Consider the following 72,089-nt stretch of genomic DNA (forward strand, 5'->3'; position numbering starts at 1 on the left):
GAAGGCCACAATACAATGGGTGAAAGAATCCTATTTTCCATAATCATTGCTGGATTAATGAGATATATGAGAAAAATGTATCTAGACCCCTTTCTATACCATCGCTCAAAATTCCATATGGATTGCAGATCTAAATATGAAAAATAAAACAATAAAGCTTTTAGAGGAGAACATAGGAAGACAACTTCATGACCTTGGCGTAGGTAAAGGTTTCTTAAACCTTTACCTAAAAGACATAAAAGGCACTAACCCTAAAGGGAGGATTCGCATATGTATATCTGACAAAGGACTCATATATAGAGTACATAGAAAATGTTAATCAATAGAAATAATATAGGCGACAAGAGAAAAAATAAAGGATCTGAACAGACACTACAAGAGGATATGCAAACATCAAAAACACATGTGAAAAGTGACTTCCACTTCATTAGCCATCAAGAGCACGTAAATTAAACCACAGTGAGATACTACTGCTCACCTATAAAAATGCTAAATTAAAGTCAGAAAGTTTCAAGAGTTGGAGAGATTATGCAGCATTTGGAATTCTTATACATTGCTGGTAGGTTTGAAAATAGATATAACATTTTTGAATACTATTAGGCATTATCTGCAAAAATTAAACATATGCATATTTTATGAACTAGCAATTTCACTCCTGGGTATATACACCACAGAGATATGTACATATGCTCACCAAAAGACATATATTTGTGTGGAAATAAATGAAGATCATGCAAATAAGAAGAAGCAAAGGCTATTTACCCAGAGCTTGCCCTAGCAAGGGAGTCAGCCACCCTCATTTGTGTTTGGCTGAGACTCAAAGGCAGGCAGAGGACCAGGAAAGCTTCATAATGGAAAAAAGAGGATTCGACTATGCCCTGACTAGAGGTTGCTCAAATGGAGAAGCTGGAGGTGGGCTAAGTAGAAGTGGGGCATACTATTTGATCATTTAGATGAGCATACTTGGCTTTCTCTGGTTGGTCCTAAGTTATAAATAGGGCAAAAAATTAGGGAAACTGATAGTTAAGGTCAACTTGTGGCCACTTTGGGGCCAATTACTACACAGGCTGTGATTTAGCATCCTGGAATGAGGGCTACCAATGTAGGTCAGGGTTCTGTTTTTATATAAGGTCTGGCAGTTACCTGTTTATATATTCAAAGACTCAATAGAATTTTCCTACAAATTTTTCACAATAATCCTAAACTGGAAACTACCCAAATTCTCATCATTAGCATCATGTATAAATAAATGGGACACATTCACACAATGAAATACTATACAGAAATGAGAATGAACAAACTACAACTACATACAACAATATGGATGAATCTCATAAACATAATGTTGAACAAAAGTCAGACACAAAGAGTACATACAATAGGATTCCACTTATTCAAAACACACAAAGGCAAGCCTAATCTACCCTAATCTACGCTATTAGAAGTCAGGATGATGGTACTTTTGAGGGGAGGGGTAAATACTTGATAGCAATACACAGGAGTGTTCTGGGAAACAGAAACTCGCTCTGTTTTTTGATCTGGATGCTGGTTACATGAGTGTGTCCAGTTGTAAAAGTTCACTGGGACTTATGAAAACTTTGTGTATGTATGTTAGTTTCCAATACAAATTTTTAAAAGAATCTAACAACTCATTGGTAAAAATTACTCCAATTAACATTCAGGTATCTGCATTTGGGTATAATGTTAAAAATGATTCATATTATACTGTTGAGTTAGGAGTTTCACTAGGTTTTAATGTACACCATATGTTTTCTTTATATACAGGAGAAAAGTCTATGTATATTTTATTTTCAAGTTCAGTTTCTCTTTCCTATAGTTACAAGGGCTCTCTTTTCACTCTCTGCTACTAAAAAAAATGTAATTCTCACCTAAAATAGTAGAATAAAAATGCCTATGTATTTTGGTCCCAGAAAATGGACCCTATTTTGACAGAGCATCAGTTCCATAATTTATTCTTCATGTAATTATATAATTCAAACTAATTATTTAGCAATCTTCATATTTTAACTGTATCTTTTTTTCTGTATCTTTTATTCCATAGCAACATGCTTTCTAGCTCTGCCACAACCACTTTGCTTAGGGGAGGTGTGCCAAATATTTCTCTTCACATTATAAACTATCAAGAAAGGAAAGGGCTTTAAAATTTGTAAATGATAAGCACCGAAAACCTTCTGAACATCAGTCATTTATTGCATGTTCAACAATTAGTTTTTGAGGGTCCCCAAGATGCCAGGCAAGGATCTAGGCACTAAAGATACAACAGAGTAATGGCCAAGCACATAGGTTCTTAATTTAGGTAGGCAGCGTTCAAATCCTAGCTATATAACTCACTATCTTTTTAAAAATTACCTAATTGCTTTACTTCTCTATGACTCAGTTTACTCATTTATGAAAGAGGGATACAAGTAACACCTTTCTCCTAGCTTTATTAGGAAAGTTAAATGGCATATCATGTGAAAACCATTTAGAATCATCCTTTGCACATAATAAGGACTTAATACCTGTCAGTTGTTATTACAAGAGGAGATGACATTTGTTATGGTTTGGATATAGTTTGGCCCCAGCAAATGTTAAAATCTGATCCCTAGTGTCGGCGGTGGGGCCTACTGGGAGGTGTCTGGGTCATGGTGCAGATCTCTCATACCGACTTGGTGCCCTCCTTCAGAAAATGAGTGAGTTCTCACTCTATGAGTCTGGCACCTTCTCTGCCCCTCCAACCCCGCCCATCATGTGATCTCTGCACACGTTGGTTCCTGTTCACTTCTGCCATGAGTGGAAGTAGCCCAAGTCCCTCCACAGAAGCAGATGTGCTCCTTGTACAGCCTGCAGAACCGTGAGCTAAATAAAACTCTTTTCTTTGTAAATTACCCAGCCTCAGGTATTCCTTTATAGCAACACAAATCGACTAAGACAACACCTAACAATTTTGACCAATCACCTATTGACAAACTTCTCCACCATCACCATGACTGCCTTCCATGCCCTCTTCTCCAGCCATGCAATCCATCTAGCAAGGAAATGACAAATGAGAATTTTTTTTTGAAACAGTCTCACTCTGTCACCCAGGCTGGAGTGCAGTGGCACGATCTTGGCTCACCGCAACCTCCACCTCCCAGGCTCAAGTGATTCTCATGCCTCAGCCTCCTGAGTAGCTGGGACTACAGCTGTGTACCACCACGCCCCAGCTAATTTTTGTATGTTTAGTATAGATGGAGATTCACCATGTTGGCCAGGCTGGTCTCGAATTCCTGGCCCCAAGTGATCCACCTGTCTCGGACTCCCAAAGTGCTGGGATTACAGGTGTGAGCCACGGTGTCCAGCCAGAAATGACAAATGCATTAACTGGACTAACGACTAGGATTGTGGTACTGGAAAGTCCTTAGTTCATTCCAGCTCCTGCTTTTTACAAATGAAGACATGAAGCCCAGAGATGTTGGCCAGCTTGAATAAAAACTCACACAACTAATTAGGGTATTAGATCTTGGGTCTGCACATTCTTAGTTCAGGCACTGGGCTGGAGAAACCTGCAAAGTAGAAAATTAGCCCATCCTCTCATTTGGTTCATGTTTGACCCCACCAAGGGAACAAGTAACACTGCTCTTCCTAGGTGGGGGGTTTACCTTGCTGTAAGTTTTCTATTTTTAGCCCCTATAGAAGGCCTACTCCCTGCAGATTCACACTGGCTAACAGACTGCTGTGGGATTTAAGGCACTCTCCATGGTGTTGCTTCGTGGTTGCCATGACAACGAAATTTAATAGAAATAGAGTTTTCTAGTTGAGTATTCTGGTGAAGACTTTAAAGCCAGATTACAGCTCTGACTCTGAAGCTTAAATGATGCATGTGATTTGTACTGGCACATAGTAGGCATACCATAATACCTGCTGAAAGTCAGAATGAATATATATATGCAATTAGTTGCATGAGGGAGCTGGAAAACCTAACAGCTGAGAACTGAGCTGTTACTTAAAGTCAATACTTAAGTCAGTGTGGAGCAAGTTTATCATATCCTCCTTGGGAAGTGGTGTAGCTCTGGATTTTCATAATTACCTGACACTCTGTGTGAGAAATCATTTGCCTGATTCCAAAGGACTGTGTCTGATCTTTAGGCCACTTATTAGCTTTGCAACCCAGGGGGTTCCTTCTGCACACAGATGTTTGCTGCAGACATGGAAAAAGTAGCAGGAATCTGCTCTGGGTTCCCCTTGCAGGCCCTTTATCTGGGGCAATTATTCAAATCTTAGAGGGTCTGTGTTCAGTCCCCATAAGGCTGCTTTTTAGCAAATGTAATCAACATATTTAATAAATGGATCAAAAAAATTTAAACAGCCTCTCTGGTTCAAACCTTTCAAACCTGTATTTGAAAGGCAGCCGTTCTGGCCACAAGGGGTGAATGTTATTTGATAAATGGAGAGGAAAGGGAGCTAAAAAATCTCCATTCAATTCCTAGGTCTTTCAGCAAAGATTCTCTAACCATCCCAGCCTGAAGGGCTCTTTCCTGTCTCAAGGAAATCTATATTCTATATTAATCATTTGACCTCCCTCCCCTTCATCTTCACTTGCTTTCTGCCTCTTTCTCTGTCTCTTTTCCTACCTATTCTTCCATTCTGCCCACCTCTTTTCCTCTCCACCGCCCTTCCTTTCACAGTCATGATGGAAAAAGCCCAGGCTTTTGGAGTCAGAATTAGCTTCAAATTCTTACTACCTCTCATGCTTTTTAGTGGCATGACCTTCAGCTGTATTCATCGCATCTCCAGCAGCATCCTGTCTTGTGCATAAACGGCTGCCAATGTCTGCCTCGTTGGTTACTGTAACAAAGGACTGTTTCTCAAACTTTAGTGGTCATGAGAGTCACCTGGGGAGATAGGTGAAAATGCAGATCTTCAAGATCCACACCTACAGATTTCAATTTATTAGGTCAAGGTTCCAGACATCTGCATTTTGACCAGCTCCACAGGCTCCACAGGTCCCACTTTGAGAAACACTGGATATGTGCCTAAACATTTAATATAGTAAGATCCATTGTAATTACTCTAAAGGTGAGAGCTATGATCATTAACAATTCAGCAAACATTTATTGAACATCTACTATGTGCCAGGCATGATGTCAGGCCCTATAGACACTTCCCATTTAATTCATTTTAGCATATATTTAACTTCTCCTATATATATATATGTCCCGTATATATATATATCATATATATGTCCTATATATATCATATATATGTCCCATATATATGATATATATCCCATATGTATATCCCATATATCATATATATCACATATATATGATATATATATCATATATATCACATATATATGATATATATATCATATATATCACATATATATGATATATATATCATATATATCATATATCTCATATATCTATCTCATATATGTCATATATCTCATATATCTCATATATGTCATATATCTCATATATGTCATATATATCATATATATCATATATCTCATATATCTCATATATATCATATATCATATATATCATATATCATATATATCTATATATCATATATATCATTTATATATCATATATGATATATAGATCTATAGATATATATGATATATCATATATATCATATATATCATATATATGATACATAGATCTATATATCATATATATCATATATCTATATATCATATATATCACATATATATCATATATATCTCATATATATCATATATCATATATATCTCATATATATCATATATATCATATATCTCATATATATCATATATATCATACATATCATATATATCATATCATACATATCATACATATGATATATATCATACATATCATACATATGATATATATCATACATATGATATATATCATATATATCATATATAATCATATGTATCATATATATCATATATATGATAGATATCATATATATGATATATGTATCATATATGATATATATGATACATATATCATATATATATATCTATCATATATATATGCCTTGTTCTCATTCCACTAGTTGTAAGTGCCTGGAGGGCAGAGTAAAACAGCATAATGTGGCATAGAAAAACATCAATGTTTGAAGACGTGAACTCTAACCTTCATTTTATTATTTATTACCTATATGACTTTAGGCAAGTCACTTTACTTCCTAGAACTTTATTTTCTTCATCAAAAACTGGAAAGCCAATGAGTACAGTGGTTAAAAGCCCAGGGTTTGCCATCCTGGCTGTAATGTGTTCTAGGTTTGTGATCTTGAGAAAGTTACTTAACTTCTTTGGGCCTGTTTCCTCCTATGTAGAAAGGGGATTTATTTGTTCAGCATTCATTCTTTTAACAAATATTTTTTGAGCACTTTGATCAGCACTGTGCTAAGTCCTGGGAATATACTGGAGAGTAAGACAGACAAGGACCCTGACTCACATAGCTTACAACTTAACAGTGGACATAAATATTAAACAGACAACTACATCCATAACCCAGCACATAGAATTATTGTGACAAATCCTGTCATGATAAATTTTCCTAGTACGCACTAACCTTGTCCAGGAGTGTCAGGGAAGACCTCCTCAGAGAGGGCATACTTGGGATGAGCTCTGAGGGATGAGTAGGCATTACCAGATAAAGAGGCCCTAGAGACGGGAAAAAGCAGGGCTGTTAAGTAAAGGGATGCCAAGGTGGCTAGAACTGAGTGTACAAGGTCCTCCCTACCTCACAGGTGTTCAAAGATTAAATGAGGTAATTGGTGGTATACACAAGTGACACTTTGAGAACCACTTAAGGTCCTAAATGCCTGTTGACCAAGTTGAATTTCCCACAATACTCAGCTTTAGGCCCTGCACAGAATAACCTCTCCATAATTATTTGATAATATTTTATATTTTTAGGGTGAGAAAAGGACTTTGAAAATCTCCATCCTCTCATTTAACAGGGGAGGAACTTAGGACCAAAAAAGAAGTAGCAGCTGTCTAAGAAATGGGAGGAGCTGGCTGGGCGCGGTAGCTCACGCCTGTGATCCCAGCACTTTGGGAGGCCGAGGCCGGTAGATCACCTGAGGTCAGGAGTTCAAGACCAGCCTGGTCAACACGGCAAAACCCCGTCTCTACTGAAAATACAAAAATTGGCCGGGTGGTGGCAGGGACCTGTAATCCCAGCTACTAGGGAGGCTGAGGCAGGAGAATCGCTTGAACCCAAGAGGCAGAGGTTGCAGTGAGCTGATATCGCGCCACTGCACTACAGCCTGGGAGACAGAGCGAGACTCCGTCTCAAAAAAAAAAAAAAAAAAAAAAAAGGGGGCGGGGGGGGAAGGGAGGACCAGAGCATGCTTTTGTTATGTTTTGCCATGAAGGCAGTGGGTGTAAGAGATTAACCTGCAGGCACCTCACAAGATGACGAAGATATCTTGGCACTCCAATGAGTGTATCTTTCAGACTTTAAGATTTTGTACTAAATAAATTGATTCTTGGAATAGTCTTGAGAGCGAGTCAAAAAGTAACTTCAATGAAATATAATATTTTCAAAGCAAACACACCCCAGCACAATAGCCTATCTCCATTTACGTAGAAGTTAGTACATATTAATTCCTCTTCTCCTTCCTGCTTTTTAAATGTGTGTAGGCCCCTTTTTTATGGAATTAATAATAATTATAAATGAAGTAGCAACAACGATAACAGCTGACTTTATCAGTGTGTGTCCCGGTCAGGCAGGGTTTTTACCTCCATCATCATAGCACATTCGATCCACCGCTATATTAAGAGGTAGGTCTTGATTATCTTCATTTCATAGATGAGGAATTGAAGGAACAGAAAAGTCTAGTTACTTGACCCAGGCCCTAGAACCAGGATTTGAATCAAGTCTGATGTCAGAGCTTGGGATCTTCATTGCATTTGATGTGATAATTCATTTGTGAAAAAACAAAGCAATTCATTTGTTTTCATTTGTCAAAAACAAAACAAAATTTCAACTAAGATAACTGTTGAGCTCTTTACAGTTAAAATAAAATCGGGTGTTGAAATGAGTAACAGCAAGCCTTGAGAAAAGACACCCTGAGGAGTCAAGAGGATGCATTAACTGTCTACAGATGAACAGAATCTCTTCTCTTCTTTGAACAAGAAAACCCAGCAGTAACTTTTATCTAGGTTTCACATTTCAGGAGTTACAGTAGGGGTAAACCAAAACAGGTTAAAAAAAAAAAAAAAAAAAAAGCAAAAGCCCAGCAAGCTGAGACATCAGAGTCCTTCAGAAGGAATGATTTGCCGTCTTCTCTTCAGGACATCCCCTCTTTAGAAGGACAAATTTTTTTCTCCAGGGAAAGGGGCGTCCGCCTCAGAAATGCGGGTGTAGGTGAGGGCTCTTGTTGCTTTAACTGTTTGTTCATTAATCCCTGCACTTTACTAGATTTAGTTCTGCCTGTTAACGTAGCCTCAGGACACTTGGCTAGGAAGGCTGGAGTGTACTCTCTGGGTTAGTTATTTTGGGACATTCTCGCCCTGCTGCTTGGGATGAAGAGGTCCTAATTAAATACCCGGACCTTCCAACGGGCAGATTTTCAAAGAAGATGCCCAGCTATGCTGCATCCTCATCCACACTCTCCCGCTCCCCCCAAACTAGTGCAAAAAAGCTTGCCAGGGCCTGCAGAAAGCGCCGCGCCTGCGAGGCTGACACGCGTCTTTCCTTCCCTCCCCCGGGGAATGATCCCAGCATCTCTCGCAGTGATGTCAGTGTAATCCTGAGTCGGATCGGGCTCCCGGCTGGGTGGCGGGGGGGCAGATGATGCTCCCGCCAGCTGGGCAGAGCAAGGGTGTTCCCCGCGGAGGTGGCAGCCCTGGGCCGCGGCGTTCCGGAACCCCCGCACCCACGGCGCGGTGCCCCCGGTGCCCGCGAGCGCCGCCCCCGCTGGCTAGCCGCGCCTCGCTCCGCCCTGGACGCCGCCGGTCCCGGCGCGGAGGTGCGGCGGGGAGTGGGAGCCGGCCCGGCTCAGTCTGATTTACGGCTCTGCTGAAAACCGCTTCGCTCCCGCAGCATCAGCACCGGAGGCGGCGGCTGCAGCAGCAGCAACAAGTCGGGTAAGAGGCGGCCGCCGGCCATCTGCGCCCGCGGCTCGGCGGAGGGGACCTGCCGGGGTGGCCGGGGCTGGGGAGGGGGTCCCCGAGCCCGCAGCATGGCGGGCAGTTGGGAGAGTCGGCTTCCCGGCCCCCACCAGCAGGAACTCATGTGCACACGAATCCACTCTGGCACCCGTGGGCTGGCACGCAGCGGAGAGGGGGCGGGGAGAGCTGGGACCCCGGGGCAGGGTCATTGCCAGCCTGCCCTTCTCTGGCAGAGTCACTTAGGGCTCTTTATCAGCCCAGTGGACTGGGTTTCCTCTGGGCCCATAAAAGCCTGCGTGCTCTGGAGTGTGTGATTACCCATTTCCCCATCCAAAATGCCACCCTTTTCCCATTGCCCCCTTAGAATCCTGACTTCCCCTTTCCTTACCTCTTGTCAGCGTCTTTGGCCCTATGCTGAGCCAGGGTTTGCATCTCGTTCCCAGAAAACCAGTGGTTAAACATCCCGGTGTACCCATCACAGGAAGAGGTTCCCCTCTCTGGGGGCCGGGGGCTTCACCTAGAAGCCTTGCCTGCCTCGCTGCCTGGGGACCATTTGCACCTCTGCTTTTGAAGAGGTTGAGGACACTTTTCACCCAAAGACCCCAGCTGGGCTCCCTCATTTCGGTCCAATGCTTGTTACAGTTAAGTAGAAACCTTTCATGGAGGAATAGAAGATATGCACTGCTTGCAGAATTGGGTTGTCAACAGTCATCTGTTGCTAGGGTGAAGATAATGCATTCCTACAAGGAAACTAGAACTTCCTGTTATTAAGAGAGTATGCTGATACCTACCTGGTTCACACATTGACCATCCCTAGAGGTTGTCATATAAAATAGCATCTGAGACAAGACAAATCCGTCCAGAACAGTCTATTATAATAAAAATCTTGGCCATGGCCCCACTTATGCCAAATGGTATTTAACACATTGGGTCCCCAGGTTTCAGTGAAACTCACGTATGGGGTCTGTTATTGTTACGATTAGCACTTTGGTTTATGTCATCACAGCAATACCTGAAGGAAAAAAAGGCAAAAATTTCAGGGTGAAAAATTTTCAGCTGATTGCAGGCTTAATGCCACTGTGCATAGCTTGAGTAATCTTTCCTGTACCTATCCTGAGGATAGGTCCCGAGCTTGCTGTCTTAGGACCCATTTTGACAATTCACGTGAGTTTTCATATGTTCTTGTGTTCACGCATCTCGGATTGTATCCTTAAAATGGGGCACGGTTTTGCATTTAGTGTGCCAAATTCAGGAGGGGAGGAAACTTGAATTCCACTTCTGGATCTACCACTTTCCATCTGACCTTGGATTAATGGCTTTACTTCCTTGCTTCAGTGTTCTCATCTGTGGAGAGGGAATGTTACCCACCTTTTTGATTCTAGGTAGGAGTTGGCAAACTTTTTCTGTAAAGGTAGTAAATATTTTAGCTTTTAGGAGCATAGAGTCTCTGTCTCAGTTACTCACCACTGCCATTGTGGTTTACAATAAATAATACAGAAATTGATACGGCAGCAGTAAATAATGCAGAAATTGATGTGGATGGATTTGGCCCATGGGCTGTAGGTTTTAAGTGCAACATAAAATATTATGTGCAAAAGTCACTTGAAACCAAAAAGCCTCTGCTGTCATGGAGATGAGCAGCAATCATTTTAGTAGTGTGTTTTTCAGCCGACTTGTAAACTACCTATTTCCCCCCTCCCAGGACTTTTAGAGTAATGCAACAGAAGGCTTTTGAGGAAAGCAGATATCCCTGGCAGGAGTCCTTTGAGAATGTTGCTGTGTGCCTGCCATTCCGCTGCCCGAGGTGTGGAGACCATACCAGATTTAGAAGCTTGTCATCCTTGAGGGCCCATCTGGAGTTCAGTCACAGCTACGAAGAAAGAACCCTCTTGACAAAATGCAGTCTCTTTCCATCCCTCAAAGACACAGACCTAGTCACTTCCTCAGAACTCCTGAAACCGGGAAAATTGCAGAGCAGTGGCAACGTGGTAAAGCAGAAACCGAGCTATGTTAACTTGTACAGCATTTCACATGAACATTCCAAGGACAGGAAGCCATTTGAGGTGGTGGCAGAGAGGCCTGTGTCCTATGTGCAGACCTACACTGCCATGGACCTCCGTGCAGACTCGCTGGATGGGACACGGTCGGGTCCTGGACTGCCCACCTCAGACACCAAAGCTTCTTTCGAGGCACATGTCAGAGAAAAATTCAATCGAATGGTTGAGGCTGTGGATAGGACCATTGAGAAGAGAATTGATAAACTCACCAAAGAGTTGGCCCAGAAAACTGCGGAACTGTTGGAAGTTCGGGCAGCTTTTGTGCAGCTGACTCAGAAAAAGCAGGAAGTTCAGAGACGAGAGCGGGCCCTAAACAGACAGGTGGACGTGGCCGTGGAAATGATAGCTGTACTGAGGCAACGCCTGACGGAATCTGAGGAGGAGCTTCTTAGGAAAGAAGAGTAAGTGTTGCTGACAGGGGATGCTAACCCCATTGCTTTAAGCAGCACCCCAATCCCCTTACAAGCAAATGCTAAGCAAGGTTGATTTTTGCTTTTTGCAGGTGCCTTGACTGCATTTCTTATTGATATAGTTGAACCAGGAGGAACAAGGCTTTGATATAATTTACCCTCTGTGTGCATGGTCTGCAACCTAGCAACATTAAAGTCAAATATCTAATTCCTTCTCAACTGGGAATTTGTAAACCACAGACTATGCTTTTAGAGAGAAGACTAGCACAGCTTAGCCATGGTGGGATCCATTCCTAGCACCAAATGGCGTGCAAGGGTGAGTTGAATGGGAAGGCAGAAAGGGTGAGCTAAGTGAGCTGTTCCTTCTTGACAGTCTCCGTATTATAAAGTCAATGCAAGATGCTGTCTTAAGTTCAAAAGCATTCCTCCAGTATAAATAAGTTTGGTTTATTTGCCATTTTGTATTATCTGCCCAGGTTAATTAAATGTTAGTAGCTGAGAATCCATTTAATTTAATTTAATTTATATTTGGGAGAAGCAGACATTAGGGCACCCAGAGGAAAGACTTTCTGATATTGCTATACTTCTATGATTTAAGTTTGAGACTTGACTTTTTGGCAAATGATGTATATTTTTTTGTTATATTTAAGTTTTGCCCACTTGCAAAGAGTTGAGATTGGTTTTCACAAGTTATAGATCATAGAAGCTATTGCTTGAGAAATCATCATACTTAGAAAAGCGTTTATCAGTAAGTATAGATTTAACCCAAACTAGAAAAGTGTACATTACAAGTCAGTGTATTTCCCAAATGCAGAATGTTAGATTTCATTTTAAATAGAGGTTTAGAAATTCATGGAATCAAAGGACATTAAAATTGATGGAGTAAAACATCCTAGAAGGTAGGTTTCCAAATAATTTGAGTTCTGTTATAGAGATTGATTTAATTTCATCTTTTCTTTGCCCTCTGGCACTCTTCTATTTTGTGTTGTCTCTTAAAATGTAATAATTAAAACTTCCTGAGACACTCCATAGATTAAAGAGATCATTACTTGCTATCACTTAAATGCTTACATTCTACCTTGAGGGGAAGCCTAGACATTTTTTGTTCAGGCGAGACATTTTTTAAATTACGTAGTTAGGATGGATTTGAATCAGCCTCTGACTTACTTTGCTCCTAGGGAAATAATCTCTAATGAAAAATGTTTCCCTTTTGGTTTCTGGTGTTTCCTGGTGGGAAGTTAGTGTCTAGACCCGTTAATGGCCACCAGAGTGACCCGCACTGTGCTGTTGAAAAAAGGACAGATGTGGTTACTCTATGTGTAAAGAAAGGCCTAGAATTAAATTCGAAAATTTTTGCTTCATTCAAGAGCAGTGAGTTTAAAAGGCAACCAAATTAATTTTTTGAACTTATTTATTTGTTGTATTTTACTAATTAATTACACGAGTAATAATGAACATGAGATCTGGGGTAGTAGTTGCCTGGAGTGATGGGTTCAAGAATGCTTAATTGTTAAAAATATCTTTCTAAATAAAAGTGGGCTATGCATGGGTCAGTTACATGTTATGGTTAATCCAAGGCTGCCACCTGAGCACCAACTGAAAAACTAAGACATGTTAAAACCGGAAAAACTTGAATAGGAGAGAATTATATGTGTAAAAGTAGCCTCTCCAATCCAAGCACATCCTATACTATCCTTCAGAGACAGCCACTGTTAAGTTCCGTAAATGTCCTTCCAGACCTTTCCTGTGTGCCTGCAATCGTACACACACAGATTCCATTTTTCTAAATGAAATTGTGACACATACTGTTCTGCCAATTGCACGCTGAATTGTTTTTGTTTTTAATATAATAGGTTTCAGGCATCTTTTGTTTACTAAGTACAGAACTATACTACTCTTTTTGACTGTTGTGTAGTATTCCATGGTATGGATGCATCATGATGCATTTAACCAGTTTGTTATTGATGAATATATAGTTTTATTCCATTTTCCTAGTATTAGAAATAGTGCCTTGGTTATTATCCTTGTACATGTTTGTTCACATTTTTGTGAGTATGCCTGAGGATAAATTACGAGTTGATTTTTTTTTTTTTTTTTGAGACAGAGTCTCACTTTGTCACCCAGGCTGGAGTGCAATGGCATGACCTCAGCTCACTGCAACGTCTGCCTCCTGGGTTCAAGCAATTCTCCTGCCTCAGCCTCCCAAGTAGCTGGGGTTACAGGTGCCCACCACTGCACCCAGCTATTTTTTTGTATTTTTAGTAGAGACGGGGTTTCGCCATGTTGGCCAGGCTGGTCTCGAACTTCTGACCTCAGGTGATCTACTGGTCTTGGCCTCCCAAAGTGCTGCGATTATAGTTGTAAGCCACGGTACCCAGCCACAAGGTGATTTTTGTATGTCATTTCTGGAATAATAGAAAAAAGCAATGATATTTTTAAAAAAAGAAAACAAAGTGTTTTAAATGAAAGCACAGTGAAATTGCCTTAAACTTTTAAACATAAACAAAGTCTTTTTTTTTTTTAAAACGTTCATTTGGGCCAGTCCCATCAGTTTCTGTATTCAGGCCTCAAATAATCACTCTTTCTGTACATAAAGTGGGACTGAAAGAGTCTTGTTTCCAGGGAGGACACTGGAGCTCTTGGTCTAAGAATGGGACTGTGGACAGCACCCTTAGTGTCTGCAGCGTCTGGCCTCCCCACCCCCGCACCCCTGCCCTCTGAATGGGGATGCAGAGGGAGCTGCCCACCTGTCACACTGTTAATACTGGGTTGATTTGACTGCATCTGCCTGGCTGGGTGGTGGGTGCATCTTCCATCCTAACCACCACCTCAGAGAGCTGTTCCTTCCACCAAAAAGTTGGCCTTTCAGATAAGGGAAGACCGTATTTTGCCAAGGACCATACCAGGAGTTGTGCTCCCCTGCCAAACACTTCCACATGAGCTCCCTAGGCCCATTTGTGAGAGAAAGTAGGTTGTTAACCATCTCATTCACAATTGACTTAAACTCCGGGGACCCTTTGAAACACAGATAGTAGATTTGGTTTTTAAAAAAGCAAACATCTATTATTTAAAATTCACATAAGCTTCTTTTGCTTATGGATCTTTTCCTTCAACTTTTAAAATCCTTTCTTTCAAGTTAAAATAAAAGACCCAAAGGCTGCTTCTGCCCTGAGGCCATCTATAGGCTGAATCAGCCAGACTGTAGAAGTTGTACATATACTCATAGCAGAGGAGGTTGTTTGAATTGAGAATACACTTGACTCTTGAATGACTCAGGTTTGAACTATGCAGTTCCACTTAAACGAAGAGGTTTTATTGTCTGTGCCATCAATGAGACAGCAAGACCAACCCTTCTGTTTCTCCTCCTCCTTTACAATGATCCATTTCCATTTAATGAGAAGTAAATATATTTTCCTTATGATTATCTTAATAACATTTTCTTTAGCTTACTTTAAGAATACAGATATGTAATACATGTAATATACAAAATCTGTGTTAATCATTTGTTTATGTTATCAGTAAGGCTTCTGGTTAGCAGTAGGCTATTAGGAGTTAAGTGTTTGGAGAGTCAAAAGTTATACTTGGATTTTCAACTGCATAGGAGATTGGTCCACCTAATCCCTGCATTGTTCAGGGGTCAACTATTTTGCACTTTTGTACTGGTCAGTCTCATTGTAAACCTGTAGAAGGTATCTGTAGGTTTTGGAGTGCAAACCCAAGAAAGAAGTTGCTCATTGTCTTGACAAAGTCAGTGTGATTTTAAAAGTTCTAGTGAAACAGGTATTTACTTATTGAAGAGTATTCAGAGCTGGTGGGTAGTGCTGCCTGTAATCAGGTAAATCAATCCTGGAAACCTTGCTTTAAGGTATCCCTTAACAAGAAAGGATGGACTTAGTAGCTAGTTTGCTGGCTGAGTTGGTCCTGTGGGGTCTGGAAAATTTGAGTATAATAAAAGTAATACAAAATTTACATATACACTTTTCTGCAAGATGTTTTGAAAAGTCCTGATTGAACATCTGTAATGTGCCCAGTGCTGTGTGAGGTGTGTGGGGGGGAACATAAAATGCTTGCTGTCTTTCCCTAAGGTGTTTGTGTTCTGTATAGGAAGGATAAGGGATACTCAGGAACATGCAAGGGGAGTTTTGAGAAGTGCCTCAATATAAGCCACAGTTTCAAGTTGGTAATACATTAGAGAACAGATTTTTATGTGTGGAGAGGCCACACTGAGGAAATGAGGAGGAAAGGCAGAATTTGCATTGATGGCCAGAAGAGAGTGACCTTGAAGGGGCGGCAGGGAGGGCTGCTAGAGATGGCCCCTGAGTAGACCAGGTGATTTCTGATTTGAGAACCCGAAGGTTGCCCCTGTTTCCTGCAGGATAACACACTCATTTTATACATGCAGAAAATAAGGCCTAGAGCAGGGGAATGACTTGCCCAAGGATAGAGATTTAGTAGCAAAGCTGAACCTGGAATCCAATTTCCCTGTCTCTCTGCTGAGTGTTTTTTCCATTAGTTCACTGTGTCCCAGCCAGACTCCTGAAAATGTGATTTTTTTTTTTTCCCCAAAGCGTCAAGACTTATGTAATACTGAATGTGGCCCATTTTGGATGGGCTTGCTTCTTTGCTATTTTGAGAGGGCTGCCATGGTGACATCATTTATTTTTCTGATGTGATTAAAGAAAATGTCAGCTGGCATCTGAGGTGTTGGGAGGCAGGGGAAGGGTGGCATCATCAGTGTGGTCATGATATTAAGCTTCCAGAACACCCAGCCCAGGGCTTTTCACTTGACTCTCAGATGTCCTTGCTTAATCGGGGTAGGGCTTTTGCCACTGCTAGGCTTTGATCACAATGAGAGGACTCTTTGTGATTCCATCTCTAATTTCCATCCTACTCCCTTGCAGGCAGTGACATGTAGAATCTGTTTCCCTTTGTCCTTCATCATTTGCCTCGTTCCAGCCTAAAGCCATGCAGAAGACAAATGTTTATTGAGTGTTTGCTGAGCGGCAGATACTGATCTAGGTTCCGACCATGGGATGGTAAACCAAATGCGTCCAGTTCCTGCCTTCATGGACTTTATAAACAAGAAGGGAAATTTGACATTAAACAGGTCATTAGGGTGTATGACAAAAGAGACATAGAGGGGGTGGCCTGAGCTAGGTAATGCCCATTTAGGTTTTTATCCAGAGCTGACCTTGGAATGCTGGCCTTTAAAAGGCAAATCTGATTTGGTAACTTGCTTTGCACAACCAAATCCTCTTGCCATTTAATTCATTCCCATTTTTTGATCAGCTAAAGCAGTGACTAGGCAATGTAGTGTCCAGACTGATTCATAGCTAGGAAGCAGGCCAAGAAAAAATCACATTGGATATAGAGGTCAGCGGGGTGGAGAAGGGTCTGTTTGTTCCACATTGTTGGTTCGTGCATATAAATGGGGTCCTCTCTTTTCAGGATGTGTTCCTTGCAGACTTAGAAACTCATATAGAATAAATGAGGTGTCAAGCATATCCTCTCAGGGTTGGCACATGGTAAAATTCGGAAACCCAGGAAAGTTTTCAATTTCTATCTCTGCATATTCTCTTTTCTCCACTCCCCTGCCTCCTATCACATCCCCACTCTAGGCCCTTGGGACTCAGAATATAGTATTGGTCAACTTACAACCAATGAGAATAGTTTGATTTTCTCATTAGCGTTAAGGGCCAGCAAGAGTAGAGATGGGCCATGCCTCAAGACATGCAGTTGTTGCAGATTCAGGCCTGTGGTGCCGCAAAGAGAGCGCAGGAGCCGACTCCATGCTATGGGTTTGCAGCCAAGCTCCCTGTGCTCAGAGGTGGTCAACTCCTGCTTTGGGATTTGCCTTGTGGTTGACGTTATGGTCTGTCTGAGGTGCTCTGTGATCAATAGCTAGACTATTTTTAGCTGGAGGTATTTTTACCATTTCATATTCCTCTGAAGAGGTTCATAAATCAGTCATGTAAAATGAAATTTAAATAACTTGGTAGAGCTTTGCCTTTGGGAGGAGAAGCTGATGTTAAAGTGTTTAAGAATAGAAGAGAGGCATCAGTTTTAGATCCCACCCCCTACTCCTGTGGGAGGTACCCATAGGTTACTCATTGGTTTTATGCCCCAGTACTTGTCTGGAAAAAGGAAAAAAGAAACTTAAGGATCTCTGTGTTGGTTAATGATTTTCAAGTAGAGATATAGTTGCACATTTCATGCATTCAGCAGAAATGCATCAATCCTGTATTGTGTGCTGGGCTCAGGTTAGGTACAGGGGGTACTTGCAGACAGTGAAGGAGCACACAAGGTCCCTGAACTCACTGATTTTATGGTCAAATGGAGAAATGGCACACTGGTTCATTGTGATGTGCATGGTGATAAGGTACAAACTTCTGTGGAAAACACAGTAGGCCATGTCATGTACACCTGGGCATGTGTCTGAGAATACTCCCTGGCAAGAGAGTCTGAGGTTAGAGGAATAGTTAATTGATAATTAATTGTGGGGGCTTGGGAAGAGGAGGAGGGATGACCCTGGCAGAGAGAACAGCATATCCAAAAGTAAGTGTGGCTCAGTGCAAAAATGAAGGAAGTTAAAATAGACATAAGAAATGGTTTGTTGATAGTAGATTATAATACATGATAGGATCAACGTGTTGTCGTTCATTAAAATGCATAGTTCAATGCGTGTGCAAAATTGCAGTGAGCACCACAGTGCGTGAATGCATATTTCCATTAATCTCTGCACATGCTTCTAGGGTGTATTGGTCACATGATAGCATGTCTTTGATTTTTCTGAATTAACCTGTCTTTAACCCATCTCAGAAGAAGTAACTGAGAGGATTCCATCTGTAAAAAATGAAATAATATTATCTATTTTTCAGACCATATGGTCATCCTGTAAATTAATGAATGCATGTGTGAATGGATATAACTGAAGGTTTGGCTCTCTGGAAAGGGCTTTTTCCCTCATTGCTCCCCTTCTACTGTGTTGGTTTCTGGATACCTATCAATCTGACAGATTTCCAGATCTGGAAATCATTCTGTGTAATAATGAGCTTCAAGGTCAGTTTCTTATATTGTACTGGTATTTTTTTTTTTTAGTGTCAAATATTGCTTTAAATAAGCATGTTTTCTACTGAAGCCTAAAACCTCTGATTTAATAATATTTGGCCTTTTTTTTTAAAATTTAATAAAGAAGAAGTCGAAGATGGGGCCAGAAGTGGCTTAGAACCAGTTAAATTTCCCCAACACTGGTCTGCACCCACACCCTGATTGAGTTTCACTCAGGTTGGCCCTTATCTTCTCATCTGGCCTTCCAGCTTTCACACTGTATTCTGAGTCACAGGGTTGAGAACCAGAAATAAAACCACACAAGTCTTCTACTGTTCTGTCCGATAGCATCATATTATTCTTCTTCTTAGTCACTTTTAACTAGCTTTGTAATTATGTGTTTATTTCAGTATTTCCTTCTTTCATTGTTTGACTCTCTCACTACATGTATCCATTATATGCTAACGTAAATAACATATTTTTATGAAAAATAACTGTTTTCCCAAAAATAATTTAGTGAAAAGAGCGGTACTGTTTTAAAAGTTTATGTGTGGCTTCATAGAAGGCAGCTGGACTTTGGTAGTTCCACATTCAGTCTGTTGCAAATTCGTTGTTTTGGTTGAAACAGATGAAGAAAATCTAGTCTCCCACAGATACGTAGTAGGAAATGGAGGGGTATTTTAATAGCCTTCTCAGATAATCATGGATATTTTGCTTTGATGCTGTGCCAAATGTGACAGTTGGTAGTTTCTTAAAGAGTCATTGCAATGTGGGATCTGAAACCATATCAGTGAACATTTTGTACTTTCTTACGTTGAAATCTATTGGTCTATCTTGCACTTTGAATGGATATTTTATTGTTTGGAGTGTAATTATGAAAGAGGTTACAAATGCAATGTGTTTAACCCCTTTTCTTTTCCATTCAGAAAAACCTCAAGATTCTTTGGGGAAATAAGAGGTGGTTCTGGATATTCATCCAGACTGAACAGGATGTGAATGAAAGGTGGATCTGAGATGTACACACATGATATTCCACAATTAGTCACTTGGTTTTGATACCTTTTTCATCTAACAAAGATACCCTACACAATCTCAGTATGATGAACTTCTCCAGTCTTTCTCTTGTGTTTAACCTGTCTTTTAAAACAAAATCATAGTATACCATCAAGCTTGTTTTAACTGTTTTTTTCCACCCTAGTTGATGTAATACATCTACAAAGTGAAATTAGGTTAGCAGTTTGTGCCAGGTTGGTTGAAAAATACAGAAGGTATTAACTTCTCAGCTTCAGGGCACAAGATAATTGGTTGAGAGAAGTTAGAAAAAAGATCCTTCTTTTCTGTAACATGGCATAACATTCCAGGAGCGTATTAAAATTAATATTAAAAATTAATGTCAGCATTAATATTAATTTTTAAAAGTTTCATGTAGAAACAGTGGCAAAATATGTGATTTAAAAATACAGCCACAATCATAAAAGGTGTTGCATTCAAATTTGTTCTCTTGCATTTGTGATGCTAATCCCCTGAGATTAAGCCATCAAATGTTGCTGTCTTCGCATATGCTAGACTGTATAGCATGAAAGCCCTGGAATGGTAAATGTGCACAGAGATAAAAGACAGGAATAAATATACTGGATATTGACAGTAGTTGCTTCTGAGTAGTGGGATTTTGGGTCATTTTTAGTTTCTTCCTTGTCCTTTATAAACATTAATTACAACAAATACTTATTCAATATTGTGTGTCAAACACAAATGTGTTGAGTGCTGGACTTAGAACAGAGAACAAAAGCTGATTCTGTCCCTGCCCAGTTGAATCCTCCAAAAGGTCAATTTTTATATTTTCCTTAATATATGTGAACCATTTCCATAATAAGATATAGGAAATATTGACCGAAATGAATTTTTAAAAATGGTACTTTTTTTTTAAACTTTTGGTTGTTTGCCCTATAAGTACAGTTTGGAGACAGTTGCATCATTCAGTTATCCTGAATATCTCGCAGGAAATCTCTACAACAGGCTTGTAGAAATTTGGATTCTCAGACTCCAAATGAATTGAAAAGAAGTAGTAACCATTTTCCTGTGGTGTATTTCCAGAATACTCCATCCCAAAGGACCTAAACCATAAGCAAGAACCATGAAAGGGCTGGGGATGCATTCACATGGGCCCGCCACTCGTTTGCTGCTAGTTAAAGTTTGTGGCTCATGTAGGAAGCAGATCAAAGTGAATGACGGTAGAGCTTAAAAATTGGCTTGTGTTCATGGCCTGAATAATGAAGACCTTGAAAAGTACACATCTTCTATTGAGGGCTAATATGGAAACATCTGGAAATAAACTTGAAACTTGATGATGAAAAAAATTCTTTTCCAGAAGGACTCTTATTTCTTGTTTGTGGATATTTCTTAGCTACTGAAAGATGATGGAATTATTATGGAATTAGGGTTTATGTTTGATCCTGGATGGGAAACTAGAAAGCAGGGGCTGGTATCACTAGCATTTCTTTCAGTGAATCATTATTAGAGCCAGCCTGTTGTCTGTTTCTATACATATGTAATTCCCAAAGTTTTGTAAGGATGTGTGATTCTATAGGAAGTGTCAGAAAAGTTTCAGTATGGCCATGTGTGGTGTAATGTATTTGTGAGAGAAAAATCATGACTAATTGTAAAAGTGGCACACTGACTATTAGTACAGAAGAAAAGAGCTGGAAGTCACTACCAGCTATTTTCAAAGATCTTATGTAAAACTCTGACTTCCTGAGCCAGACTTCCCTGAAGTTCTACTCCCAAGAGAATTACAGAGCTCAGTGGAAAATAAAGATCAAGTGGAGATTGAGAAGATGCAGAGAAGCCAATGAATTTAATTAACTGTCTAGAACAACTGAATGAGGTTGGATAAACAAAAATTAGCATTCACGAATCAAAATTGAAACAGCCTGAAAGGACAGAAAGTAGAGTCTTTAGAATCTTGTGTAAGTTGAACATGGCAAAAACAGTGAGAGGCCATTCCTTGAAGACCGAGAGAGATTTTGGAGACATGTAAAGGAAATACTACCCAATGGACAGTAAAATTATGGAACTCATTAGCTCCACTGGGACTGGCAGAACATACAAGGGTGATGACTAAAAGGATATTCATGGCTTCTTATTAAGTGAAGACAATAGGGTAGAGAGAACTCTGGCAATATACAACTATTCATAGTGGTGATTACTGGGTCCTTGGCCTGGGAAAGAGGGTGTGGAGAGAGGGGAATTGAGAGTTGAGAGCAAGGTAGGAAAGAAGGAAAACCGTGTATGTGTGCTTGGGTGGGTGTGTTTGGGGATGAGTTTGATGTTCATGAGGATGGCTACCAAGATAATGGTGGTGGTCTCAGGATAATGGAGTTTCAGGTGATCTTTCCTTTTTTATATTTCTAATGGGTTATTTGAATTTTTTAAATAAAGAGCTCATTTATAAATCAGAAAAAATACTATTTTCATATTTCCATTAAAAATGAAAGCAAAATATAAGATGGTAATAAAGTTATTAGAATTTTTCTGGATTTGTAATCTACTTGTGAATTATGTAGATAAAGGAGTAGTTGAAGTATTTTGCTCAGCTTCTTAGGGGAGGGCAACCCATGCATTGCTTCTCTTATGTCAGCATTAGAATAGTTTTCCCGTGGTCTTTGGGTTGACCTCGTGGTAGCTGTATGGGCTGTTTTGTTCTAAGCTCTAAGCTAAAAAATATACTGTTGGACAAGATGACTCATTTGATGGGCTGTTTTGGTGCTCAGCTTGGCCTCTTGCTCCTATACTTTCTCTCCCTGTAGAGTTTTCTCTCTCAATCGCCAGACTTTAAAAATCCAAGTCAGAGCTTGTCTTAAAAGCAATACATCCAATGGTTTCCCATCTCATTTGTAATAAAACCAGAAGTCTCACAGTGACCTGTGAGGTCCTACCTGGCTCCCTCCTCCATGTAGACCCCCTTGCTGTACCTCAGACCCATCTGCTGTCCCTGGTTTGCTCTTCCTAAACACCTGCATGGCTTCTTCCACAGGTCTCTGTTCAAATGTCACCCCATTCAAAAGGTCGTTTCTAACTTTGCTTTTTAAAATATTATTCACTCCTTTCCTTCCTCTGTCACTGTCCCCTTGCACCCAGTTTCAATTTTCTTAGCACTTATGACCATCTGACATATATTTATTTGTTTGTTTTATAGTGACTATCTTCCTCTACTAAAATACAGTCTGTAAATGTAATCACAAAGAGGTGATTACCTCTCTTGTCATTGCCATGGAGTACTGCCTAGGGTGTTAACTGACAAATAGTAGGCACTCAATAAATATGTGTTGAATGAGTGAATTCCTTGCCTCATATTTCCATTTTGTGTTCTGACATTTTTGCCTTGCAGAGAAGTTGTCACATTCAACCATTTCCTGGAAGCGGCAGCTGAGAAGGAGGTTCAAGGGAAAGCCCGGCTCCAGGACTTTATTGAGAATCTGTTACAGCGGGTAGAACTGGCGGAGAAGCAGCTCGAGTACTATCAGAGCCAGCAGGCCTCTGGCTTTGTCCGTGATCTCAGCGGGCACGTGGTGAGTCACCCCGGGCCAGCCACCAAGTGTAAGGTCCCTGTGGTTGGTGAGAATGGGCTGAGGACAGAGAAAAGGGAGCTGGGTGACTTGCAGGGACTCTCTAGACATCATTTGAGAGCACTGCCTGGGCCATGCCTGTATTGTGGAAATGTTACTGGGGAGTCCAGGATGCCTGGAAATAAGGTAAATGCTGCATGTGCCGTTTCCAGTCGCTCTTCACCCTCCCACTCCACATCATGCTGAGTTGGTAGAAATATATATATTTTAAATTTGTAAAATAGAAGAGTTTGAAGTATCCAAAGAAATCATTCATTTCAATTTTGATGTTCAAGTAGCTCAGAAGTTATTATCATGTTTTGGAGCTCTTCAAGAGAATCTTACGAAATTCAGTAAAGTAAGATCAAACCACATACACATTTTTTTCCTTAATGGGGGGCAAGCACTGTTCAACAGTCTCTATAGGTTAAAATTCTTCATATAGATTTTCAAAAAGACTGAAAGATTCACAGATGATAGTTCTAGGGTAGATTCCTGCATACAGTTTTGCATATAGTTTCAGGAGTTTAAGAAACACCTAAAGCCCAGATGAGATCCCTGGATGTGGATAAAGATCCAGGTTCTCATAGGTGGCTTGATCAGGATTCCCTTGGTCTCGTTGGAGGGCGGAGGGAGGTACAAATAACCATACTTTAGGTTGGCGGGGGACGGGGGTGGGTGGTCATATTTGCCCTGTCTACGGTTTCCTACAACAAAACCAAGGAAATATTTTGGATACCCCAAAGCGGTTTATTTATAACATTTTCATTACTTATTGAACTTTATTTATGCTTACCTCCTTCCTAGCAGATTTTAAAAGTTTTTTTTTTTTTACTGCTTCCACCCCTGCAGCAAATGGGCTCTATTATAAGGAAAAGAAAATAGGCAACATTTATGCCGATCAAAAGATTAGCAAGGTTGCTATTGGTTGATTTAAAAGTTTACTTAGAGCTTTCTGGAAGCCAGGGTGAAAAGGCAACATGATTAAATAAGAAAACTAATTGTCCAGAAGAAGGAATGAAATGAAAGACAGGTGGATAAAAGAAGGAACAGCAGAGAGGAAGGGAGGAAGGACGGAAAGAAATGAAGAAATCCTACCTGGTGCTTGTTGTAATCATGTACACTTGGCCTTAGCGCAGCTCAGTGATATAAGCCCCAGAACTTTCCAGAACAAAAAGAGACTGGAAGGAAGTGTGTTACATCTGTGAGGTTTCAGGCGCTATATTCAAAGAAGTCTCATCCATGTAACATATTTATTATTTTCTGGGTGGATGTCTGTGGTCTTCTACGTGAAATGCTTCTGAGGGGGAAGTCACACCACACTTTGATCCCCCTCCGTCTCCTCCTTGGGAAACCATGAGAGTGTCCAGCCTTGACTAGCTGTGGCTGGAGGGACTATCTGAGCCTCTTTCTGCTGTCTTCTTTCATCCTGCCCTCTTAAGAGAGGGTTGGGGCATGAGGTTATGGTGCCCAGATGTGAGGTGAAAAGGCCTGAAAATGCCTGGCTTCCGGTTTATTCTTACTCTGCTTCTGACTGGGCAAGATAGTTAGTCTTCCTGGGCCTCTGTAAAATGAAGGGGTTGGATTCAGTGCTTTCCAAGTTGTTTTGGCCTCTTAACTTATGTGAGCATCACCTGACTTTGATGGCTAGGAATTCTAAAATTAAAATGTAGCATTGACACTTTCATATTTAGAATTATAAGTCATCCAGAGCTAAGAAATGTATGAAATCTTCCGATACTCAGCCAAGAGGAATCTTAAAGAGAGAAAACAATGGAAGGCAAGGAGGAAGTAAGGAAGCCCATTCATTCTCTCTTTTAAAATTGTTCTTGCTCACCTTTTTTGCTTAGTTTATTTTTTTGGCTTGAAAGTTGAACATTTTTTAAAGAGACATAGCCAGTCATTATTTCTCATCATGCCAAATAATGTAATCAAAAGTTGGGTAGCATTTTGGCTCTTCTAGTTAGATGTGTACATGCAAAATTATATCCAGTTGTGTCGCTTTACAATGTGACACATTCTGAGAAATGTGTGGTTGGGCAATTTTGTCATTGTGTGAACATCATAGAGTGTATTTACACAAACCTACATGGTATAGCCCACCACATGCCTAGAGTATATGGTATATGGCCTATTACTCCCAGGCTATAAACCTGTACAGCATGTTACTGTACTGAATACTGTAGGTGATTGGAACACAATGATAAGTATTTATGTATCGAAACAGATAGAGAAGAAGAGAAGGTACAGTAAAAATATGATATTTAGAAAAGGTAAGAAATAGTATTAGCTGTATAGGGCATTTACCATGAATGGAGCTTGCAGGATTGGAATTTGCTCTGGGTGAGTCAGTGAGTGTCTGGTGAGTGAATGTGACATTACTGTACACTACTGTAGACTTTATGAACACTGTACACTTAGGCTACACTAAATTTGTTTAAAACTTTTCTCTCAATAATAAATTAACCTTAGCTTACTGTAACTTTTTTACCTTATAGACTTTTAAATTATTTTTTAACCTTTTGACTCTTTTGTAATAGCAGCTTAAAACACAAACATTATATAGAAGTACAACAATATTTTCTTTTTTAAATTTTTTTAATTTTTAATTTTTGATTTCCATTGGTTTTGGGGGAACAGGTGGTGTTTGGTTACATGAATAAGTTCTTTAGTGGTGATTACTGAGATTTTGGTGCACCCATCACCCAAGCAGTGTACACTGTACCCAGTTTGTAGTCTTTTATCTCTCACACCCCTCCCATCCTTTCCTCCTCCACCCCCTCCCCCGAGTCCTCAAAGTCCATTGTATCATTCTTAAGCCTTTGCATTCTCATAGCTTAGCTCCCACTTATGAGTGAGAACATACAATGTTGGTTTTCCATTCCTGAGTTACCTCACTTAGAATAATGGTCTCCAGTTCCATCCACGTTGCTGAGAATGTCATTCTTTCTTTCCTTATTATGGCTGAGTGGTATTCCACAGTATATATAAACCACAATTTCTTTATCCACTCATTGATTAATGGGCATGGGCATTTGGGCTGGTTCAGTATTTTTTCAATTGCAAATTGTCCTGCTGTAAATGTGTATGCAATTATCTTTTTCATGTAATCACTTCTTTTCCTCTGGGTAGATACCCAGTAGTGGGATTACTGGATCAAATGGTAGTTCTACTTTTAGTTATTTAAGAAATCTCCACACTGTTTTCCATAGTGGTTGTACTAGTTTACATTCCCACCAGCAGTATGAAAGTGTTCGTTCCCTTTTCGCCACATCTCTGCCAACATCTATTTAAAAACTTTTTTATTATGGCCATTCTTGCAGGAGCAAGGTGGTATCACATTGTGGTTTTGATTTGCATTTCCCTGATCATTAGTAATGTCGAGCATTTTTTCATATGTTTGTTGGCCATTTGTATATCTTCTTTTGAGAACTGTCTATTCCTGTCCTTAGTCTACTTCTGATGGGATTGTTTTTTTCTTGCTAATTTGTTTGAGTTCCTTGTAGATTCTGGATATTAGTCCTTTATCAGATGTATAAATTACGAAGATTTTCTCCCACTCGGTGGGTTGTCTGTATACTCTGCTGATTATTTCTTTTGCTGTGCAGAAGCTTTTTAGTTTAAGTCTCATCTATTTATCTTTGTTTTTGTTGCATTTGCTTTTGGGTTCTTGGTCATGAAGTCTTTGCCTAAGCCATTGTCTAGAAGGGCTTTTCTGACGTTATCTTCTAGAATTTTTATGGTTTCAGGTCTTAGATTTAAGACCTTGATCCATCTTGAGTTGATTTTAGTATAAGGTGAGAGATGAAGATCCAGTTTCATTCTTCTACACGTGGCTTGCCAATTATGCCAGCACCATTTGTTGAATAGGGTGGCCTTTCCCCACTTTATGTTTCTGTTTGCCTTGTCGAAGATCAGTTGGTTGTTAAGTATTTGGCTTTATTTCTGTGTTCTCTATTCTGTTCCATTGGTCTATGTGCCTTTTGTTTGTTTGTTTGTTTGTTTGTTTTTGAGACGGAGTCTTGCTCTGTTGCCAGGCTAGAGTGCAGTGGCGTGATCTTGGCTCACTGCAACCTCCACCTCTCGGGTTCAAGTGATTCTCCTGCCTCAGCCTCCTGAGTAGCTGGGATTACAGGCACCTGCCACCATGCCCAGCTAATTTTTTGTATTTTTAATAGAGACGGGGTTTCACCACGTTGACCAGGCTGGTCTGGAACTCCTGACCTCAGGTGATCCGCCCGTCTCGGCCTCCCAAAGTGCTGGGATTACAGGCGTGAGCCACCGCACCTGGCCCTATGTGCTTATTTTTATACCAGAGAAGTACAATAATATTTTCTTTATGTGCTTTATTCAATAAGCTTTTTTTCTGTTTTTACATTTTTTAATTTTTCTGTTAAGCTTTTTTTTTTTTGGTGGTTAAAATCTAAGACACAAATACACACAGAGCCAGGATTATCAATATTCCTGTTCACATCTTTTCCCACTGGAAGGTCTTCAGAGGCTATAGCGTGTACTGAGCTGTCATCTCCTATGGTCACAACACCTTCTTTTGGAATACTTCCTGAAGGACCTGCCTGAGGCTGTTTTACAGATAACATTTTATTTTTATAGAACAGGTACACTCTAAATTAGAAAGATTAAAAGTATAATATAGTAAATACACAAACCAGTAGCATAGTCGTTTATTGTCATTATCAAGTATTATGCTCTGTACATGATTGTATGTGCCATACTTCTATGTGACTGGCAGCACAGTAGATTTGTTTACACCAGCATCACCACAAACAATTCATTGTGCTACGACATTATAACAGCTATGGTGTCACTTGGTGATAGGAACTTTTCAGCTTTATTATAATATTATGGGAACACCCTCGTATATGCAGTCTGTCGTTGACTGAAACATTGTTTTTTAGTATATGACTGTGTATTTGTGTGTGCCACACACAAATGTACATATACATGTACATGCATGCATATACACACATAAATACATGCACAAAAATGTACACATACATATATACATACACAAATGGTGGGAAATTAATAAATATTTATGTTTGTACCTTCTGTATTCCAAATATGATATGATCTACCTTCATGGACTTGCTCTACCGAAGGAAAAATGGACTAATTCAAATAAAATAAAGTACAGTTAGAATATAGCAAGAAATTTACAGACGAGAGCTGTGTATGAGTGGGGCAATGATCAGGCTGTGGTGAGGGAACTGTTTGAGGGTTGGAGGGAGGATACGTTGCCCTAGGAAGACCAAGAATGAGGTATGTGATTTCTGAAAGGATTAGGCAGATGTGGTTTCCCCTTGTTTCCTTGTATAGTAAATTCTGCTTTGAACCATAGTCAGCCACATTATGACACAGTCTGCAGACCCTGTAGACCATTTTTCCTTATAACAGTGTGTTTCATTGTCATACAGGTTGAGTATACTTTATCCGAAATGCTTGGGACCAGAAATGTTTCAGATTTTAGATTTTTTTAGAGTTTGAAATACTTGCATTCAGCTTACTGGTTCAGCATTCCTAATCCAAAATCAGAAATCCAAAATGCTCCAGTGTGAGTATCTCCCTGGAGGGTCATGTTGGCTCTCAAAAAGTTTCACATTTTGGAGCTTTCGGATTTTGGGTGTTTGGGTTAGGGATATTCAGGCTGCAGTAGTTAGCACTATGTAAAATTATATTCATTTGTTTAATCAGTAATTGTGTCCCCCTCCTCACTGAGAGCAGTTTCCTCAGTACCAGTAAGTTCTGCACCCCAGTAAATATGTGTTAAATGAATTACTGCTAGTCCTGATTTAGCAACCTGCAGGACATAAATGCAACACTTAAAATAAGATTATCCAAGCTGTCCCATGACCTTCCATTTGAGCAGTTGTGTGAGTGATTTTGACAGATGGGATAGTAGGTCACTTTGTGTCTAATTCGGCACCATTTTTCAGAGCATAGAGATAAAATATCTGAGTAAGCACATTATATTTTTAGAAATCAGCCAGGTGAACAAGAACATAAATGCTCAAGGGAATTGAGGGAAAGATACAGATGCCAAAACATTATTTCAGCAAAGACACTAAATGGAAGGGGAAGGAAATTTTTCCATAGCACAGAAGATTCTTTAATGCTATAAGTCACCTTAGAAACAAGCAACTTACATATCAATCTAGGAATTTCACTGCTCTCTAGAGGTGGTAATGAGAAAAAGAGGGAAGAGAAGAGAGGGAGGGAACTAAGGTGGTTATAAGAAGGGAGATGAGGATCTACACTGTTTTTGTAGTGCAGCCTTAGTGGAGAGAGTGAGATCCGGGCTGGGGATGGTATTCCTAATTGTTCTAAAGGAGGGAGCTCAGGTATGCAAGAAAGAGGGAGAGAGTGGGGAGTAGAGTCAGAATCTTCGGCTTATTCTGCAGTGCACTGGGGCAAGAAGCTGTCCTCGGTGTGGCTGAGGCTTCAGAAGCGTGGGTTTCTGGGCTCTGTATATCTTCACTAAGCTGGGCCAAAGATATTATTCAAAACTTTCTTTGTTAAGAGCATCTGAGTTATTCTTTGTCTCTATAGCCACAGATACCCTGGGCAGATTTGGCACTTTGATGATATCCTGGGCACAGATTTGGCAGTTTGATGATATCAAAGATGTGGCTTCTTATTTTATAGGTGAATGTATATTACAGGGTGAGCATCCCTATTCCAAAACTCTGACACTCTTTTTTTTTTTTTTTTCTTTTTTCGAGGCACTCTTGTTGCCCAGGCTGGAGTGCAATGGCATGATCATGGCTCACTGCAACCTCTGCCTCCCTGGTTCAAGCGATTCTCCTGCCTCAGCCTCCCGAGTGGCTGGGATTACAGGCACCCACCACCACACCTGGCTTTTTTTTTTTTTTTTTTGTATTTTTAGTAGAGACTGGGGTTTCACCATATGGGCCAGGCTGGTCTCGAACTCCTGACTTCAGGTGATCTGCCCACGTCGGCCTCCTTAAGTGCTGGGATTGCAGGCATGAGCCACTGCACCAGGCCAAATCTGACATTCTAAATGCTCCAAAATCCAAAACATTTTGAGTGCTCCAGGGTCATGCTCAAAGGAAATGCTCGTTGGAGCATTTCGGTTTTCATATTTCTGGATTAGGGTTGCTGAACTGGTAAGTAGAATGCAAATATTCTGAAATTCTAAATCTGAAGCACTTCTGGTCCCAAGCATTTTGGATAAGAGTTAGTCAAACCTGTACTTAGGTTGGCTTTTAGTACAAGGCTATTTATATTTTTCCAACCTGGGACCTTGATCAAAGGCTCTTTTGATCCTCATCTTAACATCCTTCTTTCCCTAATCAAAAAGAAGACAAAAGTGTTGGACTAGGAGAAAATGGAAGTAGGTAGATGGGCTAAGTGGGAAAAGGTTTTCCATCTGCCTGACGCCAAAGGGGCCAGGAGGAACAGTGGCCTCTTGTGTTCATGGGGGGAGCAGAGGAAATTCTGTGGTGGCTGTGATGATAAGCCCCGGCCTCCACCCCAAACCTCATCATTTATAGGATCTTTGGAGGAATTCTAGTCCAGCCATTGATTCCACTTAATTTATTGTGTACATACTTCTTTGTTATTATATGTATGTACATGAACACATAGTTTTTAAGAATACAGTACAGAGTGAAGGCTTGCTCAGGCTTGGAGTCTGCTAACTTGGATTTGAAGCCCAGCCCGAATACTGGTAAAGCACTGAGGCTTCAAATCAGTTACTTAACTCTGCTGCCTTAGCTTCCATATCTGTAAAATTGGAATGATGATGCTTACCTCCTAGGGCTGCTGTGAGGGTTAATTCTGCCTGTTCTGTGGTCAGTATTTGATCTGGTGTGTGACATCTAGACATGCACAATTTATAGTACTTTTATATGTGTGAGCTTCATGACCCATCTTTACTCATCTTTATCATGCATTTCCCTCTTGGTAAGACACAGTAAAGTCCTTTCATTTCTTGAGGTCCCAGCAGGGCCCATTAGTGACATTCATAGTCACTAAGGTTGGAGTTCTAAAAACATTTTTGAAGTCAGAGATCACTTTGAATATGTGATAACACTGTTAGCCTTTTTCTCAGGGACAGAAACATACACACACATGTATTTGTTCTCTCTCTCTCTCTCTCTCTCTCAATTTTGCATAAAATTCCAAAGAGCAGTATGTATACAAATGTATGCAACAAATCATTAAACTGCCACTTACATACATACAAACGGTAAAGTGAACACATTTTGTTATGCTCTAATAATAAAAAAAACAATAAGGAGGAAAGATTTAAAGGAAGAAAAACCTTGTTTATTTTTACAATTTATACATTGACTGAAGTTCACTGAGGGAGCCCAGCTGAGAAATACATATTGGTGATGGTGGGGTAGAGAAAGTTGATGCCAGTGCCTTTGGTTCCCCAGAAGCTACCAGCCTGGCGTTTGCCAGAGCCATCTGTCCCACCTTCTTTGTATGTTGCATAATCTTTGGGACCTCATGTGAGAATGGTGCCTTTTTCTGTTACAATTTACTAATCTGAAGCCAAACCTAGCCTGCATGAGCAGGCTTAAAATATTGCTGAGTTCTGATTGTGTCAAAAGACAGAACACAAGAATCCTATCTTGTCTCCTCATGACATGAGCCTCCTTTTTTTTTTTAAGGAACTTCCTTTGCGGCTTGCTGCAGACAGAAGAATGCAGGCAGTGATCCTGTTAGGCTGAGCTTGGGTTTTCAGATCATTTTAGTACAGCAGGGACATATATCTTGGCCACACTGGCCCAAATACCAAGGTGGCCTTTTCTCCATATTTTATTTGTCGTTTCTCTTCTTCTGTTGGTCTGCCTGCTAATGTGACACCACTTATTCTAGTGAAAACTACATGAGGAAGATCAGGATCAGGAGGATGGAAATACACTGCCTATACACTGGATGGTGACATCTCTATCACAAAATGATAATTATCAATTTATTCTGCAGATGAGAATATTTCAAGCCCAGCCACAAAAGTGCATGCAGATATTTTATTGCATGAGTTATTAGGAGTGGGAAATCATCTCAATGATAGACACAGCCTCAGGGACAGTTGTGGGGTTGTTCTTCATATTCTCTCATTTTAGGAATGATGTATTATAGGCAAGAAACCTTTTATGTCAGTGTTCCCCTTAGTTGATACATTGTGACTGGCCACAGCTATAGATTACCTGCAAATACAGCCTGAATCAATCAAGAAATCATGGCGGATCATTTCAAGTTTTCAAATTTTATGTATTTATTTTATTTCAATGGTTTTGGGGGGAACAGGTGGCTTTTGGTTACACGAATAAATTCTTTAGTGGTGATTTCTGAGATTTTGGTGCAGCCATCATGTGAGCAGTGTGCATTATACCAATATGTTGTCTTTTATCCGTCACCCCACTCCTTGAATAACTAAAAGTAGAACTACTGTTCGATCCAGCAATCCCTCTACTGGCTATCTACCCAAAGGAAAAGAAGTAAATTATATGAGAAAGACACATGCACACACATGTTTATAGCAGCACAATTTGCAACTGCAAAAATATGGAATCAGCCTAAGTGCCCATCAACCAACGAGTGGATAAAGAAAATGTGGTATATGTGAACCATGGAATACTACTCAGCCATAAAATGGAATGAAATAATGGTCTTTGCAGCAAATTGGTTGGAGCTGGAGGCCATTATTCTAAGTGAAGTAACTCAGGAATGGAAAACCAAGTATCTTATATTCTCACTTATAAGTGGGAACTAAGCTATGAGGATGCCAGGGCATTCCAGTATTTGGAAACATATTTCTTCAAATGTTGCTCTACTGGGAGGCTCTTTTGCGTGTTTGAGATTTTTGAGATCTGCTGACATAGACTTCTCAGAAATCTCAGAACAAGTGCCCACAGAGGCTCCTGGAGTAAGCAAGCAAAGGCTGAGCATGAGATGTTCTTGTTCACTGATGCAATGGATGGTGCTGCAGGTCATGCTACCAGTAGCAGTCACTGACTCCCTTAATGGGAATGCAGTTTTTAGAAAGTATAAGAAATATTTTAAAAACCAAATCCAGTCCTCAAATGCAGTAACATTTTTTCTTATTTGTTTTCCTTCAGCTTACAGACATCTCCTCAAATAGGAAGCCCAAATGCCTGTATGTATGTATGTTTATACTTGCGCCATTTGATAATGTTTGTATTGTATGTTTTCCTGTTGCATTTTATATGAGATCATATCTATTTTATATGATATCTATATTATAAATGGCTTTGGGAGGCTTAAGTGAAAACTGACCTGCATGTGTATCTAACTTTGTGAAAAGTTGATGTGACCTTTCAATATCCTACTTGTCTATTAGTATATGCCACTATGATGGCTCTGGAGGAATATTTTTAGAGTATTATATAGTATAACTTTCTCTTATTGAGGTATAGTGTGGTCATAATAACTCTATAGTACTATTAATGTAGTTCATGTACTACATTGTTTATGTAAATTCATCCTGGCAGTCATATGCTTTACAACATCTATGCAGTGAATTTGTCTGAGTCTGCTAGTCGTCACTTAACAAGTCAAGAGACATGAGTTCTGGTCCCATCTTCTCCATAGACCAACTGTCTGTATTATTCAGGGTAGTCATTAACACTTTCTGTACCTCAGTCTTATCACTGTAAATAGGACTAGTAATATCTCCCTGGGAATTTAGTACCATGTGATCATTTCATGGCGACCACAGGAATTTTTGGAAGAAAAATACTCATATTATGATTTTCCTTTGTGGTAGCATTATCACCACTGTAGCATGTAGGAGAGATTGTGCCATGAGTAATTATTCTTTTAAGGTTTTAAAGAAATCTTTCTTTCTGCTCATCTCTTCTCCACTCCCCCCTCCAACCCTCTGTAGAAGCCGAGGGCACCCGCATTCGGTGTGTAACCACCCTGATCTCAAAGCCCATTTCCACCCAAAGGGAAGGAACCACCTGAAAAAGGCCAAGGATGACAGAGCCAGCATGCAGCCTGCCAAGGCCATTCACGAACAGGCTGAGTCCTCAAGAGACCTCTGCAGACCTCCGAAGAAAGGGGAGCTCCTGGGGTTTGGCCGCAAAGGCAACATCAGGCCCAAAATGGCTAAAAAAAAGCCAACAGCCATTGTGAACATCATCTAAAAGGGTGGGTGGTGCTGGACCAATCATCGCTGGGCTTTGGGGAACGTTGTTCCAGGGGCCAACAGTAATGTCTTTCTGGAAACATTCCATAGTAAGACACATTGGAAAAGCCAAGGGCATAACACAGGCAAGCACCTCGATTAACCAGAGCTTAGCAAATGGGAATCTTAGTGAACCAGAATTTTATTATAACCCCCTTTTAGAAGCTTGCAAATTACAGAAAGAATAAAAAAATTAAATCAATCTTAAAGCTCTAACATCTAAAGTAACTGGCCCAGTCTCCAGTAATCTTGGCATCTGGGCTTCTATGCAGTGGTCATTAATTTTCAGGACCAAGGCCACACAAAATGTCAGGCCTAGGGGGAAAATTCATCTGTGCCCACTGCTCTCCAAAGTGTGAGGCAAGGAATGGGAGTGTAAAGTTCTGTTAATAGCAGTAAAATGAAAATATTTGTGTTTGTGTATAACCTTCCCCTCAGCTAATTTGAAAGCCTCCAAAATAAGGATTCCCATTCCCCGAGTATTCTGGTTAATCAAGATTTCAATTTCTGGGTTGCTCAAGGGACTCGTTCAGTCAGACTTCAGTTCTCATTCCGACAGGGTGTCTTTCAGTTCGTTTGTTTGATTGAGGTTTTTTGGTGGCCTAGATGCATGTTTATTCAGATTTTGGTACACCTCTGCCGTCTTCTTTGGCTGAGTATTCTGCACCCACAGACCATGCTGCCAGCCTCTATCTTAATAGCTGCTTCTGTGGATATGGCTGGGGAGCGAAGTAAAATCCTCTTTTGATTAGCACCCAGCATGGGCTCGGTGGCTAGGTGGTTGGAATGACAGTGGACTGCACGCTTGGTGCATCGTGACCATCCTGGAAGCACTGCGGGTGTCGCCAAGCCCTTTCCTAAGACCTGCTTCCCGGACAGTGTCAGTGGCCCTCTCTCTCTCTGCTATGGGCATGACTTTCTCTTCGCTGGCTTAACTTTTCCACTGGGTGGTTCACTTCGCCTCCTGCTGCTTCTGTGCCCTGTTAAGGCTTCAGGTATCTTTCAACCAAGTATCTGGAGTGTTCACTCTATGTTGCATTCTAAAGTAATTTCTGAAATAAACAATGCATGTAGGAGCCAGAATCTGACACTGTCTTCCCCTCCTTCCCTCCCTAAAATGGCTTTTGTTTCCACAAAGAGCTGTTAAGAATTTCCTGCTGTATGATTTTCCTCAAGAATGAATTTCCATGTTATTTTTTCCTTAAATTTAGCAATATCATCAGGTCTCATGCAGAGTTTACAAGTGCTGACATTCTTCTGAAAACAGGAATAATTTTGTCCACAAATATATACATATATACATATATATAACACATACAAAATACATATGTTAAGTATATTAATAATTTATTTTTAAATACTCATGGAGAAAGTGTGTGTTTGTGGTGGGTGGTTTTTAAACTATATATGTTTGTTCATGTAAACTGAATTCTCTTATTTAAAAAATCAAAACTGTAACGTAATTAACATTGGCAGAATTATGATTGTTACTGCAATAAGCATCAAATTAGCAGCGCATTAAAAATAGGAAATAAAGCAGTTGCTTAAAATGCCAGTCAATTGAAAAGTGTAACTTATCATTATACAAACATTTTGAACCTACCATAATGAAAATGTTCTTGAATCTTCACTTTGACTTTCAGTTTATGGGGGGGTAGATCATTCATGTGATATATAAGCAGCTGCCAAGTGGGCAAAAACATTGCTGTGAATATCACTGTTTAGGCTAACATTGTAAAAATTGTAATGTTATAATTATTATTTATTTGGAGAATTAACTTCCCCCTCTAAAGTTATTTATTATTGATGCTTATACCATGATTGCACCTTAGCCTTTTACATACTAAAAACATGACTTGTTAGTTGTATTGCATGCTCTTTGTCCCGTAATGTGTGTGCAATGACAACTTGTTTCTGTTTTATTTAAAGTAACTGACATTTTGGATTTTCATCTAACATAGAGGGCATGGCAACTCTCTTTGACAGTGGTACCCCATGATCTTCAGAAAGTACCATAATGTCATCCTACTCTACATTTCACAAGACAAATTATTTTGAGATTTGTTTATTATATTAAAATGTTTTTTTTAAGTTCCCACTAAATTTTGACCCCATATAAAGACATGTGTCATGTATGTTGTGCCTCCTTAGAGACATAAATTTAGTATCAAAACATGGGAGATGGCATACTCAGAAGCATACTCCACTTAACACACCATGGCCTGAGCTAAGTACTGTGTCCTGTTTGTGTCTTATTTTTAAATATTTTCTTTGTCCACATGGGCAGTTGACCTTAGAGTTAAGGCGGTTGCTTTTTTGAAGAAATCACCAAAGTTTCTGGGAAACTATGTTCAAGGTTAAAATGGAGAGTAGATTTAATTTTATTTGTCTTGTGGGGAAGAAATCTTCCTTTGAACCGTTTTTCTTGCTTTTTCCCTTTTTCCCAAACTAGGTTACAGATTCTTATCTGCAAGGTTCAAGTTGCTTAGACATTGTTTTCCAGTATTCTGCAGGGCCAGTCAGTTGTACAGAAGTTGGAATATTCTGTTCCAGAATTAAAGAAGTTTTTAGATTATGAAATATTATGATAATAAAGCTATATTTCTGACTAATGTGTTGATATGTTTTGTCTAGTTGGAGTGTTTTTTGGGGAGCCAAGTATGTTGATCCACTAACAGGAAACAAAATGGTCCTTCATGAATAAGCTGTTCATCATACATATAATCACCAGGATCTTGTGTACCTATAGGTTTTCTTAACTTAGCTAGATCATTTTTGTTCATCATAATTCCTATATCTAAAAGTTATTTTTACATATGTTCACACTGAGACAGCTTCATTAAAAGCCCATTTGGCACTTTTCCCCATCTTCCTCCACAACCATGAGTAATTTTCCTACACTGTATTTTTAAACTTGTCATCTCTTAGCAATTCATAAACAGATTTCACAGTATATATCCCAGCCTGTATATGCTATACATCCAAGACATTGCAAAGCCCAGAGAGTGATCAGAATAGATAACAGAGAGAAGTATGTGTCTGGTGGAATTAGCCATTGTTCTTTTAAGAACCATGAAATCAGGAAAATTTAGGGGACTCCATTTGTTTAGGAGCTGTGAGAGTTATTCAGGAGGTGACCTTAGTCTGCACTTACAGTTGACCCTTGAACAGTGCAAGGGTTAGGGACATCGACTCCTGCGTAATTCAAAATACATGAGTAACTTTTGACTGCTCAAAAACTTAACTACTGATAGCCTACTGTTGACCAGAAGCCCTACTGATAACACAGTTAACACATATTTTGTATGTTAAATGTATTATCTACCGTATTCTTACAATCAAACTAGAGAAAAGGACATGTTAGTAAGAAAATCATAAGGAAGAGAAGATACAGTTATATTCATTAAGTGGAAGTGGATCATCATAGAGGTCTTCATCGTCATTGTCTTCACGTTGGGTGGGCTGAGGAGGAAGAGGAGGAGGAAGGGTTTGTCTTGCTACCTTTGGTGGCAGAAAAAATCAGGATGGAACTGGACCCGCCGGGTGCGGTGGCTCACACCTGTAATCCCAGCACTTTGGGAGGCCGAGGCGGGCGGATCACGAGGTCAGGAGATCGAGACCATCCTGGCTAACATGATGAAACCCTGTCTCTACTAAAAATACAAAAAATTAGCCGGGCGCAGTGGCGGGCGCCTGTAGTCCCAGCTACTCAGGAGGCTGAGGCAGGAGAATGACGTGAACCCGGGAAGCAGAGCTTGCAGTGAGCTGAGATCGCGCCACTGCACTCCAGCCTGGGTGACAGAGTGAGACTCCGTCTCAAAAAAAAGAAAAAAAAAAAGAACTGGACCCACTCAGTTCAAACCTGTATCATTCAAGAGTCAACTGTAGTTATGTCAAGGTTAATGGGTTCCCCAGGTTATAGTGTTTTTGAGAAATAGCTGTGACATTCCTGATTATCTCAGTTTATTAGAAAACATAAATCCCAATATCTTGATTCTGCTCAATCTGGATCCTTCAGAAGTGAATTCCAGGGGTGGCATGCCTGCATGATCCCAAAAAGAAGCCCCGGAGCAATTTCAAATGTTTAAATGATGGAGAGCTTTAGAAATTGAATTCCTTTTTGTAGAATTAAGTAAATTTTTTCTTTTGTGTTCCTTTTTTTTGTTCATGTTCTGGGTCAGAACACAACTGAAATTTTCATTTAAGAAAAGAGTATTCGAACTATAGCCCTATGTTAAATTTACTCTGGATCTTCAGCTATTATTCCAGGATGGAAAAGAGTTTTTCCAGTAGAGGAACCTCACATATAGGCAGGCTAGATTCTCCTTCCCACCCTGTAATGGGGACACTGATACATTTTGCATATGTGGAGGTAGTTGCCTAGGATGGTAAATGAGAACTTTGGTACCAATGTCCTGTGAGAAAAGGAGAGATTATTGCTGCCCTTAAGTATCTGAGGTGTTATCACATAGAAAAATACATATTTTGTGTGGCTGCAAAAGATATTACTGAGATCTGTGAGAGAAAGTTCTGAGGAAGCAGATGTCAAATTACTAAATGTAAAATTTCTAAGCACAACGGAATAGGTCACCTAGTTAAAAAGCGAGCTCCCTGTCTCTGAGCTACTATTTCCTTTGAGTACTACTTTTCTCTTAGCTACTCCTTTTCTCAGCCATTGTTCTTTTTAGAACCATGAAATCAGGAAAATTTAGGGGAATCCATTTGCTTAGGAGCTGTGAGAGTTATTTGAGAGGTGACCTTAGTCTGCCCTTATAGTTGACCCTTGAACAGTGCAAGGGTTAGGGACACCGACTCCTGCGTAATTCAAAATCCATGAGTAACTTCTGATTGGGATTCTACATTGGGTTGGGAATTGGGCTGGGTTCTTCCAAAAATACTTGTAGTCTTGGGATTCTATTGTTTTATATATGTATTGATGTTACATTAATGTAAATGTTGGCCACATAAAACTTAGTGTCAACATGGTAACTTGATTTTGGAGATTTTATTTCACTGACTTGGGCTTTGCAAAGTTTGTAAATTTTGTAAAGTTACAAAGATAACACGCACCCATATTTATCCTTACAGAATCCTTTTGAAGCAAGTAGGGCTGAGGAGGTACAATTTTCTACTCTTAGCAGGTGGAGAAACAGCAGTTGGGGAAACAGGAGATGTACATCTTGTACTATTACCTCAGGATGATGTGCTTCTTGGAACGGAAGCATCTCACCTCCCTGAATGTGATTTCAGTGTTTAAAGAGAAGGTACATTTTTTGTTACAACATGGCTCCTGAATGCAAGCCAGGAACCTCATCTGGTGTTCAGTTAAATCAACAGCAGTTCTTTCCAGCACTGGAAGATAAATTGGCAATGTTGGACTTAGAGATGGTGTGTGTCATGTCAGGCTCCAGCATTGTGCCTTCTTCAGGCATTTTCCAGGTAGTTTTGATTATTCTTCAGCTTTTGCCTTTCTTATGAATATACTTAAGAAGGTGACATCATCACATTTTGCAATGAGAGGGGGGCTTATGATGCTTGAAAGGGTTTCCAGGGCCCAGGAACGCCTCTGTGACAGAGCTTGAGTGAGAAAAAGGAATTGTCCTTCTACATCTCAGCCAATGCTCCTTCACCGTGTTCTGCCTCCTCATTGACAAAACTCCAAAAAATGATCCTATATGCATTTGTTGATTACATAAAAGTTCTCAGTGTCCTAAAATTCTGTTTAACATTTATGATTGGTTATTGCACCTATGCAAGCCACTATGGGAGTTATAGACCTTGCCACTCTGTAAGCTCAAGACCTCTGCCACCCTTTAGAGATGAGGACCCCAACTTGCCAAGGAATTTCGAAGTCTCAGATTGAAGTCTGTTAGATTTTAGTGCATATGTTTGTGGACATTTCACATTGGTTGTTTGCTGACTAACAAGTGGCATTGTTCACTTTGGTTGAGTACATCATAGAGAAACAGAAAGATGGTTTTATATCTCAACCTCTCCTCTTTCCAAGCCCTAATTATTTGTTCAAGGATGAACCCCACTTCCCCATTCTCAGGAATGTACTTTATTTTTATCTTTAAGTGTGCCTGTAGCTTGAAATTATAGCTAACACTTCTCATATAGTCCTAAACACAGAGATCTGGTAGAGGGAACCAAGATTCTTAAAGGGTAAGGGATACCCGAGGAGCTTAGAGTGGGTAAGGGCAAGAGGAGTGGACACACAGTTAGTTATTGGGACGAAGATCAAGGCATTGAATTTGCCCCGCATGCCCTGGCTCTGGCCTGTCTCTCCACTCCAGCCAGCACCAGACCTCTTGCTCCTTTCCAGCCACTGCCTTCCTTTCAGAGAGAGCAGAGCTCTCTCCATGCACTGCTTCCCTGACATGTGTCTTCTGCCTGGAATGGCCTTCTCTTTCTTTTTCATCTAGTTAATTTCTGTTCAGCCTTCAGATTTGAGATCAATTGTCACTTCCCCAAGGCAGCTTCATAACTCTCAGAATACCATGTACCTATTCCTTGTAGGACTGATTCTAGGTGCCCCTTTATAATATTTAATGGTGTGACGACTTGACTCATATCTGCCTTCCCCACTGTTCTGTCGTTTCCATAAAAAGGGGCCAAGTCTGCACCTTTTATCCCTAGTATGTCCCCAGTGCCAGATGCAGTACCCAGCATAGGGTGGGTCCTCAATAAGGTATTTGTGGAGTATGGGAACATCAGTGGCCTCAGATATGCTAAAAAAGAAAACTACAATGAGAAAATGGACTTTCTTCCAGCTGGGGAGGATCAAAGAGGAAGTAGTGTTTGCAGAATGAACAGGATTGGAGTTAGCAAAACAGCAGAGCATTTTAGGCAGTCTGAGTGTGGTCATGGAGGTAGAAAGCATAGGACAAGTGAACCCTGGGAAGTAACATAATTTTTCCTTGAATATCCATTTCTTGGCCAGTCTGTCTCCCATTTTAAGCGTAAGCCCCTCAGGTCTGCAGCTATCCTGTAGTGTTGTATCCCATTGTGAGAGAACTGTATCTACCCTGATGCTCCAGCACCTAGCACTGGGCCTGCCGCTGTGTAGAGATTCAGGAGATCCAGTGAGACAGCATCATTCCTGGAACCTGGGCAGGGGCTCACTTGCCAGAGGGTCAAGTATCTCCAGCTCCAGGAAGAGAAAAACTACAACAGTATGGAACCAGGCAGAGCACTGGAACACTCTACTTCTGCTTCTAAGGGTCCTTCCAGCAAGGGCTGGAGCCCACAAACTGGCTGTCACTCCTCTTATTGAAGCCATTCCTACAAACTTTATAAAATTAATCAGAGAAGCATGGAGGGGAGAAACAAAAATAAACCAAGCTGGCAGCACTGTCAGTGTTTGTTATGAGGTCAGCTTGCCCTCTGACCTGCTTCCCCATAGTGGTTTGTGGCCTATTGCCCCAGAATCATGCAGACCCTGCTGTAAGACTATAGCTCCCCTGAACTGCTGTATAGATAAAAACTCAAACACTACAAAACATTAAGCTTTTCCTTTGAGATATTCCTTCAGGTCCTGTGTACCAGTGAAACTACTGACACCTGCTTGCCTGAAGGACCCCACAAGAAGCTGACTCACTAAAGAATGCAGTTCCCACATTCCCTTTACCCTTCTTAGGAAAACTTTTGACTTTTGACCCTCACTGTCCCTGATCCCCTTAAAAATGCCAGCCCAGGAAAAATCAGGGAGATGGATTTGAGGGTCTCCTCTCCTCTCCTCACTCAGTGCCCTGTGATTGTTAAACTCTTTCTCTGCTGCAAACCCTGCTGTCTCAGTGTATTGAACTATTACTGTGTAGAAGGCATATGAACCTATTGGTCCTAAAGCCTTATCAGCAGGTATTTTAATACTCTCCTTCTTTTAGCCTGCATCTATGGTAAGATAGAAAATACATGGCATTTCCTTCTGAATCCATGGTAGACATTGCTAATTGGCCAGGGTTATCTTTCCTGATGAACACAGACATAGCCTCAGAATCCTTTTTAACACAGCCTTAACCAGCTGTGGTAGGCAGAATGTCTACCCACCCAAACTTTTAACTTTGGAAGAATCCTTTAGATAATAACTATGTGTTGTTTAAGCCACTAAACTAGTGATAATTTGTTATAGCAGCCATAGAAAATGAGTATACCAGCTAGTCAGCATACAAATCACAATCTATTTGCCCTTCCTCAACAATGGTGCAGTTGAAAGGGCACTGATCTTGGCATCCTGCTTTACAACTTACATCTGCTTTGACTGTGGGTCCAGTTTCCTCATCTGGAAAATAGATAGAATGATGTCTTGCCTTGGCCATGTGGAAAGCACATGGGAACAACCATGAAGTCTTCTCTCTCCCCTAATAACTTTCTAATCAAGAATTTGAAAATAGAAAAACAAGATTCTTCCCTGTGTACTAAAACAAAGGGCAACGTTTAATGAACTAAAGCAGAAAATCATTAAGTTACATTAAACAGTCTGAATGGTGGTAAAGAACTGACTATAACCTGTTTGAAGATATTAACCTATCTAATAGAAACAGATAGGTATTAACGTATCTAAAGAAAGACATCAGGCTCTGCCACTTACTAGTTTTATTATCTTGAGCAACTTATTTAATCGATTAGAGCCTCATTGTCTCTCTTTGTATTCAGGATCATGGTGCAGATTCAATAAGATATCCATATAAAGCTTTTAGCATAATACCTGGCACAGAGTCAGTACTTAATATATTTGCTTATTTGAGACTATTGGCTAAACATGGAGACTTAGAAAAGAGAGTGTCAGAAAACAAATACTAACAGCATCTGTTGGGGGATATATGGGCCAGTAAATAAGATTCCCCTCCCAAGTTATGAATTAACCAATACTTATTAACACACAAGCCCAATGCCTAGAGACCAAAATATCAGAGCTACTGGCAAGACTAGATTGTAGAACAGCCTTTAGACTCATATCTTGATGCGTTGGTTTTGTACCTTCATGCAATTGCTTTGCTTTGCTTCTTAGCATCCTATGTTTTTATTCCCCAGCAGGGTCAAGATAGCGTCTCTGATCTTCTTTTCTTGGTCTTACTTTCTCTACTCCAGCTGTAGTTGACATCTGCTCTTCTTTTTGGCTGTTCAGAATTCAAAACCCCTTCTTGTGTCTGCAGGGAGATTCCTTCCCTAATGGGGTAGGGCCATCTCCTACTTAGAAGCTGAAAATGCCACATGCTCATTTTCCTAGCTTTTCCTGAAACTGTGACTTAGAATCTGCCTATCAGATATGTCCACCCCAAGCTTTGGTCCAAAGGAATTAACTTAAAGAGGTAGGGTGTGTATAAAATCCTGTCTGGTGATGGAAGAGAGTGGAGGCAGCAGCTCCATCCACTTGCCTGAGGTATTGGCAATGACAGTTCTGACAGCAGAATCCTAGTGTTTTCAGTAGACCAATTCAATGGTATAATTTTGGCATTGTTCCTGGCTGGCTAGCACCTCCAGATCTGGTTCTCTGTCCTCCCCAGAGATAATGTGATGTAAGAATGCCATTTTAATAAACTCTTTTCTAATGAATAGCTAGAATCCGTCTCTGTTGCCTGCAACTAAGAACCCTGATGAATAGACCACACCCGCTTCAAGTACTTGGGGAAGTGAGGAACCATTTCCCTTTAAGGGTCTGTAGTGCATTCCAGTTGGGCTGTAATGAAGTGGTCATTGACTCTGTGGCACAAAAGGGTTTTTTTGTATTCTTAGCCCATTTCCTTCTTGTGCTTCAGGGTCAGGTACAGAGTACTGCATATGCCTAATAGGAGGGAGCTGTTCCTCAAACAGAACAATCAGTTTGGCTCAATAGCTTAAACAAGCCCTGATTTCAGGCCTCACCAGATGGATCTTGTCAGAATCACTAGGGTTAACTAGATATTCATCCATCCAACCAACCAACCATTCACCAATATTTATTTGTATAAGCCAGTCATGCAATAGTGGGTACAGGAGATATAGGCTGCCAGATATATATGGGGGTAGCTGGTGAAGTTTTCTGAACCATCAGAGCCAATCCCATCTGAACTATCAGGGCCAATTTCCTCTCTGTGATGGTGTCCACATTACCCTGACTGGCCCTAGTGCATTTATAGCCTTTTAGGATCACAGGATCTCAACAGAATCCCTGACTTAGTCATTCTCTGTCCCATGGCACTATGTATTTTTTCAACAGCACAGACTTCTATCTGAAATTATCTTATTTATTGGTTTACTTGTTTATTGTCTTTCCCTTCCTTTTGCCTCACGGGACTGCCTTGTTGGTTTTGTTCACTGACTACTACTAAAATCCTGATTAACTAAGCCTTGTTCAAAGAAACAATAAATTGGTTCTGGAGAGAAAATTCTCTTGAGCTCTGATTTGGAGCAGGGCTAAGGGATAGCTACTGTTGACCAGGAGATTACAATGAAAAGACTTTGAGGAATTCCTGCAGTATGTAGAATGTATAGAGGAATCTCTCTCTCTCTTTTTTTTGTCCTTCAGCTTTTAAGTTCCAGGGTACATGTGCAGGATTTGTTACATAGGTAAACATGTGCCATGGTGGTTTGCTGCACAGATCAACCCATCACCTTGGTATTATGCCCAGCATCCATTAGCTATTCTTCCTGATGCTCTCCCTCCCTCCCCATAGGCACCTGTGTGTGTAGTTCCCCACCCTATGTCTATGTGTTCATATTGTTCAGCTCCAACTTATAAGTGAGAACATGTGGTGTTTGGTTTTCTGTTCCTGCATTAGTTTGATGAGGATAATGGCTTCCAGCTGCATCCATGTCCCTGTAAAGGACATTATCTCATTCCTTTTTATGGCTGTGTAGTATTCCATGGTATATATGTACCACATTTTCTTTATCCAGTCTATCACTGATGGGCATTAGGGTTTATTCCATGTCTTTGGTATTTTCATGTCAAATGGTATTTCTGCTTCTAGATCTTTGAGAAATGATCACACTGTCTTCCACAATGGTTGAAATAATTTACACTCCCACCAACAGTGTAAAAGTGTTCCATTTTCTCTACAACCTTGCCAGCATCTGTTGTTTCTGGACATTTTAATAATTGCCATTCTGACTAGCTTGAGATGGTGTATCATTGTGGTTTTGATTTGCATTTCTCTAATGATCAGTGATGTTAAACTTTGTTTCATATGTTTGTCAGCTGCATAAATGTCTTCTTTTGAGAAGTGTCTGTTCATGCCCTTTGCCCACTTTTTAGTGGGATTGTTTGTTTTTTATTATTGTAAATTTGTTTAAGTTCCTTGTGGACTCTGGATGTTAGACCTTTGTCAGAGGGATAGATTGCAAAAATTTTCTCCCGTTTTGTAAGTTGTCTGTTCACTCTGATGATAGTTTATTTTGCTGTGCAGAAGCTCTTTAGTTTAATCAGATTCCACATGTCAATTTTTGCTTTTGTTGCAATTGCTTTTGGTGTTTTCATCATGAAATCTGTGCCTGTGTCTATGTCCTAAATGGTATTGCCTAGATTTTCTCCTAGGGTTTTTATAGTTTTGGGTTTTACATTTAAGTCTTTAATCTGTCTTGAGTTAATTTTTGTATAATATGCAAGGAAGGGATCCAGTTCCAGTTTTCTGCATGTGGCTAGCCAGTTCTTCCAGCACTATTTATTAAATAGGGAATCCTTTCCTCATTGCTTGTTTTTGTCAGGTTTGTTGAAGATTCAATGGTTGCAGCTGAGTAGTCTTATTTCTGAGTTCTCTATTCTGTTCCATCGGTCTATGTGTCTGTTTTTGTACCAGTACCATGCTGTTTTCATTACTGTAGCCATGTAGTACAGTTTGAAGTTGGGTAGCATGGTGACTCCAGCTTTGTTCTTTTTGCTTAGGATTGTCTTGGCTATTTGGGCTCTTTTTAGGTTTCATATGAATTTTAAAACTAATGAGAACAAAGAGACAATGTACCAGAATCTCTGGGATGCAGCTAAAGTAGTGTTAAGAGGTAAAGTTATAGCACTAAATGCCCACATCAAAAAGCTAGAAAGATCTCAGATTAACAACCTAACACCACAACTAAAAGAACTAGAGAACCAAAACCAAACAAACCCCAAAACTAGCAGAAGACAAGAAAAAGAGAAAACTTCAAGCCAGTATCCCTGATGAACATTAATGCAAAAATCCTCAATAAAATACTGGCAAACCGAATCCAGCAACACATCAAAAACCTTATCCATCACTATCAAATTGGCTTCTTCCCTGGGATGCAAGATTGGTTCAATATATGCAAATCAATAAATGTAATTCATTACATAGGCAGAACTAAAGACAAATACCACATGATTATCTCAATAGATGCAGAAAAGGCCTTCAATAAAATTCAACATCACTTCATGTTAAAAACTCTAAATAAACTAGATATTGAAGGAACATACCTCAAAATAACAAGAACCATATATAACAAACCCACAGCCAATATCATACTGAATGGGCAAAAGCTGGAAGAATTCCCCTTGAAAACCAGCACAAGGCAAGTCTGCCGTTTCTTACCATTGCTATTCAACATGGTATTGGAAGTTCTGGCCAGGGCAATCAGGCAAGAGAAAGAAATAAAGGGTATTCAAATAGGGAGAGAGGAAGTCAAATTATCTATGTTTGCAGATGACATGATCTAGAAAATCCCATTGTCTCAGCCCAAAATCTTCTCAAGCTAATAAGCAACTTCAACAAAGTCTCAGGATACAAAATCAATGTGCAAAAATTGTTAGCATTCCAATACACCAACAACAGGCAAGCAGAGAGCCAAATCATGAATAAATCCCATTCACAATTGCTACAAAAAGAATAGGAATACAGCTAACAAGAGAAGTGAAGGACCTCTTCAAGGAGAACTACAAACCACTGCTAAAGGAAATCAGAGAGGACACAAACAAATGGAAAAACATTCCATGCTCATGGATAGGAAGAATCAGTATCATGAAAATGGTCTTACTACCAAAAGTAATTTATAGATTCAATGCTATTCCCACAAAACTGCCGTTGAGCCCCATCTGATCTGAATGCTCTTCCTTAAATGAAGGCAGTTCATAGCTGATGCTGGTCCTCCCAGGGACAGCATGGACTTCGACAGAGCAAGTTGGAAAGAGAGAAGGTTGGCTAATAGGAAACTCTCCCTCCTCAAGTGGTAACAAAAACTCCTCTGAGATTACTGTATAGCAATGGTTCTAAAACCCTGATGGGTATCACAGTTACCTCTGGAATTTAGTAAAAGTAAAAATACAAAGGCATCTGATGTTTTCTATTAGCTCTCCAACTAATTCTGATATACACCAAAGTCGTAAACTACTGCTCTATGATGTGGTTGTATTTCCCAAAGTGTGTTCCATGGATGGCTAGTTCCTCCGACTCATACTAGTTAAATAAAGGAATTGTCAGGCTAAACATATTTCCCTACTGCAGACGGTTCAGCATTACGACAATGAAAATGTGCATTGTGAATCTTTTAGAGGAGAAAAAAAGTATGCAAATGCTCCCTAAACTTATTTGACCATGGAACTGTTTCTTCTAAGGGAACATGCATTAACGTCTTCTGCAAACACAGCAGTTACTGTTCAGAATAATATTATAGTAAACGCTTCAAAAATAAAATCACTGAGCACCCCTCTGTCTTCTTAGGAAAACTTTTGACCCTCTGTCTTAAGGCAATTCACAACTGTCTGCCAGAGTGGTCAAATTTTAGATGATTTAGGGTGTACCTAACACCTCACTTTTAAAAATGGTCTGTAGTCCAGCAGTATCCAGCATCACTTGGAAGTTTGTTAGAAATGAGGAATACCAGGTCCCACCCTAGATCTATTGAATTGGAATCTGCATCTTAATAGGATTTTTGGATGGTTCCTTTGCATTCACCACGAGAAGCAGAGGTTTTTAACCAGAAATAAGAGGAGGAGCCATCCAATATACAAATATTGGCCCTCTCTTCACCATCGTCTATCAAAACTTCTGAATCATTCTTGTAAACAACGTGAAACAGAAATATGCCTGTAGATGACAATGATATACTCACTAGATCTTCCTTTCTTTGGTTCAGTTTTTCAAAGGCTGGGCTCCTGACTGAAAGAGTCACAGGTAGCAGTCCTCATAGATTCAGGATTACCAGCAAGAAGCAAACACTTCCTAAAACTTACAGTGTTTCTCAGCCAATAAATTATATATATTAGTTTATTGGATATAATAGAGAAGAAATGCTTTGTGACTCTAATTAGTGCAAAAATTGCTTAGGATTTTAATCATTGTTTTTAGGCTTCTTAGCACAAGTGAACTGTAAATGAAGCTCAAAATTATCCTATCTAGCTCTTTTTTTTTTCTTAGACAGAATCTCTTTCTGTCACCCAGGCTGGAATGCAGTGGTGCAATCAGAGCTCACTGCAGCCTCAACCTCCTGGGCTCAGAGGATCCTCCCACCTCAGCCTCCCATGTAGCTAGGACCACAGTCATACCACCACATCTGACTAATTCTTTTTTTTTTTAATTTTGTTTTAATTTTTATAGAGACACTATGTTGCCCAGACTGGTCTCAAACTCTTAAGCTTTAGCAATCTTCCCACTTTGGCCTCCCAAAGTGCTGGCAAGTGTGAGCCACTGTGTCTGGCCATCTATCTGGAGCTTTATTCTTACAAGTTTTCAGCTCCATTTCTGAAATACTCTGCCAATTGTACTACCTGGTGGATCATCCAGGTAATGCATCTTCTTTTTTTCTGTTCATATGGCATCTCCCTAGTTTCTAACCTTCTGCTACACACCCAAATTCTCCTCCTTGTCTTGCCTTTGGCTTTCAGCCGTTTTATTATGATGTGTTTAAGTGTGATTTTATTTGTATTCATAGTGCTTGTGGTTGCTTCTTGAATCTGTGGCTATTATCGTTTCAAATATTTCTTCTGCCTCATTCTTTCCTATCCTTTTGGGATACAGACTATATGTATGCTATGCCTTTTCACTGTGTTCCACGTTTCTGGTGCTTTTTCTATATTTTCCATTCCTATTCTTTCTGTGCTTCAGTTTGAATATTTTCTATTGACCATTCTTCTGGTTTATTAATCCTGTCTTCTGTGTCTAATCACTGTCAAACTCATAATTTCAGGTGTTACATTTTTAAAATCTAAAATTTTCATCTGATTTGTTTTTAGAGATTACGGTTCTCTGAGAAATTCCTCATTTTAAAAAGTATTTTCCTTATTTTTTTGAACATATTAATTACAGTAAAAGTCTTTGCTAATTCCAATATCTAGGTTACCCGTGGCTCTATTTCTATTGCATGTTTTTTTTCCCTCTTGATTTTCAGTAACATAGTCCTGACTCTCAGCATGTGGAAAAATTTTTTTTTAACCAAATGCTGATCACTGCGTGTAAGAATTATATAGGCTCCAGATGACTTTTTCTTTCTCCCCAGTGTGTTCGCCCTTTCCACTACTGGGCAAACAAAATTAAGACTGATTATTTAAAGTAATTAGGGTTTGAACTGAGTTGAGGCTGATGTTTAGTTTTGGTAAGACTCAGTCTACCTCTGATTTGGTCCTGTTATTACGATATTGTTTCTTAGGGTTTTCAGCTGAATGCTTGGTGTGTTCATTGGGCTCTCTCTCTCTCTCTGGAAGAATCTAATCTTGATCTCATTAGCATTATGAAACAGTAAAAACTCTTCTGATTTTCAGGTTTTGGGCTTAGCTTGCAAGTTCTAAAATTTACTCTTATTTCTCTAGTACCATAAGTACATGAAAAGCATGCTACTTTGTGTTTCATATGTTTTCTGTTTAACTTTTCAATCTCCTGCCCTCACATCTTCTGAAATTGGCAAATGTCTTGAAGGGTTGTGTGTTTGAGGCTCCTCATCTTCAATTCTCTACAGACCCTCAAGACCACATACTTTGCTGGTATTTAGTTTTAACAGCAGTCTGGGAAAGTCTTAAATTGCCAATTTGTTAAAATTTGCAAATGCCCCTAGGAAAAAGTGACTGCCTCTTACCAACTCACCTTTCTGAGGTTCTCTCCTGTTTAGAAAATTAGCCATTCTTGTCCTCTTTGGTTCAACAGCTATCTGATATTTTTGAGAGTTAATCTATATTTTATTCAGTGTTTATAGTTTTCTTGAAGGAGGCATTGGTCAGCCACAAATTATTCCCCTTCTACTCAGAACTGGATGTTCCTATCTTACTTCTTGGATTGACACTTCAGTCACATAATTTCCCAGGTTTTTCATTTTGATTTCACCTTTGCATTCTATTTCTTAGATTGCCCTCACCTCTGAGCTGTGCAAATCTCTTGATTCCTCCCTCAGCACAGGTCCTTACACAGGTCAAGTGTCTTAGACTTCTACCTGGTCAGATAAAATATTATCAGAAAAAAAAAAAAAAAACTATGAAACTAAAACTCAGCATAAGCTGAACACAAAGAAAGCCAAATGCAAGAAATAACTTGGTAAAAGAGTGATTTGTACCCAAGTTAATGTTCTCCTAACAAAAGAAAGGGAAGTGCTTTCTCTAGGTATTCATTCTCTGAAGAATGCTTTTCATATGAAATGTTCCCATGTTTTCCTAATACTGAATCTCAAAACCAAATGTCTGATATCTCAAATGGATAGCCTATTTTTCGAATGTCTTGATGACAGAAAATGAGAAAAAAATGGATAGATTAAAGATGTTTGAAAGGTCATGGATCCTTTGCAGCTCAAAATAGCTTTTTCTATTCATGTTGAATCTTATTGAGGCGGAGAGAGTTGAGCAGACACATAATTGTAGAACATGAAGTTACAGGTTGAGCCTCCCTTTTCAGAAATGCTTGGGACTAGAAGTGTTTTGGATTTTGGTGTTTTTTGTTTGTTTGTTTGTTTTTACATTTTGGAATATTAGCCTTATACTTACTAGTTGGGCATCCCTAATCAGAAAACTTGAAATCCAAAATACTCCAGTGAGCATTTCATTTGAGTGTCACGTTGGCACTCAAGAAGTTTTAGATTTTGGAGTATTTCAGATTTTAGTATTTTGAATTTGGGATGCTTAACCTGTATTACTATAATTTAATGTACTTCTCCAAACTAATTAAAGGGCCCTTGAAGGCATGTTTCTCAGTAATTCACTAACCCAGAGAATTTCAGATTATTTGAGGTCTGATAGAGCTATTTTGTTAGCATAAGACTTACTGGAAATAGTATTAAAATATATATTCCTTTTCAAGAGAAATAACCTCAGGAAGTATACTTACTTTGTTTACCAATGACCACTTGTGTTGTTCCTAAAAATTTCCAACATTTGTCCTCAACGACTTGAATGTACTTGAACTAAACATGTGATTCTTTCTCCTTATTTTGCGTCATTATAACGTTTGCTCCTGCATCAGCCTAATGCTGATTATTACTGTGCATCTTGTCTGAAGTGTTTGGAGTAGACTACTTCAGTACTTTGTGCCCTAGCGGTCATTTTTTAAAATACCGGTAATGATCCCAGTGGATAAAACATTTAATAGTCTTTCATAAACAGAGCCTGCTATAAAAATGAACAAAATGTCCATTCTCATCAATTTGCTAATGCCATGTTTGGTTCAGCTACAGTTCATTCCTGCAGGCTTTACCTCTAAAGGGTTGGCATAGAAAATGAGAAGAAATGAAAATCAGCTCATCTAAATAAAAACATTGGGACACTTGCTAATATTCCTCAGATCTCTTTCTCCAACTTAAGCTAGATGTGATTCAACATCCACAGCTCAAATTTTGTTGTTTTACTTTTGCCTTAGAAATGAACAGAACCTAGAGATCTTTAATCTCCTGTCTTTTTTTTTTAATACTTGGGGAAACTAAAACATGTTCAATAGAGTGACATTCCAGGAATCACCTAGAGAGTAGCATGGAATACAGCCTGAGTCTCTTAATTTTCTCAAGTCTCTTAATTTCTTCAAGCTCCTTGACAACAAGTAACAAATTTGCTTTTCTTAAAAAGACTGACTTTTTGTGTGAAAGGGAAAGGGATATATATGAGAAAGGAAATACATATGTATTTACAAAAGGAAGCAATGAAGTGATAAACTAAAACCTAATAAAAATAGTTAATTCTAAAGGGAGTGAGAGAACAGGAAGGAGGGGACAAGAATGGAACTAAGACTTTAAATTACCTTGTTTTATGATTTTCATTTTGGACATAATAAACAATTTAAATGTAGAAAAATTGAAAATATAGAAAAATAATGACAAAAATGCACAAACAACTAAAGGAATAAAACATAGAATCTAATATATTTACTATCAGGAATAATTTTAAGTGGTCTGTCTTATAGTATTGATATTTGAACATCAAAATGAAAGTCTCAACCCTGGTCAATATTTCTTTTTTTGACATAAAAAAGCACATACATTTTGTCAATATTTATATGGTTTGGAGTTCACAAAAAATAGGCTGGTTAGAATTGAATAAGTTAGATGCAGGGGCTTATTTACCCTTCTAATGGATAAAAACAGGTTTGGAGTTTTTAAACAAAGTTTATAGGAGGCCATTGTGTGAAATGACCAAACCAGAATGGAGTTTCTGGAGCTAGGTGCCACATAATCTATCTTTAAAATGACTTCTTTTCAAAAAAAGAAGTGATGTGCAGCAACCAATCAGAAGGGGTGCCTGAGACAGCATAAGGATGTCTCCTCTCTGTTATAGCTTTAGGGAAATTAACTTTGAAATGATTCTAGAAAAAGTCAATTAGATGTTTATAATAAATTTTCATAATAAAAAAATCAGGCTTCAAGTGATTAGGCAGTATGAAAATACGTGGGCGAAGTAATGGAAGATGAGGGCTATTTTTATTAAAGTCTGTTTAAGCATATTCATCTTGGTATTGGCTCTGTCTTCAGTAAGAATAGTAGCTCTTCTCTCCCTAGTATAAAAGGGGCATCTTCCTCAAAGGGCAATCCATACCTTCCTTTTAGGCAGATAAAGCCTAGAAGAGTAGAGAGCTCTTCCTGCATCTGCTGAGTCTCAATTGCCTTTAGGTCAAAATAATCCTTATGCCAATGTGGTATAATTTTGTGATGACTTATTCTGAACTCTTTCAGCGCAAGCTCAGATAGGCAATAGAAACAAAGAACCTTAAGCACATAGCCAACAATCTTACTAATATTATACACGTCTGAAGAACATTATAAACATACCCTGGAAATTTATTGCCAATATCAACATTGACTTCAAGTTTGCTTTCCTCAAACAATGTGGTCAATATATCTAATGAAAGAAAATCTAAAAGTAAATGTGTGCATTCCGCTTTGATACAGTCTACTCCTGAAGATAGTGTAACATATGTTACATGGCCAATCTCCAGACCATGTTACTCTTAAAGATGGTACTATGTACTGGCTTTGATTTGGAAGCTATACAGTTGGATTAATCTTACTATGTTTGCAAACTTAGACAAGTTACTTAACTTCTCTGAGCTTCCATTTGCATATGTAAAAACTGCACATAATGATATTTATCAATCTAAAAGGAAGAGGGAGGCTGAGGCAAAACATATAATTTAAAGAGTTTACTTGAGCCAAAGTGAGGACAGCTATCTAGAAGACTTAGATCCAAGTAACCTTGAATATAAGCTCCATTTGGCTTTTGTTACAAGCAGGTTTTTAAAGGAAAAAAAAAAAAAGGATGGGGTGGGCTTATACAAAGTCGTTTGTCAGGAATTCTCATTGGTTAACAGAGGTAACACTGATTAATGATTGGGTGCACATTGTTTAGCTATTGAGCGTGGATTTTAGTGTCTGATGTGACATTGTTCAGTTAATTTATAGCTATTTGCAGCAACAGCAAACAGTTTTGAAAGATGAATACATGGCTCAAAGCGGGGAGTAGGGTTTTTCTTGTGTTATTTATTGTTGTTTTTGCATGAACAAAAGGTCAGAATGTTAAGGTAGTCAAGTTCATCAATAGTTTTTTCCTTTATGCTTAGTGCTTTTTTGTTTTATTCCCTACCCAAGGTCATGGAAATATCCTCATATATTAATTAATGTTTTATCATTGAGTATGATCATTATTGTAAGTTTTTGGTATGTACACTTTTTAGGTTATTATAGTTCCTATCAATTCCTGGTTTGCTAAGATATATCACAAAAATATATAAATTTAGAGAGATGTTTTCTCCTTTATTGAATGAGATTTTGTTTTATATTTCTCCTTTAAAATCTTAATGTATTAGATTATGTTAATTTATTTTATAACATTAAATAAACCTGAGTTCTTGGAATAAATCATACTTAGTCATTACATATTACTTTTATATACATTATTGCATTTAGGTTGAAATTAATTGGCCTACAATTTTCCTTTTTTGTATTGACATTGTCTTATTTGGATATCAAAGTTAGACTAGAAATTACTATTTCTGAAGCAGTTTGTGCAAATTTGAAATTAACTCGTAATAAATATTTGTTAGAACATGCTTGTAAAAACATTTGGGACTTTGTTTTCTTTGAACCAGTGATTCAATTTTTTTGTTATTGTTCAGTTTGATGGAGCTTCCACCATCTTTGTAACACTGAGACTTAAGCTTAAATTTAAGTTTGTATTCTTGTAGGTAACTATGTCACAGAAAAAGACAAGAGAACTGCATATAGGATTTTCTCTGTCTTAACTCAGAAATGATTCACATATTTTTTCACATTGTAATTGGCCCATATAACTGCAAAGAAGCTAAGAAATAAAGGAAAGTAAATAGAATACTTAGCAAGCTTTACTGTCTCTGGCAGCCTCTAAGTTCTTGGCCTGGACTACAGAAATAATACTTTGATTGATTGCAAGTTGGCAGTGAACTTGAAAATAAAGGGATGACCTGCCTTGATTTTCTGTCGTCTGGACATTCCACTGGTTTTGTATGCACCTAATGTCTTCTAGAATGGTTTCTGTTTTTCTTGTTTTCAGGCTTTTTTTTTTATTGAGTCAGGCTCTGTCACTCTGTCACCTGGGCTGGAGTGCAGTGGCGCCATGCCAGCTCACTGCAACCTCCACCTCCCTGGCTCAAGTGATCCTCCCACCTCAGCCTCCTGAGTAGCTGAGACCAGAGGCACCTGTCACCACACCCGGCTAGTTTTTTATATTTTTGTAGAGATGGTTTTTTTTTTTTTTTTTAACTGAACACTGACTGATAAAGCATTTTGTACCAGAAGAAGTCTGGAAAACAGACTTCAAAAGATAGAAATGTGGCCTACTTGGGTTTAGAGACATTGGCAACTGATAGTGGTAGCTCATTGCTTATACTGGAAAAATATGTATTTGTCTATTTTGATTTGATTGTTAATGTCTAAGTCATCAGCAATCTTATTGTCATCACCAATTTTCTGAACTGAGCTAGTTCACAAATTGAACAGGTCTTGTGAATGTAGGAGAGTCTAGTCAACTTGATGAAAGATCGTACAACACTGGCACAATTATGTACTGCAAATCTGTTACCTGGCCTTTACCAAAAGAATCTGGGGCCATTTACAAGGGTGAATCCACAGTTGATAAAGTAAAATACCCAATCTTTTTAGGGATTACTTCTCATCAGCCTTGAGCTGATGCAAATTCCTCAGGACCATAAATCCTCTATACTCAGTTAAGCGGGGGAGCTTTAGAATTTGGGTGATAAAGTGAAATGTTAACCCAAGTCCGTATCATGTAAAGCCAGGAACTCTGCAAAACCACACTGTGCTAATCCCTGAAAGCATGGTTGAAATAGATTTAATTATGTACTGACAGCCTCCCGACATTGGCATACTCACTATTGAAGTAAAGGCTTTAATGATAGAGATATGCAAGAAGTCCTTGGGATTTCTTTCTCCAAATAGTAAACAATAATTGATACTACATCCCTGAGGTAATTGAAAAGATCAGTGCCACCATCAAAATCTTGAAAGCTGCAGAGCTATTGATTTCTTTCAGGTCAACATTAACTCATCTGTTTGCTCTATGCGGAATACAGATGAATCTGGAATAATGACAGCAGATTATTACAACTATAGTTGTTACAGATGTGAACTCCTTGCTGGATCAATAGCTGATACTCAGCTATTGATTTGGATAATGTTTTACCACTGTATTCTGAAGAGCAAAAAAATATCAGAAGCAGCTTCCTCTTATCTGCAAGGTACTGCCATATATCTTCATTGTCTTAGTTCAGAGTTATGTTAGTATTCTGGTTTTCAGCAATAATCTAGTCCAGAGAAACCAAGTATTGCCATTCTACAGGGCAGCATGTTGGTCCATTATATGGATGACTCATGCTGAGTGGGCTGTGTGAGTAGGAAGGAACTAGTATTTTAGATGCCTTGATAACTGCATGCATGCCAGAGGTGGGAGAAACACCCCATGAAAATTCAAGGCATGTCATCTTGTTCATCTTGGTGAAACTTCTAGGGTTGGATAGACTGGGAAATGTGATATCTCATAAGAAAGAGAATATAAGTTGCTATGCCTTACACCCTCATCATTAAGGAGGCACAATATTTTGTGAACTTCTTTGGTTGTTAAAGGCAACATACCCCACTTTTGAGTGTACTGCTCTGACTCATTTACCAGATGACAACCAGTAAATTTGCCAGTTTTGAATGGACCTAGACTAAAGGAGGCACTGCAGCTGGTCTGGACTGCTGTGAAAACCACTCCACTATTTAGACCTAATGACCAAGCAGACCCAATGATGCACAACATGTCTATGGAAGCTAGAGGTGCTGTACAAATGGAGCTGTGAGAAAACCCAGTAGGAGAAACAGTGCAGATACCTAGGGCTTTAGAGCGCAGCCATGCTGTATTCTGAAAATGATCATTTATTCAGTTTGGAAATAGTTCTTAATTCTCTACTGGGCCCTAGTAGAGACTGAATGCCATACCGCCTAAGTAGCCCATCATGAGTTAGGTGTTATCTCATCCACCAAAGCTTACAATTGGGTGTTCGTAGAGTACTCCATGATCACAAGAAAAGAAAACTGCATATAAGATCGAAATGAAGTTGATCTTGAAGACGAAACTAAGTTGTGTGAGTACCTGGCACAGACTCCCTTGGCACCTACTTTTGCTGTCTTGCCAACTTGTTCTCAACTCACACCTCTAGTCTCCTAAGAAATATCCCTAATGAGTTGTCTGAGGAAGGAAATATTTGGGCCTCTTTCATGGATGGTTTCACACAATGTGTTGGCACCAGCTAGGGGGAGACTTACTATAATGTCAAATGAATTTATAGTGGCAACTAACTTATATAATAGATACTCCATAAATGTTAGTCTTTCTTATCAATTTCCAAACTGTGTTCTGTAGCATGTCACTAAGTAAGATACTTGAAAAGAATTCCTGGTCTATACAACATTTTTAATAGAAACTTAAAAAAAAAACTCCAGGAGTTCTAAAGGAGTTAGTATAGTAAGATACATTTTGAATTTCAGCATTTCTCAAGCTTTAGGAATTCTAAAGGAGTCGGTATACTAAGATACATTTTGAATTTCAGCATTTCTCAAGCTTATTTGACTCCAAGACTCCTACTTCATAGAGTATTTCACAGGATTAGTGCTTTTCAGAATCTACCTTGGGAATTTCAGCAATTCAGACTTGGACAGAATATTAGTTCTGATAACCAGGAATGATTTGGGTACTTTCAATCATTCCAGTTTTTTCAGAATATTAGTTTTGATAGCCAGGAAGAAAAGTGTTAAATTTTTACACTAACTCTAGGATGTGAGATGTGCTCATCTTGGCTACTCTAAATGACTAGAATTCTTAGTTCAAAAAGATATTTTAATAGAAAATCCTTGCCATGAGGGTAGCGTAGGTGACAGTACCCAAAAGGAGCATGTAAATCAAATTTAATGATGATTTTTCCATTTTATAATAGGGACTAGGGTTACAAGGAGATCACAGCTCTCTGAATCCAATTAGGACTAATAAAATGCATGCTTTGAGCTTACAAATGAATTGATTTAGAGAGGAAATAATGATAATAATAAGCATGATATTTGGCACTATGATTACATATTAGGTTATTCAGATTATTAAAATCATTCTTATTTTCAAAACTGAATGTACATAGTTTTGCACAATGCAATGAAGTTTATGGAGTCTGAAGTATATTATACTTTCTTTTGAGACACTGATGGAAGGAAAGAATTGTAAACAAGATAAGGGCTCGAGGTTAGGATAAAGAAAAAAATTAGACCTTATTAGAGATAACTGTGTTATTAATGAACTTTTATAACAGACTATAGCAAATATTATCTGTGGAAAGAACAAAACATGATTGATCAGACCAAATTTCTGAGAACTCTATTAATTTGAGAAGCCTGTGAGTGAGTATGCTTATCCAATGAAGCTTAGTTTGATTTTGATCCCATTACTGCCCCCTTGCTATCAAATTTAACACTTAATGTTCTTTTTGTAAGTGACAGGAGATGAAGAGGTGGTAAGGTCCAAGAAAGTACACCTTTTTGCAGGCACCAGTACCATGTCCAGCTCTTCTCAACCAGGGTTTTAGGAGAGAATTGAAGCATGATGCTCTCAGGAATCTATTATATGCAATGAATTAACTTCCCTCCTATGCATCTAAAGTGATACTAGCTATGTCTCATCCTTGGGATAATCGAGAAAATAGTCATTTGATAATTTTCTGTAGGCCTAGTTCTCTAGTGGAAACATTTTAAGCAGAGGCTATTTTGGACCACTGATCACAAAACACCTGTCAATGAGAGTTTTTAAAATTCTTGCATGCTGTCTTCACTGATTTGGATTCCATTGATCAGGAATGGGATTCAGCAGTATGTGTTATAAAAATCTCTCTAGATATTTCTGATATAACCAAAGTCTGGGAACTACCGCTCCAAATATAGAATACTGGTAGCCAAGATGTTTTATGAGACAAATGTTCCATGGCCTACAGTGCCCCAGTTGGGGACTTACAATGACATTGATGTATTAAAGAATCTCAATTGTCCTAGAGTTACTACACAGTTATCCCAGGTTTCTGAAACTTATTTCAAGATGGAAAACGTTTTTGCTGGATACCTGTAATCATCTTGTGGAACCAGAGTGCCAAAGAAGCACTTTGGGAAATGAGGCTAGAGAATGGCTGTTGGCATCCGAGAATGCAGGCTTCAGCAGGGTCTTCTGCAGCCAATTTCCACACAACCTCCCTGCTCTGTCACCTTTAGAAACACATCCTTTTGGGTCTTAAAAGTTTTTCATTTCAAGAGTCCCTTGTTTTTCAAACAGTAAACTGACTTTGTTGATTACACCAAAATAAACTCCAGATGTATTAACATTTTAAATGTTACGTTTAAGTTCATAAAATTAAAAGAAGAAAAAACTAAAGTTTTCTTCATTCCTGGAGTGGGGATAACCTTCCTAGATAAGACACAGAGTCTAGAAGCCAATAAGAAAAGGTTGATAAATTTTATTACCTAAAATGTAATACTTCTGTATAGCAATTATGATTAAATATATGACATATATAAAAATACATAATCTCAATATAAACAAAATAAAAACACAATGGTAAGCTGAGGAAAACATTTGTAATATATATGCTAGGCAAGGGATGATTTCTTTAACATGTGAAGGATTCCTAATCAGTAAGAAATGACAGGCAAGCTAAGAGCAAATATGCATATGAACAAACAGTTCACAGAGTAACAACTACAGATTCTCAATAATTACTTGAAAAGAGGGGGCCAGATATGGTCCAGTCAAGGACCTGCGTGATTACCATTCCCTCTGCCTAAACTGTCCCTTCCCCAGATTTTCTTTTGGCTCTCAGGCTGACCTGTGAAGCCTTTGGGTCAATGTCACTTTCTCAGGAGGCCTTCCCTACTTCACACTGCACATTCGGCATTCCCCATTTCCTTTCCTTGCTTTACTTCTCTTCATAGAATGTATCACCGTCGGATGTACCATATATTTTCTTATTTATCTGGTTATTGTTCATTTATCACCATTAGAAGACAAGGTCTATGAAGGCAGGGAATATGGTGCTGACTGCTATAGCCTTCACACTTAGACTCATACCTGGCATACAGTAGGAATTTGACAAATATTTGCTGAATGAAAAAATGAATAAATAATAAGATGCTCAAGTTGGTCATAATTAAAGAAATGCAAGTCCAAACAACCATTTTGACTCAGTAATGATTGACAAACTTGTCAATAATCAGTCAAAATGTTTTAATCCCTCCCTATTTGTTAAAGCCTATACTAGCGGTTTTATTTTTAGAACTCCAGAACCAAACTCTTCATCTTTGCCCCCACACCTGATTGTGTGGTTCGCCTACTAGATTGATGATGTCACTGTCTTTCTAATCCTTGACTCCTCTTTCTTCCTTTTGGTTGACTCATCTGGATGACTGAAATAACTTCTTTGGTTCCCCTACCTACAGCTTTGATCAGTGTCATGCTAATCTGAAACATAGCTGAAACTAATCTGAATCATAGCTCTGAACCTGCCACTCCCCTGTCCAGAAGCCTCTGTGGTCTGTTCCTCACCATAGTTGTCTAGGTTTTCCATGATCCAGTCAAACCTCCCTGAAGGCTACCCTGCTAGACATGCACAGCCCAGTTCCAGAATCCTAAATATACCCAGAGCTTTGTTCCTTTGTAGTTGTTCTGTGTTCTTTAAAGTGATGGTGCAGCTACAGGAGAGGCTCTGGAAACAAAGTTTATTATACTCACAGGCCCTAAAAATAGGAGGCATGCCACATCACTCAAAGTCATTTGAGGAACACCAGGTTCTGGTCAAGAGGTAGAAGACAGGAGCAAGAGGAAGGAAGGCTAGAGCTTTTACTGGGGTTTCTGCGGGAAAGGCAAGGCTGGGCAGGGCAAACAGTTTAGGATTGGCGAGTTTGAATCATTTCATGGGGCTCTAAGCTATAGGGATGGTCCTCAGGTGCCTGATATCTGGCCCTGGGATGATTAAGTTAGAGGAATGTCACCTCCTGGGGTGTACTGGCCAGATAGAAGTGTGGCTCTAGATTACTTTGCACATCAAAGGTGAGCAACCCACTGAGAGCACTTTGCCAACTCTAAGAATTGGCTAGCTCTGGGAGGGGCAGAGTCTTCTCTCCAGCCAGCAAGGTTTGTAAAATGTCAAAACATCGTAATAACAGTCATGACCTTTCTGTCAATAATGGACCGCATATATGACAATGGTCCCATAAGGTTATAATGGAGCATAAAAATTCCTATCGCTTAGTGAAGTTGTAGCTGTCCTAACATCCTAGCGCAACACGTTACTCACATGTTTGTGGTGATGGTTAATAAATGACTATGTTACTGGCTTATGCTTTTTCTATACTATTTATCATTATTTTAGAGTGTACTCCTTCTACAGTCACATGACACATGATGATATTTTGGTCAACAATGGACCTCATCTATGATGGCGGTCCCATGAGATTATAATACCATATTTTTACTGTACCTTTAGTATGTTTAGATACACAAATACTTAGCATTGTGTTACAATCACCTACGGTATCCAGTACAGTAACATGCTGTACAGGTTTGTAGCATAGGAGCAATAGGCTATACCACATACCCTAGGAATGTAGCAGGCTATGCCAGCTAGGTGTGTGTGAGTACACTCTATTTTGTTAGCACAGCAACAAAATCACCTAAAGATGCATTTCTTGGAATGTATCCCTGTTGTTTAAGGATGCGTGACTTACACAGAAAAGGAAAAATATAAGCAATACAGTAGTTCTGTGTATGCTGTTGTAGAAAGAAAATCTTTTGCCGAACATATCCCTTAACACTTGGTCATTTCTCTTTTAGGTCTGCCTGGTACTTTGTGTATTTGCATTGCTTCACGGTGTTACCCTGGAGGAATGTTGGCCTGCTAATCACCCCTTATGTTGCTAATGTCTTGAGTCTATGAAATAAGGACGGAAATGGCTGCTATCCCTCTGTGTTAACAGGCTTGTAGGTGCTAGAAGGCGACTCCTGCACTGGGGATCTTCTCTGTTTCTGTTGTTGCAGCAGGTGCCAGTGCTATAGATCACAACTGCTTGCCTCTTGCAGAAGTGTTCTGAGTTGCCAAGAAATTAGCCATGGGAAACTTGGACACAGAGGAAAATTCCATATTCACTTTATTTGAACATCACAGAAGCCAATATGATTGGAAAACCAAGAGTGGCGTAGGAACTTTGTAGCCTCAACCGCAGATTTAGTTAGAGAACCAGTTTTTGTATCATTTTTTACCTTGCGTGCTATAGTGTTGATCCTACGTGATTAATTCCCTGCGTGTCAGGACACAAATATTATGATATTTACCTTAGAGTACTATTGTGAGGTTGGAAATATTAGATTTTTAAAAGACTTCTGGGATGTAGATGTGTACTCAAAACACATGCTGGACCTCATGCCCTATCTTTCCAGCCCAATATTAGAGAGGCCTTGATATGGTTTGGCTGTGTCTCCACCCAAATCTCATCTTGAATTGTAGTTCCCATAATCCCCACATGTGGGAGGGACCTGGTGGGATGAAATTGAATCATGGGGGTCATTTCCCCCATGCTATTCTCATGATAGTGAGTGAGCTCTCACAAGATCTGATGGTTTTATAAGGGGCCTCCCCCTTCAGTTGGCTCTCAATCTTCTCCTTCCTGCTGCCATGTGAAGAAGGATGTGTTTGCTTCCCCTTCAGCCATGATTGTAAGTTTCCTGAGGCCTCCCCAGCCCTGTGGAACTGTGAGTCAATTAAACCTCTTTTCTTTAAAAATTAACCAGTCTTGGGCAGTTCTTTACAGCAGCATGAGAATGGACTAATACAGGTCCATAGAGGAGCTCCTTCTAGGGCACACTGAGGCATCTAAGGCTGGAGGGGGGCATCTAGGGTTGGTGGGGTGAAACCCATTCAATTAACAACCCCATACTGAGTAAAAATCCCACTTGACACTGAATGTGGCTTGTCACTCTAGACTCCTTCCCTAGATATGTTCTTTTTCAGGGGCTCTCCCAGTGGTATGCTAGTAAATATTTAACAGCTGGCTTGGGAGAGGGGAGAAGTGGGGGTGATGTAGACTGATTTATAGCATTTACTGCTTTTCTTGGGATAAATGCTTACACTGTGGCCAATTTCAGGCTATCAGTGTGCAGTCACTAAACAGAGTTGGGATGAGAGGCACGCAGTAGGCACTCGCTAGCTGATGGGAGCTGGCTCTAGCACACCTCTGAGTTCTTCATCTCCTCATGCCTTTGGCCTCTATCTCCAACTAGATAAGCCAATGTGTGCCAACGTTAGTTATGGACAGGGTTTTAGTTCTCCATGGGAGCTTCCCAGCCTCCATTTAAACCAGGGATGCATAGAGAAAGAAGTGGGAATGGTTGTCATTGTTGCATCTTATGCATGTCTGATAGTGTATGCCCTAATCTCAGCCTTGACGTCTAAGAGATGTTCTGTTTCACATATTGTTGGTGTTGACTAAGTAATCACTGATTGCTGTTTGGCACCTGGCCTTGAGGATCTCAAAGTGGTTTTCATTATATTAAAAAACAGAATTACTATAAGCATAGCTGCAATTTAAAGAGGTTGTTTGCAATAAACTTCCTTCAGAATTGCGAAGACTTTACACAATGCTTAACTCTAAGCAGAACTAGATTTTGACCTTGAACATAGACTAGAAGATGAATAAATGCACTTAACTGTTATGTGAGATTGGGGGCAGGAGGAGTAGACTGTGTTTGCAATTATTGAGAGAGATGGTGTTGTTGTTGCTGTTGGGGATGGATATCCTTACTTATCTTAGTTTTGCACAGTTCAATTCATTGGGAACATAGTACCACCAAATGTCATTTATTCTAACTTCTTGGGCAATTTCAGTAATTGAACGTATTATTTAATAAGGGGAGAAATTAGCTTTTTTCCTCCTGATAGGTATTGGGTTATTATCTCTCTTTTGCCCATCAAAAACTAAGACAGACTGAAGCTAGATGTTTTGCCTACCACTAGGAGTCACGATTGGAAGTGGTGAAAAGTTAAAGCTCAGATCTTCTTGCACTAGCGTTACTCACCAAAGAAACTTATTCAGGTTCAATCCTAGCATAAAATTATCCCAAATACCAGAAACGGTGACAGTTAACATATAAACAATAAAATTAGAATGATATTCTATAGGCAAGCTTTATATGAATCTTGTCATTAACATTGTTAGTAACATTGTACTGGTCTATCATGTAAATGTACTATAATTGATCCAACTAATAATTTAACATAAGCATGATTTCACTATAATAATAAGAATTTGAAGAACATCCTTGTACCTAAATCTAACTCTTTGGTTACTTGCTTAGGATGTAATTACAGATACAAAGTTGTTAGATCAAAAAGTAAAGACATTTTTAAAGGTTCTAATTTTATAGACCTAAAATTGCTTTTGGAAAAGGTTTTTTTTTTTTTTTTTTTTTTTGGTTCACGCCATTCTCCTGCCTCAGCCTCCTGAGTAGGTGGGACTACAGGTGCCCACCACCACGCCCGGCTAATTTTTGGTATTTTTAGTAGAGACGGGGTTTCACCATGTTAGCCAGGATGGTCTCGATCTCCTGACCTCATGATCCACCCGCCTCGGCCTCCCAAAGTGCTGGGATTACAGGCGTGATGGAAAAGGTTTTATCACATTGAATTTCTATGAGATTCCCATCTTCCTAAAAAGGGGAGGGTGAAAACCTTCCTTATTTGAAGTTTAATAACATAATAAAAATAGAATGGAATGGACCCTTGTGAGGTTTTAAACTTAATCTGCCATAAAACTCCAAACCTGGAGAAAACAGGAAATGGTATTTTGGTGACAACTTTTATAAACAATCATTCCTCACCCATCATCAAAATGCAAGCTGCCAAAACAGGAAGGAGAAAGAGATGAAGGAGACATTGGCTATGTTTCCAGCCTATGCAAATGCTTAGCTAACCTGGATAGCTTGCTGGGTGGAATTTCTTTCGTTATTTTTCTTTCTGCTGAACACCAAACATAAGGTACCTGACAAACAAGTTGTAATATGACAAATAAGGTGTGTCTTTAGGTGTATTCCTGAATGAGTGGCCATCACACCCATCTTCAAGGAGGTTGTAATAAGGATTAAGAATCTAATACTATCATTTTGTGGCTGTTTTTATCTGTCATGCATGGTATAATTATAGTGTTTCCCTTTCAAATGACTCTTAATGTGTTTAGCCAAAGGGAAAAACCAAAGCAGTTGGTAAAAGTCAAATGCTTCACCATCTGTCTCTATCACATTTCCCTGGTTGTAGTTCCAGCAGCCCTGACTGGGAGGACTAACTTCTTTTTACAAATAGGTCAAATCTATTAATTTTGGCCAACAGCCCTAGAGGTAAAGAAACACAGTGGCTTTCTCCCCGCTGCTCTTTCTTCCTACTTAAGAAATTCTTATCAAATAATAATGCTAATAGTAAAAACAGTACTTCTCTTGAGGGTCCTTCCAGAATTGTCTATGCAGAAACAAAGATATGTGTATACAAATATAAACACTTAACAAACTCACACAGAATCATCCTACATACATGCATCCTATTCTTGTTTCGCTTCATATCATATCCTGAACATTTGCTTATATCAATAAGTAGAGATCTTTCCTCTTATTTTTTTAACAGCAACATAGTCTATGCTGTTAATAGTCTAATGCTGTTAATAGTCTAATGCATAGTCTAATGCATCTTTTTTGACCAGTCTCCTACTGATGGGTCTACCCTATTTTTGATGGTTCCAACCAATGCCACGATGCAGATCTCAGTATATTTCTGGGAGTGAATGTTTATGACGAGCCTCTAGGCAAAAGGGTTTGCACAACAAAATAATCTTTTGTTGACAAAGACAAAGCAAGACAGAGGATGAGCTTCTGGATATAAGAATAGGATAAGAATGGGTATTATTTTAAGAAGGATTTCCTAAAAACAGCCATCTGATAAGTTCTCCAGTCTGCCATTTTAAGTAGAGAGGTTTAAATAGCATTTGGGTTTTTGTTTGTTTGTTTGTTTGACTTTTTTTTTAAAGTACCCAATGCAAATAGAAACTCCAATAGTGATATTGAGATCCAAAACTGACAAAGGCAGGGTTTGGTATTGAAAGAAGAATGAGAGACCTGAGGTAACTTATAGTTGGTCACAAAAACATACTGTGAGCGTGGGCAAATCACTTTTTGGGATCCCAGCTTTCACATCTGTAAAAATAAAGTGTTGGAAGATGTTTAAGCTATTTTTTAGTCTGGTTTACTGTGATTTGTCTGCCACTTGAGACTTCCAGCAGTATTGTTCATGAGTGGATGCAGGTTAAACCTGCAAGCCGTGGCCCTGTGAACATGGGCTCTGGAGGTGAGGGGTCCAGCCTTTGTCCAGATTAGCATTGCTGGGAGCTGAGGGGCAAATAAGATATTTTAGGAGAGCAGTTTTTAGGAGAGCAGTTTCATGTTTCCCATATTGTCTCCATCATTTGGTCCCAGACATTTTACTCATGTGCTTCAGAAGTAATTTGAGCCAATACTTTGTTAATTCAACCCTGAATTCAATCTTCCATAGCAGGAAGCAACCTTAGGAATGACAGCAGGTCAGGGCTGCTCCTATAGTTTGAGGGACTTCTGTTTTTCTGTCTTGGAGTCTGATTTCCAGGAAGAATTTTACTGAAATGGGTACCTTAGTATTTACAAACCTAGCACAGATGGATTGACCATTGACATTTCCTGGGTTCTTTTTCTAAGCCCCTTACTTAAACAATTAATACCTTGAAATCTTTTAAAAGACCACTGCCTTTTAAGACCATTGTGAGTATATTAATACCTCCATATTTTCAGTTTAGCCTAATGTTGGGTAAAATGTAAATGCACAACAAATGATAGCAACTATTACCATTATTATAATGACAGAAGATGGGCAATTTTGCAAGAGCCAATTACGATAAGTATCAGGCCCTAAAAGATTTCCAAATATATCAGTAAGATTGATGAAAATCAGGATAGAAGACCACTTCTTTATCTCAAATAATATGAAAAAGTTTCAGTCCCCAGAATATTCTCTTGAAAGCCCTAAAATGTACATGGAGATCTTTCCCAGTAAACCCAAATTAGGCATTAACTCCTCCTCACGTTTCATTTATCATGAGATTTAACAAACTTAAGGATTTGTCCACAGCAAAACCACTCCACACTTTGGGTTTTCCCTAAAAACTCAGATTATCAGGGAAATCAAACCAAAAGGAACTTCAAATTCATCCTAGATCATGGACTGTTCCTTGTAGAACCTACTGCTTGATATGAAGTTGATTTGGATTTGTTTGAACAGGAATAACAACTGAGGTAAAGGAAAGACTACAATAACTCCAATAGAAGTAATGAGTTACTAAACAGTTTAATGAGCTTTTGGAGGCCCCTGAAATTTGGGTTCCTGAAATGAATTCTCTCAGACAGTAGACAAATGACTCACCAACTTTGGCCATCGAGGCGGGCTGAGTCATCTAAAGTCAGCTGAATCACCTGCTTTCAGCTCTGTTTTATAAGAATTGGGGCTGGCTGGATATTTCTGTCTCTCTGATTGCAAGTATTAAGCATTTAAAAAAACAGAGAATATGATGTCCTTCTTAGGAAAACCACACAAATTGCTCATGCACAGATGGACTGCATTAGTGAAAACAGATTAGTAATTGCTTTCAGTTCCTGATGATGAAAAAGTGGCTCTGAACACCTACCTCGCTGGATTCTTTACTCACCAGATAAACCAAGTGATACTTGATGACGATCCAGATTTGGATTTAAGAAGCAGAAGGTCAACTCCAAGAGCTCCAAGTCAGGTTGAGAGCATCCTGAGATGGCATCGGTAGCGCTTGCCTTTATATCCTGGACCCCAATCCAGGCCAAACACACATTATGATTGGAGTTAAAAAAAATGTTTTCACAACAAGGAAATATTGAAATAAGTCAGCTAACATTTTCATTTGGAAATACAGAGGAAGTTAAGGCGTTTTGGGGGTGCTTAGTTTCCTTGTGTGTATTTTTATAGTTTTTTAGTGGGATGGAGATTTAGTGGAGGCAGGCTGGTACAAGGGAAAGAATCCAGGTCCAGGAACTGAAGATTCTTAGTGAGCTGTGTGACCCAGATGTACTTTCAGGACTTTCTCAGACTTAGTTTCTTCTGCTAGTAAATGAAAATGTGTGTGTTAGTGTTTCCTAAACCTGCTTGAACATAAGGATCACCTGGGGCACTTGTTAAAAAAATCTGAATGCACTTGGCCTCACCCAAACCTGTCGGAATCCGAATCAGCAGGGTGAGGCCTGAGAATTGATATTTTAACCAGCACCTTGGGTGATTTTTTTGTTCAGACAAGTTTGGGAAACATTGAATTAGATAATCAGTAAGATATGCTTCGGGTCTAAGATTGCTCAATGATGCTTCAACACAGCAAACCTTATTTTTTTTTCTCCCTGTAAATTGGAGAAACAAGAATCAAATGAAAAATAAATCAACTGATGGGTGGAGAGGTTTTGGTGGGGCTAATGTGCAACTTTATCACAATGCTTACAAACGTTTGTGGGTATACTTAACCTCAGGTGCTCAAGGACTGTGTGTTGTCCCTGCTCTAAATTGATACTTCCTCTTAGGAAGGGCCTGAACAATTCATTCATCCTAGAATGAAGAGCCTTCTTGCATTTTCTCTCTGGCATATTAATATAATTAGAAGTCGGTGGGACTGAGACTAGCAGGGAAAGCACTGAAAGCAGTCAATGACTTTACCTACTTGGAAGACTGCACGGAACCGGCTCCACTTGAAGTAGGAAAGCCTGCCTCAGAAGGACAGTGAAATAGGACATTTCTCCCCTAAGCAAGGAAGTATACTGGAAATCAGAACAAAATTAGTGTTGTCATTGCAGAGTGCAAGCTCTGGGCAGCCTCCTTAAGCTGTTTTAATCTCTTCTCACAAAGTCATCTGCTAACAAGGGACATTAGAATAACCTCATTCAGAAGAGTGAAAACTCATCAATCATACATTTCTTCTTTTAGTATTCAGTATTATTTATTGAGGAAACTTATTTATTCATGTCTTCAACATTACTTCTTGAATCCTCCCATGCATCAGACACTGTTTCAGATCCTCTGGATACAGCAATGAACAAGATGGGTTCCTGAATGCATGGAGCTTGAATTCCAGAAGCAGAGATAGACAATAAAATCTGACAAATAAATAAGACCATTTCAGAGGGTGGAAAGGGGTATTTTGGAAACTAAATAGAGAAACCGACTTAAAGAATGACTGGCTAATGACAGACTAAGAAAGATCTTAGTTTATAGGACTTGCTGAGATTTGGGAAGGACTGTTTAGACATGATCTTCTTCACTCACAGATGAGCATGTGTCTCTGCATTGGTGGGTGAAATAATTGAGGTCCAGGGAGGATAAAGGACTGGCGAAGGAAACGGCAAGACCAGCACCCAGGTCTCGCGTTTGGAGGTAAATTTTTTTCTGATAAACTTAACCTTCTGAATAATACTCCCAAGAAGAAGGTTTCATTTTTTGCCTCACACATGCCTGAGATATATTTATCTGAGTCCTTTTGTATTCAACACTAGCTCTGGTTTAAGTGATGAAAAAGGTTAGAGATCTGGAACAGTGCAAGGCTCTCCACCCTAAATGCTGCAGAATGTTAGTAGCCCATTTTCAGGAGATTAAAGGATAACACTCGGCCAATAATAGCAAGATACCATAGACTTTTGATATCATCTGACAAAGACTATGGAAAAATGGCTTGTTCCCAATCAAGGGAGATCTATAATGGCTTGATCATCAGAAATGAAAAATCAATCCCAATTCTCATCCATTCTTTTAGCTACCATGCATATTATTTTTACCATGGATATTTACAGCTACATTTCCATCCAGACTTCTGGCAATGCCTAAATTCTTCCATAACAAGAAAACAAACTCATTTCTTTTAAAAACCAGTCTGTTCCCCATAGGCAAAGTGGATAAACAGCCTACTCAAATTTGATGTCATTATCTGAAATATCTAGCAAAAGACTAGTTGTATAAAAAATGATATTTCAGCATTGGTGCAAAAGAAGGCTACCCATTCTGACAGTTCTGTGGTATTTTGTCCTTTTAACTTAATGCTTGGAATGTAGGATTTCACACCTGAGACTCTTCAAAATTTTTACTTCATGGGTATTTGTTTTTTTTTGTAATACCGTAATACTTTAAGACTGTTACTTTTCTTTCTTATTCAGCCTTACTGATGCACTGGTCTGAACATCTTTGTGAGGTTCACTTATATATATATAAAGGAGCCACCACCATCTAATGTATTATAAAAGATACTATAATTAGCGTGTAACTGGCAATCCTGCCAGGCAAGCAATTTTCCGGACCATGGGAATTTTCTTCTAGACAAATAGGAAAGTTCCAACAGCCATATAAATTAAATAGGGTAAAAAGTTGGTTAACTGGTACTAAAGTAACTAGAACCCTTAATTAAACTAAGTGATTATTTTGGGGAAGTTAAAAGAGGGTACAGGGAATCATTCTTTATATTTAGGAGAAAAAAAGCCACTGGCAAAAAAATAAATAACAATTGAGATTTAGTTACACAAGAAAATTATAGAACATATCCAGATTTTCTGTAATAACACATAAAAATATAATGCTAAAAAGGATAATTTTGATGCTTTACAAGACCTTAGTTGTTAATTAGGTTCATTATTTCATTAAGGCAGGAAGATTTTCACCAAGAAATTTTTATTCACTAAGAAATGAATATTTCCTGAAGCCTTTTGAATCTTGCCAGCACCCTTCATGACCAACGTCATTGCACTTACTAAGTTCCTGCTTCTTGTTGAGCAGAGCCAATTAACTGAAAAAGCCAATGATGGAAGGACAACCAATTGGGATCTAGTAAGATCTAGCCCTGTAGCTGGTAACATTGTGCCAGGAATTTAATATGCCTGAGCAGGCTCATCTGTAAGATGGTTATGATAGTACTGTTTATATCATAAGTTGGTTAGGAGGGTTAAATGCCTAGCTCAATGCACAGTAAACAACGAGTGCTCCAAAAAATGTGGCTAGCACACACACACCAAGCATTTCAAACAAGACCTATAAGCAGATGGACTTCTGACTATAAACTTTCTTATAAATTCCACATAAACTCTCTCTAGCTAAGAGGGAGAGTCAAATACCACATTTAAATGTATGTATGAGAAATGTATTCTCTGTTTCCAGTGATTTCAGAATCAGAGATCATTTTGGATGGTTTATTTTAAAGTCTTCCACAATCTATACCCATAGATACAAATATATGTGTCTGTGGGTGTTTTGGAAAATAGGATTGGGTGGAGGCAGGGAAATGTATGTGGTTGAATTCAGTTAAGCAACTGGCTGTTTTGCGACTAATGATTTGTAAGTAGCAGTTTGGCTGAATTTAACTTTTTTTGTCTTTAAAAAATGTAGTTTTCTGAAATTTATCTAAAAAAGTTGATCTATATCAAGCTTTAGGGTAACTTCGTCATGGTTTCCTTGCTTTCTGGAAATTGTACGCACGTCATAGAGTAAATGTCAAATTTTAAATAGGAAATCAATATTCTTCTCTAAGAGGCTTTGAGAATAAATAGCTATTTTAATTCTTTCTCAGGAAGGGATTTCATAAGGAATTGTAATGACGGAAGCAGACAAAGTTTAA

The 72,089-nt window shown here is 39.1% G+C and overlaps 1 protein-coding gene across 2 annotated transcripts; it reads left to right on the plus strand.

Moving 5' to 3' along the window:
• The first annotated feature begins 8,880 nt into the window (after positions 1-8,880).
• On the plus strand, positions 8,881-37,041 carry ZNF365 (zinc finger protein 365). 2 transcript variants are annotated; one of them, XM_001165752.5, is made up of 5 exons: positions 8,881-9,076; positions 10,803-11,558; positions 23,002-23,182; positions 33,331-33,368; positions 34,119-37,041. In XM_001165752.5, the coding sequence occupies exons 2-5, from the start codon at positions 10,816-10,818 to the stop codon at positions 34,378-34,380; spliced, it is 1,224 nt and encodes a 407-aa protein (XP_001165752.1). In that variant the 5' UTR covers positions 8,881-9,076; positions 10,803-10,815; the 3' UTR covers positions 34,381-37,041. The 2 variants fall into 2 exon arrangements, with proteins under 2 accessions (XP_001165752.1, XP_009456807.1); XM_009458532.5 differs by having other exon boundaries at positions 33,331-33,372; positions 34,119-34,234.
• The last annotated feature ends 35,048 nt before the right edge of the window (positions 37,042-72,089 follow it).

Source organism: Pan troglodytes, chromosome 8 (assembly GCF_028858775.2).
Source record: "Pan troglodytes isolate AG18354 chromosome 8, NHGRI_mPanTro3-v2.0_pri, whole genome shotgun sequence".
Taxonomy (NCBI): Eukaryota; Metazoa; Chordata; class Mammalia; order Primates; family Hominidae; genus Pan; species Pan troglodytes.

Coding starts and splice junctions, on each gene's coding strand:
- ZNF365 (XM_001165752.5), top strand. CDS start 10,816: ATGCAACAGAAGGCTTTTGAGGAAAGCAGATATCCCTGGCAGGAGTCC. Junction 23,183..33,330: donor GTGATCTCAGCGGGCACGTG/GTGAGTCACCCC, acceptor GTTTTCCTTCAG/CTTACAGACATCTCCTCAAA. Junction 33,369..34,118: donor AATAGGAAGCCCAAATGCCT/GTATGTATGTAT, acceptor AACCCTCTGTAG/AAGCCGAGGGCACCCGCATT.